The sequence below is a fragment of the Bidens hawaiensis genome, unplaced genomic scaffold (assembly GCF_021521415.1).
Source record: "Bidens hawaiensis isolate Kalapana, Puna unplaced genomic scaffold, B.hawaiensis_p1.1 tig00022866_1, whole genome shotgun sequence".
Classification (NCBI taxonomy): Eukaryota; Viridiplantae; Streptophyta; class Magnoliopsida; order Asterales; family Asteraceae; genus Bidens; species Bidens hawaiensis.
Genome location: NW_027493564.1, coordinates 92,068 through 164,156, shown reverse-complemented (window position 1 = coordinate 164,156; position 72,089 = coordinate 92,068). Strand labels below are relative to the sequence as shown.

Sequence of the window (72,089 nt, the reverse complement as noted above, 5' to 3'; positions counted from 1 at the left end):
ACCTCATCTTTACCACGACGATTCGTTGATTGTCTATGCGAAATATAATAAAGAGAACGCGTGTTGGCCATCAGACGATATAGTGGTGATCTGATCTATCTCAACCACCACGAGCTGATGTCGTTACCAGAACTTGACATTAATTATCTTCGAAAAGCTCTAGGCCATGGTGCGGTTGGGAGTATGTTGGAAAGATGGATTCCGGATTATCTTCATCGTCAGTCGAAGGTCGACTACAAAGATTTTGAGCCGAATAAGGGTCGGAAGTACAAGAACCCAAGGGAGATAGACCTAGCCACCAGAGAGCCACAAACAATGTGGAGATACAGGGCACCAAAGAACTGTCATATCATCTACCATGGTGAGCCCTTTATTCCTAACATCCTCCGAGACTTCATTGGTTGGGAATTCGACAACACGACAGGGGAGGCCGTCATACGCTGCAAAGATCTGCCTGAGATTCGCGTATTTGACGAACACGAGCTAATGGGGCTGCATATAGAAGATATCAAGAAACTCTACAACTCTCCCCTAGGAACCGTCGAGGACATCGGTCGTCAGAACACAGACCGGATAGTTGAAGCCTTTAACAAGTTTGTTAAAAGAGTTGTTGAACTTCCACTACCCGATGACGGCTGGCTGGATTACGACACCGCGGGTTCCAATACTAAAGACTAGAGGGAGATTGTTAGTCCCATTTTGTTTTAGTCTTTTGTATTGTAATTATATGTTTTGGGCTTTAGTTGTTAGCTTTGGATGTATAGGCCCAAGGGAAATAATGTTGTAAAGTCCATTGGGCATTTGATGTGACTTCTCATGCATGCTTCCCTATAAATAGGAAGCATGCCATGAGAGTTGGTTGGTTGTTCATTAATAGAAACCTTTTCCAAATTCTCTAACACACATATCTTTCTTTCCCTCTCGTCTCTCTCTCTACCCGAAAATAACATCTCAAGATCCGAGACCGCTTAGGTGGCTTAGTGTGATTTCCGCTAGCACTAAGCTCGGTTGATCCAAGATTATTGTTAGATCCACCCGCGTCGGGACCTACAATATTGGCAAACCATGACCGAAATGATACAAAACATCTTCAATATTGGGAAGTATGGCTAGATGACTATCATCTCCTATATGAGGACATGTTATTTTTACATGTCATTGCACTAATCATATAATGTCTAACTGCTGATAACAAAGACTGTTAAATTATAACCAATCTTCAAATGCAATCAAATATGTTCCACAGCGTTAAGTGCCATTTTAGTACATATGGTTTGTCCAATTACGCAACTTTAGTACCGTCTTTGAATTTATTGCAAATGGCTACCTCACTTTTTTAAAACTTGCAATTTTAGTACTATTTTCTAACCATGTTTATTTTGTCCGTTAAGCCAGGGGCAAATTATTTTGATTATTTTATTTATTTTCTCTTTTAGCTAAGTGCATTTTCATACATGTGGTTTGTTCAATTATGCAACTTTAGTACCTTTTTTTGAATTTATTGCAACTAGGTACTTTGGTTAGTTTTGGATAGGCAGGCAAACCAAGAGAGACACTACATATTATAATTAAAAGATCATCTCGAACATGAGTACTTTGAGTGGTTTTATGATTACAGGTGCTTGAAGCTTAAAGGAACTAATTTGGAGTACTTAGGAGAGCAAAAGATAAAGTTATGGATGGAGGAATGCAACCGGTGAATAAGATTAAAGGAAATTAAAAAATATGGTCCGGCACTGTAGCAACCGTAAGCCACGGGTTCCAGAACATAACTTGCGACAAGGATTGTTGAAATTGACACCGTAAAACTAAAACAGAACTACAAAACCATAGCATACGGATGAGCCGTAAGCTAGGGCCTGGTCTAACGGGAAATCCGAATTTTCTTACTTTTCTTTAATATGTGGGTGAAATATCGTGTGTTAAATGAGTCATATCACATGTTTTGTGTGTTTATATGCCGGAAACACGATTACTTTGTGTGAGTTTATGATTACAGGTGTGCGGAGCTAAATTGGAGTATAGGAGATGGAATGGAAATGAAGGTTTTATTGCATGAAATGATAGAGAATTTGAAGACGAAGACGTGGACGAAAACGGGGCATAAATCGGAGTTCAAACGCAGAAGTTACAGGCGAAACACCATGGTGGGTGACAGGCCCACAGTAGCCTACGGTGACCACCATAGCCTACGGTGGGGCTTCCACCGTAGCCTACGGTGACCCACCATAGCTTACGGTGGGACTGTCACCGTAAGGCAGACAGTGTGACCGTAGCTTACGGTGGCCTGGGCGAAAAAACGCATTTTTTAGGTTTTTTCTTCCATATTTAAGGGGGTTCAACCCTATGCCGGCCATGCTTCATACCCTAGCCCCCTTGGACGATTTTGGGGCCATTCTCCACCATTTTAACACCTCTCAATCACCATTATCATCCATGGTTTCATCCTTCCAATCCATAATCGAGCTAATCATGATGAAGAGGCAAGGCTAAACCACTCGTGACCACTTCTGGTGTATGGTTTGCATATGAACTGATTATTTTTATGAACATTACATGTATTGGAATTTAGTTTTGATTAATCTTTTGGTTGATTGAATCTATATGTTTATTGGAATTGATTGAACAGTTGTGTTTTTGGGACTTTCGTTTATCATCAATTATCTGGTTTGTGTTCATCAACATTTAGGATTAAGTTCTTATCGTCATTGAACTGTTTACCATTAATCATTGATAGATGCTTAGTTTTGTATTAATGAACTGGTAATTAGATAGACTGTGTTCAGTTGTGTCAATTCTTCGGATTAAGTTCTGTGAATCATCATAACCAAACTATTGTGTCTAGTAATCATTTATCTATTCTAATAAACGAATCATGTCTATGTGATTTCCCAATTGTTATAAATTATCATCAATCAGTTCATTGTATTACCTGAACCTGAAGTGTGTCACTGTTTTCTCTAACTGTTTTACAAACAAATTAATATTCAAACTGCTTGACATCGTTTGTCCACCCTAGTATAATTAATTAAAAATCCTTAAACTTGATTAGCACTTTCCACTGATTCCCTGTGGATTTGACACCTTACTTGCCCTAGCTAGTAAAGGTAATTTATAAATGTTTTTTATTGACCTTTCGACATCGATCATTCTTCCATATTTAAGCCAAGAAAACCCTAAGGTCGATTATCCTCGATATTCTATCATATTTGGGTGATTTAGGGGCCTTCATACACCATACTAACATCTACCAATCACCACAATCATTTATATTTTCATCATCTCAACCAAAAATCAAGATCTTCAACATGCATATGCTAGGCTAAAACTTTCATGCCCATCTCCGAGCGTAGGATTGAGTTGTAGTTTTTATTTTCGATATTTTGAACCTTAAATTTGGATTTGGGTTTGGTTAATCATTTGGTTAGTTAAATCCTTACATTTATTTGTGTGCTTAAACAGTTTTTCATAATTGAATGCTTAAGATTTTATCAGTTAATTGATTTAAGGCCATTAACATTTAGGATTGATTCTTATCGTCATTGACCCGCTTATCATTAACCTTAGCATGGATTTAATTATCAAAACCTAAAACTGATAATCAATTAGATCATTATTCTGTTATGCCAATCGTTCGGATTAAGTTCTGATTATCAGCAGACTTTTGGTTATTTATTTAAACAAAGATATTTCCAAATAGGTTTAATTACTTTTCCAACTTCCTTCACAACCTGAAACCCGGAGATTGGTTATTTTTCTAAGACTGTTTTACAATCAAGAGATCGTGTTTTAACAATTTAATCATTTAAACTGCTTGACATCGTCTGCCCGCCTAGTTTATTAATTAAAAAGTCATGAGTCAAACTTGCATTTTCCACTGATTCCCTGTGGAGATGACCTTACTTACCCATACTTGTTATAGGTATTTAAGTAATATAAATACTTGTGTTTTTTATTAGAGCACAAGATATACATCAACAGGTGTCTTAAAATTAAGAGATATTGTTTAATTACCATTTTATCCTTGCTATATCCTTTTTAATATATAGTATATATATCAAGGTTAGAATAAGAAGCTTTTTTTCAAAAAAGTGAGTTGCAATATAACACAAAGGGGCATGATTGTAAATAATAAAATATTTTTTATTATGGAATTTAATTAGGAAAGTAATTATCACCTTATTTTTTTGCATCTATTCCATATATAGTTTTTTTTAATTTCGTAACTGATTGGTAATTATCCCTAAATGCAACATATTTTTTTTGCTTGAAATCAACAACCACACATTCCATCCATCAAACCAGAACCAAACACATTCAAAGAGTTCATTGGCATAGTGTTTCTTCATGTTTATCAGGCACTCAATAATTTCAGGTATGGTATCTGATTAATTATATCCTTAATTGGTTTATTAACATCTAGAGTCATAGTTTTTTTCAAATTCAAATATCACTAATTTTTTGGTCTCTAAAGGGTTCCACCTCTGACACAAGGGAGGCTATATATTATCCAGCGGGAAGCGTTAATGATTATGGGTTCAAATGAGCGATGGAGAAGAGATTTGGTCTCCAAATCCGTCTCCACCGCCATGGGCGGAGCTTTATAGGGACGCGGAGGGTTGTGGCCCATCTGGTTCTGGTCTGAATTGTAAGGTTTTTTCTACCCAATTCGATGTCTATTTTGTTGATTATATAGTAGAGACCGGAGTAGAAAGAACACAAGAGTAAAAGATAATATGTAACTTGGAGTGACCAGTTTGTTTTTCTGACGAGTCCATCGGTTGTGGTTGAATGTTAAATGAAAAAATGAGTTAGTGACTTACTCTTGTTATATGTGAAACTTTTCTTGAAACTTTTTTTATTTACATATCTAATGTTAATGTAAAAGAAGAAAGGAAGTTCACGGGATTTGAAATCAGAATTTAATAACAAAAATTCAAATAATTGTCATCTTGCCCTTTTTTTTTTTTTTGGTGTGGTGTGGATGGTTGGTTATGTATCAACAACTTTTTTTTCTGGACATAGTGTGTTTTTATTAACAAATGTTGGTGTGCTTTTGTTATTGATGTTTATGTTAATAATAAAATATAACACAGTGATCATTATGAAAGAGCCGACAAAAAATAAAATACAACACAGTGACCGGCATGAATGATCAACAAAAATGTTGATATTTGGAATGAATGCATAAAATAAACACAATGAATTTGCAAAAAAAAAATGTCTTTTGAAATTTTAGATTTTATCTATCCTAAAAAATCGCAATTATTAATTACATATTAATAGTTACCATATATAATATAACGCATTAGACGATTATGCCCTTGAAAGTTATAAAACAAGTATAACAATATAACACACCCACAAATAAACCAACTTTCTATCTTAACTGTAACATTCATCCATTTTCAGACCTGAAACCCACCCTGGCCCGTTTAAAATTTTGTTTTATTATTTTGGATCTTCGTTATTTAAGAACGAATTATTATTTATTTTATTGGTTGTCTTTATTTCGTGTACGTGCCACTCGGAATTCATTAATTAGTTAAATGAGTTATAATAACTTTTCATCACGTGCAGTTTTGAACCCTAACTATGTTTTTACCCTACTTTGATTAACCATTCAATCACCAAGGACCATTCATGCAAATTACCCCCCCTCTCCAAATAGTCTCCAATCAGGTCGTAAATCTTGGAGATTGATATGTTGTTTGTTTCTTGACAAACACACTATTGACCTATATTGTAAACTTGAATCAATTGACAGCTCACTCTTAACAAATTTGTCCAGTTTACATTAACTCCTCAGTCAGACTGAATTCTCTTGCATCACTATATATACATGCCTATAATTCAAATAACTCGTCATACACACCCCCTACAACATTCCAAATCATAACCATAAACCAATTGCAACTCAGAAGCTGTGTAAGATCAAGTTCAAGTTCGCATTCAAACTGAAACCTTATCTCGTCATTCTCTGTCGGTTTTGCACCCTCTTTAAAACCCCTATGTCAATTTTAATTGACAAACTATGTAGCTACTTCAATTGAATTCTAAGGTTTTTAGGGTTTATGATTGATTTGGGATCTTGTATGATTGATTTGGGATCTTGTATAATTATTTTCTTTTTCATGCATTAAACCAGATAACCTCCAGCTCAGAGCTCAGATGGATGGCGCTCATTGTGTTAAGACTCGAACCAGTCCAGGGGCGCGGGTTTGAACCCCATGACCGGTTTTTTATATATATTTTTATAATTATATGTATCCTTGTTTTGAATTAATTTATACTATTTAAATTATAGCCATTTTAATAATTAATATATTATTTTCAACTGATTAATGAACCCATCACCGTTAAATTTTCGAAACAAGTTTTCGTTTAAAGTATAATATATATATATATATATAGAGAGAGAGAGGATCAAGAGAAAACTCCTTCTTAAAGAGAGAACTAGAGAACTAATAAAGAAATATTTTTAATTTAATTAAAAAAAATATTCTTAAATTTCCGTTATTGCCATTATTCTTATATTTTGTTACCATTCACTCGAAAATTATAAAAAAATAAAAAATAAAAAAACTCGTTGTACTGCACATATGCAATACATCGACTTTTTTTATTGCATATGTGCACTAGTGTGTATTTTGATATGTGCAATAATGTTGAATAGCATATATGCAATTTTTTGTATTGTATTAGTGCAATAGTGTTGTATTACATACAAAAATACCAAAAAAACAATATAGTGCATATGTGCATTAGTGTTGTATTACGTATATACGATAGTTTGTTTTGAGTACAATTATTTGTGTTTGTATTTGCATATATTCAATAGTGTGTATTGTATAATGCAATTGTGTTGTATTATATGCAATAAAACACTATTGTATATATGCAATACATATTATTGCACATATGCACTACATCGACGGTTTTTGTTTTTTTTTAGAAACAATATCATCTTATTAGAAGGAAAGAAAAAAAAATCACAAAATATTTTTTTAAAAAAAGTTAAAAATAGTTTTTATTAGTTCTATATTTCTCTCTTTAAGAAGAGTTCTCTCTAGATCCCACCCATATATATATATATATATATATATATATATATTATTTATTAAATTAGCATTTATCGGTTGAAATCGAAAAATATCTCGCAATAATAATTAACTGTGTTCTGTTTTTGTACACTTATATAAAACTAGTATAAAAGATAATTAAACATCCTTTCGATCCTAAATCCGTTACCCATTATCTCATGTTTTATTCGTTTATATCGTTAGAATACTTATTTTAGTCATGCCTTTAAAATTAGAACATATATCGAAGCTTCTCGTGGCATGTTAAAAAGACACATCTAGTTGTTTATATTAATTAATGTTATTCACTAACGCACAGAATTGTTTTATTTCTTATTATTATTATTATTACACCAAACTGTGAATTGCTCGCTCAATATGTGTTGTTGACAAATTATTTTTATGCATATTGCATGTTGTCATATCAAGTGAATCAAAGTGGAGAATTTAGTTTGGACTTTAGGATAATAAATAAAGATAGAACAATTGTTGTATTTTCTTTTAATTTGAATTCTTTGTATACTTTAATTATGAATGAATGAATTTAGATATTGACGCTTTATATTGTTTTAGTGTCTGTGAGTTGTGATACAAATATTGTCGCGTCCTGGCACGTTCCGCCGTAGGTTAGGGTGTGACATTAACCATTAGACCCAATCCAGCGCACCAAATCTCTTTCTATACTTTTTTAGACACACTTCACTTTTTAATATAAACTCACCATATATATGCGTATGTGTGTGTATATATATATATATAATACTAGATTTTATTCCACGTATTACGCGGGTTGTTTTTACGTTTGTTCTATTATTATGAATATACAATTTTTTGGATTTAATTTAATTTATTGTAAGGAATCTGCTTTATTCATTAATGCTTTGGACCGACTTGAGCTACGATTAGCGTTAAGCTGGAGTTATGCTTTGGACTGAGATGAGCTGAGTTTAGAGTTGGGCTGCAGTTTAAGTAACTGGTAGGTTTTTAGTAGGTTTGTATGAGCTTGTATTTGGGGTTTGGAATTTGTTGGAGGAGAGCTATCATGTACAAATTACCGAGTACATAATACTTTTAACATGCATAATGTTTGTTGTTTTTGCTGGTCGGATGTCGAGTTAGTGGATAATATATGTATCAGGTGTCACATCGCATTGGTAGTTTGACAAGTTTTGAGTAAGTGGTGTGTTACGGGGGTTTATTCAGGTTTTTGTTTTTAATCATTTTGCTATTATATTTTTTGTAGTGATTTGTTTTAATTTTTTTTAACAGAGTTTCATTTTGATTTAGTACAATTAGTTTGTAGTGTTCATTATATTTTAATGTTTGAGCTATTTCAATTGTAATGCGTAGTTTATTTTATAGATTTTTTACAAACAAACATAAACGAATATGAGCACATCCATTTTTAAATGAACAAACATGAACACAAATATTTGTCCATCTAAATCTAAAAGGCAAACTAGAACTAAAAAGTTATTGGAGGAAAATTCAACTCTTATGAAGTTATGATGTATATGCAGAATTCATATAACACTGTTATATGTGACCTTAAACACGTAAGCTAACATTCTACATGAATTATTGAATATGTTCTGAAATTACATGTGGACTTACCTGAAACACAACCGAGTATAAATAAATATTTAGTTTTGAGAAGGTCTCCCAATAATCACCAACAACCCAAACTTCTAAAGTATTTAAGGCTTTAACTTTTATTATTCTGGCATACAAATTATATATGACCTTATTAAAAGAGTCAGGTTCATACAAACCTCATGGGTCATATGACCCGCTTTGTTATACGAATAACTCGTAGATAGCTTTACGCTATATGACTTGCAACAGGTGTTTGTTCAAAATATTTAAAGCCGAGTCATAATATTTGAATATGAGACATAAAAGCCGTATAACCAAATGACTACATTAATTCATGTTGTCTTACTGAAAATACACACAAAATGTTTAACACTTTGAAAATAGTCTTGAACTCTAGACTGCAACATGCCATCAAACCCTTTTGACTTTACAAAAGATGTTGACCACATGGTAAAATTTGACCAAGATACTCTTTTCACCTGAACAGAGGTTACATGATGCATGAACCAATCTACCCGGACTCGAAAATTTGAGACGAACCCAAACTCGAACACAACCCAACCATTCGCGCCAGGCACACAAACTCGAACACGACATGCATATTTGTAGGTTGACTTGAAAAATGGCCCGTTTGACCTGAATTTTTATATTTATTTTTTATTATTTTCGCATATTAATACTTTAAAGTTACACTTTTGAAACAAAAAATATAAATTATATAAAACATATTACATAATAATTCTAAAATCTTACGCCAATTTCCTTTTTAGTTTTAAATTTTGGCATAAGATAGTCAACTAATTTAATTAGTTGCATGAAACACATTTTTTTTTAAAGTATAATAAAAATTTAATGGGTAAAACGGGTCAACCTGCAAACTGTTTGGTAGCCACGGACACTACCAGTTTAATGGTGTTATTTCATGTCATGCCAAATATTCACACCCCTATCTAATTATATTGTAAATTATGTTAGTTTTGAGAATGACATATTCTGTTACAAATGATTTATAACTGAGAAAAATGAGTTCTTAGCTTCTAATTGATCGTTCCATTATCATGTCCTTTGGGTACCATTAGAAAATTACTTAATGAATCAAGAATATGAAACCAATTAAGTTCATCAGTTGTATTGTTTACCGAGAACCTGGCAGTGAGCCATCTAGACCGGTTGACAACCTGCTATGAAAGTTGATCACAGTGATCTTATTTATAAAACTATATTAGCATAAAAAGAGAATTCAGAACTCACGAGTTGGTTCCAAATTGATCAAGAGCACCATTAGATGGGATTGACCGGCCAGAATATTATGGAAATGCTGCTTCACAAACACAAGGAACCAAAGCAAATAAAAGGTTCAATAACAAAATATAAAATGTTCAAACAGGAAGCCTTACAAAATTGAAAGATTCTTCAGATTTCCAAGTTATCATGTGGGTAACCTCCACTAAGTGAGTTACTATTAACATACCTGCAACATATAGAAACAAAATCTTAGTTACTTCAAGATACAAAGATCAATTATATAAGATAAGCATAACTTACTTTATCAACTACAGTTTCTTAGTATCTGATAGCATTTACCCGAAACAAATATTGAAAGGCATTGTTTAGAAATACACAAACCAATGGCATCCAAAATTATAAATACTTGTCAATGAAGCTGATATTGGTATACATAAGATAGTTATACACGTAGTCAAAATCACGCAATGGCACACAGCTGAAATACTAAACAAAAAATAAGTTTTAATAGCAGAATTGAAGAAAATGAAATTCTAATAACTTTTAACATGATAGCACGTATGACCTGTCAAAAAGTAATACAAAGTGTTGATTATCAGGGTCTTTGAGTGCATTTGTCAAAAGCCGTTTCTCTGCATCAACCATAGAAATCGCGCCCCAGTCTACCTACGCGACACATTCAGATCACTATTTAAGATCTTAATTGTTGAATTAACAATTTTAAACCCATAATATGTTTTGAAATAAAAATAAAAAAAGAGCAAGAAAGAGGACGCTAAAGCAATTTTGGGGCGTGTTCGGATTTGTATTTTGGAACTGATTAACAAATTTTGATGTTTAACTGTTTGATGGTTAAAAAATCTTTAAAACCAGCTGCAATAAAACTGATTATCCAAAAGTAAAAATAAATTACCTATTTACCCTACTTTTACCTTAATTAGCAAAGATTATACTCCCATTTTACAATCAATAAAAAAAATCACTCCTTAAATATATTGTTTGGTCATATTGCTTACCATGTTCGCTGTACTATCTACAGTCGTCTAGGTGCAAATATCAAAGTCAAAGTTGTTCGTAACGAAAGCAAATACAGAGATCTGGATAAACCTCTATAAGTCCTATAGTTTCTATGCATATGTTATAATAAGTACTAAGTTACAAATTAATTTGCATACAATGATTAGGAAAAAAAAGCACCTATTAAAACAGATTAACAGGTTCATATGGAAATAAATTAACATGTTCGTTAAAATTCAACGAACAGTTTGTAATTAATTTCAATAACTTAAATTATATAACACAAAACCCAAAAGCTTACCAATTACGTCTTAGATCAAAAATTACACTAAAACTTACTAAATTTTCTCTCTCCATTTTAATTAAATAATACTTTTTATACCTTTTATCATTACCTTTTCACTTTCCTTCACTCACAACCACTCTCAAAATATATTAAAAAATTATAGGGGATGAACAGTAACTTTTCAAATATACAGAAAAATCACTACTTTTTCTAAAATATAAAAACTCTTCACTCACAACACCCTGAATCACTCTCTAAATTATAAAAATACCCCTCACACAAAATAAGGGGTTGGATGAGAATGCTCTAACCTATCTAAAAAAACGGGTCGCGCCTAACATGATTTGAGACAAAAACGAGTTAAATCAATGAGAAGCCACCATTTTGAAATGGAGCAATCTGGTGGCACAAGAGGGGGTGGGGAGCGACGTGAGGGCTCCAATCGTAGGCAATTATATAGATTGATATATATATATATATATATATATATATATATATATATAATTCTTATGGATTATAATTGGATTCTGATCATTCTTAAAATTATTGGGGCCAAAATTTTTTTATTCATAATCCACTAGATAAAATTTAGGTTATTAGGTCAACACCAAAATGGCAAAATCAATGGTAAAAAGAAATAATCATTAGTTAAAAAACGCCGATCAAAATAATGCCGGGCTCTGGCGACGTCTCTTCGTTATCGTTCCCCCTCCTTCTTCAGTTATCTGCCACCCGTAACCACCGTCTTCAGCACTCCACCATCACCGGTGTCGTCGAACAGAACATCAGCCACTACCACACCAACCCGGTGACTCACCAAGGCATGATTTCAAGTTTTAACTATTTGATTACTTTATTTTATGGTTGTTACGCTATTCGATCGAACGATTGGATATTTGGATAATTACTTGAGTGATAAATATTTTTTGTTAGGTAAGACGATTTTACTATACTTAAGTTATAGTATATGATGCTTAATTACTTGAGTGATAAATATTCTTTATTATTATTTAGTCAATTGTGGAAAAACTTACATGGTTTATTGGATTTTATTAATCCTATTGAATGGTATTGGCCAATAATAATCCCTATTCGTTTTATTACCAGGGGCGGTCCCAAATTTAGAAAAGTTGGCCCCCAATGGTCCCCCATTAAGAAGGACTTAACAGCATTACACTTTTTTCCGAATTTCAAATTAATTTATTAAGGCTTTTAATCGGAAGGAAGATACGGCTCGATTGATGTAAAATTTAGTTCGAAACGGTGCTCCAAAACGATGAAACAATGCTTCGATTCGGGTGTTTGAACTTATAATTAACAAAAATCAAGTCGTTTGGATTACCGTTTCGAGCTAATTTTTCCATCAATTGACTCGTATCCTTCTTACGATCAATTGACTCGTATCCTTCTTACGATCAAAAGCCCTAAAACATTAGTTTGAAATTCGGAAAAAAGTATAACTCCGTTAAGTCCTTTTTAACGGGTGACCATTGGAGGCTAACATTTTTAAATTTAGGACGGTTAGTAGTGATAAAATGAATAGGGATTATTAAAATCCAATAAACCAACTTATATTGTTGTATTTATTTGATTTTTAGGCTTTTAGCAATCAATTAATCAATTATGCCTCTTAAACAATTATCTAGTGCTCAAAAACGTAAAAAGAGGAAACGAGATCATGATGCAATGAGAAAGTTTCAAACCGTTTAAAAAATTAGTTTATATATTTCATTACTCGTTAGGGTTTACGTGCCTTTTTGTTTCTGCTTGACCGAGGTATATAAATTCTTAAATTGGTGCACCTTTTATGTCTTTTTGAGTTGTGATTTATTATTATTATTATTTTGAAGGATTTTTTTTAATCTCAACCATCTAAGACCACAAATCCTCTCCACCCTTCTCATTTTTGTGACTCTTTGTATTTTAACCTATCACCTCTTTCTTATTCATATAGAAATGACAAATTCTCGACCATGATTAAAAGACTCCTATGAAAATATGAAATAAAAGAATATGGGGCATCAGAAGAACATGAAACATTATTTATTTCTGAAAAGGAAGCTTATGTGTTTTGCAGTTGCTGATACCATCCTTTCAAAGGGAGGATCTAATGCTCTATCACTAGAGATAATGAAAATGCATCATGCAAGTGGACTAAACTATCTTTATAAGTATCTTGACAGTGGAAAATGCAGAGCACTAGTCTATCTTTATAAGTATGTTGACAGCGAGAAACGGAGAAACAATCGTGAAATCAAAAGCTTGAATAGCCCCCATAAGTATGTCCGAATTCAAAATAGAGATGAACAATGGTAGAAAGAATCATAAGATTTTTAAAAATTTGTGTGATATCACACTTTGTTTTCTGAAACCTTTTATTATTCTACCTTTAAGTTATGTTTGAAAAAAGAGTGAAAATTTAAGTAGAAGATTCACATTATAAATCGTATTATAAGTTACATGACATAAAACATGTAAAGTAGTTTGATAAACATTGAGAAACTTATAGTACTTTATTTATTTTATTGTTGTTTTCGGTCTGTGGTATATATTTTTTTTAATAAGACAAATTTCTTTTAATAATTGGTCATATGTGAGACTTTAATCTAGGACATCCTCCTTTCAAACCCAGGTGTTTATAAACTTTACCAATAAACAATCACCAAAACGATACGGGTGGTGTTTGCCAACAGTGTCGATGGCCAGCTAGGCTGTTGCGACGGCAAAGCAGCACCCACGTCGTTTAGTCTTAGATGCTTTTACTTTCATCGCACCAAAAAGTCTTTTTTAAGATCTTTTTTTATTATTTTATGTGGGCCCAATCCGATCCAGTGCGGGCTCGTTTATCTTAACGAGTTAAATTGTTAAGCTCGAGCAAGCTTTTCACTCATCTTGCCGGTTTGTTTATTTTAAAAAAAATTATCAAGTGGTATGCATATATAAATAAAAAATAATACCCGTAATGTATACACATAATGCATAAGTTATAAACATGCAGAATTTATAAACTACATATATTATATTTAAAAAGTTGGGTTTCACTTTTATAAGAAAATTTTCATTAGCAAGAGAATTTTTAAGATTTTTCTTATTATTTTTATTATAAGAAATGCCATACGGCTTTTAAGTTAATATATGCACACACACATAGAGATTATTATTATTATTATTGTTATTGTTATTGTTATTGTTATTATATATAAACGAAAACCCTAAAATCCTACGTGTTACGATGTGGTCGCTCAACTCTTTTATGGAAGCCACCAGATTGCTTGATTTTTAAATAGAGGCATCTCATTGATTTAACCCGAATTCATGGGTATGGGTCTTACCAAAACCTGATAATTCTTAAACGGTTTATAACATCTCATTAAATTAAAAATTAATCTTACCAATTATCTGATATGAAAATCCTATCAAATAGGGATATACTAAAATTTAATATTCAATTTAAAAAGAAAAGGATATTATTTATAATTAATAAACAATTTTATAGTAAAATACATAAGCGGGTCATGGGTTAACAAATCCAGATAGCTTTTAAACGGGTTATAACATATCATTTATTTATGAAACCATTTCATCATCAAACCCTAAGTATATTATTAACTTTCTTACAATAAAGAAAATTAAAATTCAAAAAATAAATATTAAAAAAACAAAAAATGTAAAACAACCATTCTCTCAAGCCATTATATTACATTATTTGTAAATGAATGTTTCTCACGCATTTGACCCGAATTCACGGGTAAAGGTCTCACCAAACTCAGATAGCTCTTAAACTGGTTATAAAATCTCATTCTATTAAAAATTAATCTCATAAAATATTTGATATGAAAATCCTATAAAATAGGGATATACTAAAAATTAATATCCAATTTTATTTAAAAAAAGATATTATTATAATTAAGAAATAATTTTATAATAAAGAAAATAAAGGGGTAATGGGTATCACCTAACCCAGATAACTTTTAAACCGGATTATAACATATCATTTATTTGTGAAACCATTTTATCATCAAACCTCAAGTATATTAATTATTAACTTTCTTACAATAAATAAAATTCAAATTCAAATATACATATATAAATATTAAAAACGAATAATGTAAAACAACCCCCGTAATACGGGGGATAAAATCTAGTTAAGTATAATTCAATATGATAAAAACATGTATATATTATGTCTTTGATTAAAATTGATTATGAGAAATATCCTCATAAAACCCAAGAGTTTCAAATATTTAAAAATATTTCAAAATTAAAAAGAGCAAGGGTCTAACATGCTTTCTTACCTTTTTTCCATTTTGACTAATATACTGTCGGGTTACACCAGGAGTCTTTTTACTAGGTTGTTTCAGACCAAACCTAATTAGCCTTAGGTAACTCCTCTCTGGCTCCTTCAGCAATATTCAGCACAACCAGGTTTTGTTTCCTACTTCCAGTGTATGGGGTAAACAGTGGCGGATTGAAGACAAGCCCAGTGGAGGTTAGTCACCCACTCAGATTTAGTGAGACTATATGTAATAATTAAGTTTTGTAGTGATAATTTTAGTTTAAAAAGGCAAACAATTAAGACCCCTCATGGGTTTTGTTTTTTAATTAGCCTAATATTCTATATTTCTACTAGCCCTATAAAGTGATAAATAAGCCCATTCTTTCTTTATTTTCTTAATGATAGACTAAAAAGATGTTAATTGTTAAACGAAGAAGACTGACAGGCAGACGATTCATGAATATCAAGTTCGTTTGGAGAATTAGTCTTACACGTTGGAACCGCAATGGTGAAATATTTTTTTTTCAGCAATGAAGATAACGACAAATTTGCGTAATCAAATTGAAGTGGATTTTTTGAATGCCTGTTTAATTTGTATCATTGAAAAGAAGCATTTTAAAGTGTTTCGAATTAAGTTGTAATTCGATGAAATCACATATAGAGCAACCGTAATATGTATTGTTTTGCTATATTTAATATAGTTTTTTTTCTATAATTTCACGTAATTTATTTTTACAGATTATCCCCCCCCCCCCCAAACTGAGTTAAATGTCTGAATCCGCCACTGATGGTAAAAGGAAACAGCCTTTAGTTAGAGAATTCTTCTTTTAAAAGGAAAAATACTTCTAAATAGAAAGAACACTCAAATGCATTATAAAGAAAAGGGAAAGTTTTATTTCATGATGGATATATTACAGTGGGATGCAAAAGAAAGTACACAAGGAAATACAACACTCTCTTATTTTTAATACATGAACCTACAAGCACTCGTTTTAAAACATTGTTGAAAGACCGATGCCTGTTTTCTTTCTTTCTCCATCCATTTATAGACTTATTTCTCTTTTAGATAGACTTTACATCTTTGTCTTTTCTATCTTGTTTTCATGTGTAATCCTTTATTGGAAATTTGCCATTGTCAAAACTTAAAAATTGGTGTTAAAACATCTCATAGAAACTTGAGCATTTCTTGGCTTTTACCTCCTCTTGCTTATCACACTCACATTTACTTTTGGCAGATATTGGAACTCTAACATTTGGATTTATATGATCAAAGCACTCCAACTTTTAGATGTATATGTCTCATGTGAGCTCATCTATTGTTGATTAAATCGTATGCCTTATAAAATCTTATTATCTATAAGATTAATAATAATCTTAATCTTCATATGCTTTCTGGTGAAGCAAAGCCTGTGTTAAACCTGAGGGCTTGATGCTATAACACCTATATCCAAAAATCTGATTTTGTCTTATATATATTTTTTTGTTGGTATAGGAGTTTTTCTTGCTAGAGTTATCGTAACAAAATAATGCATTTTTCCCACCATAAGTTCTGAATTCTTTTTCAAAAGTATTTTCTAAAGTATAAAGAACTATCTTTATTTCAAGTGCTCTTTTATAATAAAATCATTTTCATTAAAACTTTGATAATTTTTTTATCTTTTTGTTTCTATATTGTAAGTAAGGGCTGCATTAGCTTTTTCTATTGTGATTAGAAGATATGCAGGGTAATTATTATCTTTATATAAATCAGGTCCTGTTAGAAAACAGTTTTAAAACCATATATCATTTGAAGTAATAGTAGAGTTATACAGATAACTATCTCTTACTCCATCCTTAATCCATTTTAGTAAAAAATATAGAACATTTGGTAATGTAAGATATATCAAATTTATTGCTCCAAAATCATACCAGTATCTTATCTTTTTAGGAGAGTTACCTTGCAGGTAACTGATTCTAGGGTAAACCCAGTACAATCAACATATCTTATATCTGTATTTCCAAGGTTATATAATTCTTTCATTTTAAACCATTGTTGTTCAACAGGATCTTGCTTAGATGGTATTCTTTGACAAATGTTTACAAAATTAGAAGTTTTTCCTTAATGTGGTTTAAAACTAAAATCTTTTTCCTTTGGCTCGTCTTAGATCGGAGGTAAGATCTACCGTTTGTACTCCTTTTGAAGATGAAGGGATATCTCTTTTTCCCTTTTTACCTCCTTATATATAGGGAAAAAATCTATTTTTTCTTTTATTTGATTATTCACAATAGACTTCATCTTCATGCTGTCGGACTCATAGAAAACTATCTTTGAATTTGCAAGAAGACAACTTCTTGTAATTAAATCTTTAAGGTTTAAGACCTCTTCAGAGAAAGTGTTAAAGCAACTTAGTATTTCTTTCATATCTTTCATAATTTCTTTTATAGACATCACTTGTCTATCCATGCCTTCAAGATAGTTATTCATTTTCTGAGCTATATCACGTTCTTCCATCCCTGGCTAAAAAATCTAATAAGACCTTTTTCTCATATTTAATTATTTCTATGTCAAAATTGTACTCAAATAATAAAGTTTGCCATCTAATTAATCTTTTATACTCAGGTTTGGAGGGCAAGTTGTTTTAATGAAAGCTTTTACTTGTGTATTATCAGTTCTTAATAAAAATCTAACTAGTAATAGAAAGTAATAAAGCTTTTGACAACTTTTCACAACTGCTAAAAGCCCTTTTTCATTAATATGATATCTTGTTTCAGTGTCACTAAAAGTGCCTGTACAGAATCTACAAAAGCTTTCACCAACTTTTTTCTTTTCTGAGTCATAATCTATTTTTTTAAGTATTTTAATCCAAAGCATCAACTTCTAAAATTAACTCATCGTCTTCTTTGATAATTGTAATTTTGATAAATTTCTACAAGAGTAAACTGCGGTTTTCATCCCTGTTGTTTGTTTAAATCAGCGGTTTTAGTCCAATAGTTTTAAATCTGCGATTTTCATCCCTGTGGTTTCATTTTACTTGCAATTAAACCCGACCCCACTAACCTCGTTAAGTATGATAGTTAAACCCATCAGCGTGCCCCCTCACGTGAGGGGTAATTTTGTCATTTTCTTCCCATGTACACCTCAGCTTGCGAATTATGATTGAGGCTTATTTGGGGAGAAAAGGCCAAAACTGCCCCTCACGTGAGGGGCACGACGATGGGTTTAACGACCAGACTTAACGGAGTTAGTGTGGCCGGGTTTAATTGCAAGTGAAATGAAACCATAGGGATGAAAATCACAGATTTGAAACTATTGGACTAAAACCGCAGATTTGGACAAACCACGGGGACGAAAACCGCATTTTACTCTTTCTACAATATTCTTTTATATGTTTTTACTTGGTCTTCTAGACTTTTATCAAAATTAAATATTTTTTCATTTAATAGGTTCTGAAAGGGTTATCTTAGTTTTGCAAGATTTTTAATAAAATCTAAAGAATCTATAATCTATAATATATATAAACGAAATCTCTAAAATCCTATGTGTCGCGATGTGGTCGCTCCCCCCTCCCTTTTATGGAAGCCATCAGATTGCTTGACTTTTAAATGGAGGCATCTCATTGATTTAACCCAAATTCATGGGTATGAGTCTTACCAAAACCAGATAGCTCTTAAATGGGTTATAACATCTCATTAAATATCTTACCAATTATTTGATGTAAAAATCCTATAAAATAGGGATATACTAAAATTTAATATCCAATTTAAAAAGAAAAAGATATTATTTATAATTAATAAACAATTTTATATTAAAAAACATAAGCGAGTCATGGGTCACTAAATCCAGACTCGCTTATAAAATATCATTTATTTATGAATCCCTTTCTTTATCAAAACCTAAATATATTATTAACTTTCTTACAATAAAGAAAATTAAAATTCAAAAAATAAATATTAAAAAACGAAAAATGTAAAAGAACCATTCTCTCAAGCCATCAACTTGCTTTATTTGTAAATGAAGGTTTCTCACATATTTGACCCGAATTCACGGGTAAATGTCTCACCAAACCCAGATAGCTCTTAAACGGGTTATAACATCTCACTATATTAAAAATTAATCTCATCAAATATTTGATATGAAAATTTTATAAAATATGGATATACTAAAAATTAATATCCTATTTTATTAAAAACAAAAGATATTATTTATAATTAAGAAACAATTTTATAATAAAGAAAATAAACGGGTAATGGGTATCACCAAACCCATATAGCTTTTAAACCGGATTATAACATATCATTTATTTGTGAAACAATTTAATCATCAAACCTCAAGTATATTAATTATTAACTTTCTTACAATAAATAAAATTAAAATCCAAATATACATATATAAATATTAAAAACGAATAATGTAAAACAACCCCCCGTAATACGAGGGATCAAATCTAGTAATTTAATATACCAAGAAAACTTTGTACTTGTTTTTTATCTATATATTTGTTAGAAAAGGATGTAATCTTTTCAAGAATATGACTCTGGAGCTCTATTCCTTTACATCTATTTTCATTAATAGAAAATCAATGTTATCTCGTAATAAGCTAGTTTTTTATTCTAATAGAGCTAATCCTTGTTTTATACATAAATTTGTAAATATCTCAAGATATTTTAAATACATATTAATATCATTAGATTATATTAAAATATCATCGATATAAACAAAAATAAAATCATAATTCTTAAATATAGTATCCATTTTTCTTTGGAATATATGTTGTGCATTTTTTAATCCAAAAGGCATTACAAGTCATTCGTATTGTCCTTGAGGGATAGAAAATACAGTGCAAAGGATACTATGAGGATGCATTCTTATTTTGTCAAAATCCACTTTTGCAATCAAACTTAGAAAATATCTTTGTATTTCTAATTTTGTTGTTATCTGGTTTTTATCCCATAATTGTAATATATGTATAACATTACTTTAATTTGTAATTTATGTTTTATATTTTCAATATGGATATCTAGATTCCTTAGATTTACTTGATAGTCTAATGGTTTTTCTGGATAATATTGTAAAGTTGGTATTCCTTTTTCAAGTTTTGGGTTTAGTTTGTAGCCTATATCACCACGCTGGCTTGCGCGTTTTGTAAAATTAATTGAGAAATTTCTTTCGTATGCATTTTTATTCTCTTAACTACTATTAAGTGGTGACATGGTGTTTTTAGTATTATTTGATATGCTACTATATCAAAATTTCTTTTATTGAATCTTTCAAAAAAATCACTTCCTAAAAGTACGTCTAACCTGATTCACAAAAGTAGAATGAAAGACATTTAACTAGGTCTGACCCTAATAATATTATTGGATTCTTTATTCGTTTTCTTAAAGGAATACAAGCACAACTGCATATAAACAAACACATAAGCACATATTATCTACAAACATATATACAAATACACACATGAATGCATACTATATACACAAATACATTTACATACACACATAAACACTGCAAACTAATAATATATACATACATTATATACCACATACACACATACATATATACATATATACATACATACATACATACATACATACATACAATACATATACATTGACACGTATGCATAACATATACAATATGCACACTGCATAAACAATACATACACGCATTCAATGGTTTATTAAAGAATACACACCCTAAAATAAAGTTTAAAAAGTTGAGCGTGAGATTCAAACCTTCATCCCATGGTAACGGGGTCGAATGCTTACTACTAAGCCACAAAGTTGTTTGCTAATTAATCAAATAATTATATACATATTATGCATGTATTTAATTCAAAAAGGGGTAGCGGCGCAGCTTGTTGCCCGCTTGCCTTCTGTTTCGATGTAATCCAATAAACAACTATAAGTTAAACAAAAAAAATTCATTAAAAAAAAATGAAAACACCATAATTTTGGCCCAAAATGGTTGCATATTTTCCTAGTTCCTACAATGGTAGGCCGACCCTAATTCTTTCTTCCTTGTCCATTCTTCTATTTCTAGACAAGTTTTAAAATTTGAATGTCAACATACTTGTTAAGCCAAATGTTGGAGCTCACGATGCACTAGTTGTCTCTTCGTGCGGCATAACTTCAGATTATCAATATATTTATGAAGATAGTTTAATCCACTTGCATAGCGTATTGTTCTTGTTATTTTGAAGAGGAAAACTTTCACCGTCACCAATTGCAAAATTCGTAATCTTGCTTTCCAATTAACATAACAGGAGCTTGAAACAAATAACTTTTCATCTTGTTCAACCTCCATGTTCTTTTATTTCATATCATGCCTACACAATTAAGAAAGAATCATAAGTGTTTTTATTTAGAGATGCTAATTCTACAATCTACCCTCCTGGTATTACTCATCCACCAGGAGAGTTTATAAATAAATAGAGATCTTGAGTATCATCCTCGATAAGGATCGGGTCAGTTATGAGGAGTCAAATCCAAAAGCTGTGAATTTAACAAGCAGCCCCAGATACATACAAAAGCAGTTCAATTTAACATAATTAAAACGTCTAGAAACCCATTTCTTCCCCACAAAAAGGATGAAGCAAATAGGCGAAAGAATAGTACCAGGCGGCGGATGAAACAAAGAGACGTCACAGAAGTAGTGTTTGAAAACAAAGTAAAATGAGACTCAATCCTCTGGTTATTATTTATATGCCCCTGCTGCTGCTGTTATTATTATTATTATTATTATTATTATTATTATTATAGAATGCATTAAAACTATGGACGAGCAAATGGTATTGGATGGAACCGGTTTCGGTATCAACTCGGGTTCTATCGGTACCAACTATTTAAGGTCTCATAATTGATACGGGTATTTACTGAAATTTATGACTTTTAGTAACGACATCGCACCAAGTTTTTTCGGTACCGGTATCCATTCTTGTGAATTTATGGTATCGATACTTTTGCTACCAGTACCGAGCTCATCCCTAGTTAAAAACCCAATTTCGGTGCCACAAATAATTTATTGAAATATTTAATTGTTAAGGTTTTTTTTTCATTCTTTTAAATATGTTTATTTTATGAATTTGGTTTTTGGGTTTATTCCGGTATCTTAACAAACCTAACCGAATCTGATCATGTTCGTGCCAAATAGCCGGTGCAACGATGAGGTCTTACCATTTTGTTTTTAATATGTTTATTTTACGAATTTATTCTTTGGATTTAGTTCTGAAATCGTAGCAAACATAACCGATGTACCGACTGAATTCACATAGAATAGCCGCCACAAACACCCGGGTTTTACCAATTTTTGTTTTAAAATGTTTTTTTTTGGTTAGTTTTTAAATAATTTATCGTGAATGCTCTTAGACCATTCACAACGGCTACTCCATAAATATGTGAGTACGTTCTCTATATTTTATGAAGTAGTTGTAACTTGTAAGTGGCTATGAATGGAGAACAGAGGAAAATTTATTGTTATGAGCAAATTTGAAAAGCATTGCTCATCCTATATAATTATTTAATATTTTTTGAAAGTGTTTGTGAGTGTAGGAGAGAAAAGGTAATGAAAAAATATAAAAAGTATTCTTCAATTGAAAAGGAAAAAGGAAATGTATTAATTTTTAGTGTAATTATAGAGATAGATATCGAGATAGAGCATCTATTATGAATGCTCTTACGCTGTGTTCCTGAGTTTCATTAAAGGGAAGAAAGGAAAGGAAAGTGAGGGAAACAAGAAATAGAGTGTGTTCCTAAGTTTTTTTTTGGAAGGAAAGAAAAAAACATAAAAGAAAGTGCGTTCCTGATGGTTGGTTATTTTGTACATATTTTAGCACGTTAACTGTATGCTCTTAGTTGTTTATTGCATGAACTTTGGTATCTCATACGTGCGTGTATTGTTTTAGGTCACGTGTGATTAATGCAGCTATTTTGGACATATACGAGCCCGGAATGAAGACCCTGGATGATCAACTCGCAACCAAGATGAAAAATGAAGTTGCTGTGAGGAGACTCGTCGCGCTACGCAATGGGGTAGAAGACAATCCATCGCGATACGCGATGGACTCATTTTAATGAACGCTGACTTTTTGACGACCTTGGAAGACCCCATTGCGATACGCAATAGGCACCAAAATCATGAAAATTAGGGTTTTACATATTATAACATTTTGACGACCCTAGACTCATTCGTCACGTTCCAGAGCCGTTTCCAGTGCCCTAGAGACGAATTCCAACCTTCCGAATCACCGAGAGATCATCCCGAAGAATTGAATATCTATTGATGTCGAGGCGCATCTAATCTTCTTCAATCATACCCATACCCGGGGTGTATAGTAAAAAGTTAATGAGCAATAGTTGTTTACTGACCGTCATAAAAGGTATCGTTATATTTGGGATGCACCGCCTCATTTGAACATATGCACAGCCTTATTTAACATTATTTATTAAACAATCACCCCCTTGTTTAAACAAAAACAAAACCGCCTTACTTAACATGCACCGCCTCATTTTACCACAAAACTGGACCGCCTCATTTTACCACAAAACTGGACCGCCTTATTTAAACCAATTTCAACACATTCATATATTTAATTCATATACATTAATTTAAAACCATCCAAACATAAATAAAATTAATATACTAATAAGTCATTTTATAATTATATAAAATAGCTACAGGATGTCCAAAGCACTAAAAAAACACACAAAAATATCCACACATCACTACAACCCTATATAAACAACCATTTAAAAACTTCCTTCGACTATCCACAAGCTACAATCTTGCCACTCCTTTATCCACCACAAGCTACAATCTGTGTCTTTGCCACTGACCAATACACACAAAAAAAAATTGTCTATTAGTTACGAATATAGAACAAAGTTAAGGAAATATAAATGCATGAGTTAATACAAAGCCCTTTGGGGCTCCTAGGAACCCCTAACATTGCATGTGATCTATGTTGTCACAAACCCTTTAGCGCGCATAGGCGTTGGGGTCAAACGGATAGACGCCGAGTCAAAGTGAACAAACAGGTCAAAGTTAATTAGCTATCCGTGTAACTAACTCTAAAAAAATGAAGAAAATGAAAAAAATAATAACTATTATAAAAGAGAGAGCATACCTTCATTCATCTTCCACGCTCTCACGGTCAACAAGTAATGACATAAACACCTTTAAAGTACGCTCTACGAATTCGTTAGTTTCATCTCAAGTAACCATTCTTTTTTTATTCATCTTCCACGTCCTCACGGTCAACAAGTAATGACATAAACACCTTTAAAGTACGCTCTACGAATTCGTTAGTTTCATCTCAAGTAACCATTCTTTTTTTATTCATCTTCCACGTCCTCACGGTCAACAAGTAATGACATAAACACCTTTAAAGTACGCTCTACGAATTCGTTAGTTTCATCTCGACGAACCATTCTTTTTTTATTTACCAGCTAAACATAAAGATAGATACAAGTCATATTACATTTTAATATACATTGTAGTTAAACATATAAAAATAAGAGTGTATAAAATATGCTTACCATATGTTCTTTGTTACTAATCACAAAATCATACATAGCCATCATAACACAATAACCACGCTCCCATCCGTTAGGTTGTTGACGACACTAAAAAATTAATTGAATTTACAATTAGTTAATTAAAATATAAACATAAACAATTTGGAATAAATGAAAGAGAACTTACATTAACCATAACCCACATCATTTTTTGTTTTATGGCTTTTTTAAATAATTATGTAATCTCGTAATCTGAAGGATCTTTTGTACCTTTAAGTGAATCAAATATGTGACCCTTCCAAGTTTTTAATATTGGATTACGTTGAAGAAAAATTAGCACCCAATGTCACCTGCTTAAGTATGAAAATGATTTGAGTTAAACACTTAACCAATAAAAACCAAACAACAATCTTTCATAACTAAAAGAAGATTAAAGTGCTAATAAAATTGATCGTAACATGAAAAAAAAAATACCGGATCCTATGCGATGCCATTAACCATTGTTTGTCCCTGTGAAAAGATAATGACACTTTTTATGTGCTCGATCACACACGCTTCATCACCCGAGACAAGATCACCTTCAATATACCGAGGATGAAAATATGCGGTATTATTTAAACCCTCTCGTCTCCGGGCTTCATGCAAATACCTAAAATAAAAGCAGAAAAGAAATGTGATAAGGTTAGTAATACTTAGTTATACTGTAGAAAATAATGGCGCAAAATATTTAAACAAAAATTAGTTGAACATGCATGGTAAACCAATGCACAAAACAAACATCTACCCAACCATTGACATATAATTGTATAACCGCCTCATATTCAACAATCTCTTCAAGTTGTTTCTCATGCATCCCTTGTGACGTTATACAATCTAAAGTCATGGCCTTCTCAGCTTGAATCATAGTTAATAGCGAATAGCGGACTATAGCGACAAGCTACCTATACGCTACGTAGCGATAGCGGTCAAATATCGAGTGCTATTTTATGTTTAGCGGAACAATAGAAAAAAAAATTAAAGATATTTTATATGTAATTTTATACATATATTTGACAAAAACGGTGTTTTTATAAGTATATTAACAAAAAACCCTGAAATCTAGCTAATATATAGGGTTTGTCATTGCTATTTCAATTAAAACAAGGGAAAATAAATAAATAAACTTGAAAGATCGCTATTCTTCATGCCATTAAGCGCTAAATATGAGATAGCGATGAAATCCTGCTACGCTACATAGCGCGCTATAGCGAGCGCAATCATCGCTATTGACAACTGTGGCTTGAATAGCCACTTGTTTTGCTAATCCATATATGCTTTTAGGACTTGACAACCTCGTTGTTTCTAAAAGTTTTACTATTTTTATTTTATCTTTTAAAGGTTTAGATACAACAACAGGCTTGGCAGCTTGATTAGCATCATGAACGAGCTCGGTAGGTTTATATAAAGGAACATGCTCGATCGTGTTATGAGAAAACTGTTTATGAACGAGCTTCCTTAACCAATAATGATATTATATTAGTCCATATATATAAACACAAACACACACATAATATATATATAATGTGATTACCAACTGATTAAAAGCCTCATCGTCTTGTAATGGATACGAGTATATTTGAAACTCTTTTCTTTCATCTAGAATTGCTTCTTATGTGTGAGTAGATGTTTCTTAAAACTACATTGGCAAAACACGATTTCTTTTATATCGAATAATTGTAAATAATAATAATAATAATAATAAATATTAAAATAATAGTATACTGATTTCTTTTGTTGAAATAGCGATGTTATTTTCAACGTACAGATATATTAAACAAAGATTCTCATGAAACCGTGTCTCATCATACACAGATGAATACTTACTATATATACACATAAATACATTTACATACACACATAAAGACTACATACAAACTAATAATATACACACACATTATACACTACATACACACATAAATACATATACATTGACACATATGCACTACATATACAATATATACACACATTCAATGGTTCATTAAAGAATACACACCCTAAAATAAAGTTTAAAAAGTTGAGCGTGAGATTCAAACCAACATCCCATGGGAACGGGGTCGAATGCTTACTACTTGGCCACAAAGTTGTTTGCTAATTAATCAAATAATTATTATATTATGCATGTATTTAATTTTTAAAATGAAAACCCCATAATTTGGGCCTAAAATGGTTGCATATTTTTATAGTTCCTACAATGGTTGCATATTCAAGTTTTAAAATTTGAATGTCAACATACCTGTTAAGCCAAATGTTGGAGATCATGATGCTCTGGTTGTCTCCTCGTGTGGCAATACTTTAGATTGTCAATATATTTATGAAGATAGTCTAATCCACTTGCGTAGCCAATTGTTCTTGTTATTTTTATTTTTAAGAGCATAACTTTCACCATCACCAATTGCAAAATTCGTAATCTTGCTTTCCAATTAAGAACATAACAAGAGCTTAAAACAAATAACTTTTCATTTTGTTCAGCCTCCATGTTCTTTTATTTTATATCATGCCTACACAATTAAAAAAGAATCATAAGTGTTTTTATTTAGAGATGCTATTTCTACAATCGACACCACTCCCGGTAGCGTTTATAAATAAATACATATGAGTCAAATCCAAAAGCTATAAGCTAAATTGTTTCTGATTTGACTTCACAGTTTTAACAATTACAGTCGAATTTAACAGAATTAAAACGTCTAGAGATCCATTTCTTCAACATAATAGGAGAAAGAATCATACCAGACGGCGGAGAAGAAGGTAGAGTGCTGGCGGCGGATGAAACAAACAGAGACGTAGGGTTTTGCACAGAGTGTTTGAAAGTAAAGTAAAAGGAGACTCAATCCTCGGGTTATTATTTATATGCCCCTATTATTATTATTATTATAAAATTTACTAAAACTATGGACGAGCAAATGGTATCGAGTCGGGTTCTGTCGGTACTAGCTATTTGAGGTCTTAGGATTGATACGGGTATTTTCTGAAATTTTTGTCTTTTGGTATCGATATCATACCAAGTATTTTCAGTGCAGGTATCCATTCTTGTAAATTTATGGTATTAATACTTTTGTCATCGGTGCCGAACTCATCCCTTGTTGAAACCAAATTTTGGTGCCACAAATAATTTATTGAAATATTTTGATTGTTAAGTCTTTTTTATTTTTTTAAATATGTTTATTATTATTAATTTGGTTTTTGGGTATATTTCGATATCTTAAATAATGCGACAGAAATATTTTGATTGTGTTTTTTCTGTTTTAGTTCCAGAACCGTAACTAATGTGACGGAAATATGCCTAATTTGCGTAGACTCGCCGCCTTAACGTCCGGGATCGACAATGCTCGGATCTTTCGAACGCCCGAGTTTTACCGGCCGACGTCATCCAATTGATCCACCTCAAGTTTTATATGTTTTCCTTTTATTTTCGATGTTTAGTTCTGGTATCATAACACACTTAACTGAAACCGACCGAAGTCGCATCGACTTGCCACCTCAATGCTCGGAATGACAGCATTTGGGTATATCATTGTCCGGGTTTTACCGACCCGCCCCCCGATAAAACACTAGTTACTATTATTATTATTATTATTATTATTATTATAAAATGTATTAAAACTATGGATGAGCAAATGGTATCAGACGGTACTGGGTACCGGTATCGAGTCGGGTACCGTCGATACCAACTATTTGAGGTCTCAGGATTGATAACGAGTATTTTTTGAAAATTTTGTCTTTTGGTATCGATATCGTACCAAGTATTTTCGATACCGGTACCCATTCTTGTGAATTTATGATATCGATACTTTTGTTACCAGACCGAGCTCATCCCTAGTTAAAACCCAATTTTTGTGCCACAAATATTTTATTGAAATATTTTAATTGTTAAGTTTTTTTTATTAATTTCATTTTCTTAAATATGTTTATTTTACGAATTTGGTTTTTGGGCCGGTATCTTAACGAACCTAACAAAATCTGATCATGTTCATGTCAAATAACCGCTGCTACGATGAGGTTTTACCATTTTGTTTTTAATATGTTTATTTTACGAATTTATTCTTTGAATTTAGTTATGGAATCGTAACAAACATAACCAATGTACCAACTGAACTCACATCGAATAACCGCCACAAAAAACGGGTTTTACCAAATGTTGTTTTTTTTGTTATTTTTTATATATAATTTGTCGTGAATGCTCTTAGACCATTCACAACATCTAGTCCATAAATATGTGTGTGTTATCTAATTTTATGTAAGTGGCTGTAAATGGAGAAAAGAGAAAAAGTTATTGTTATGGGTAATTTGAAAAAACATTGCTCCTCTTATATAATTATTTAATATTTTTTGAAAGTGTTTGTGAGTGTAGGAGAGAAAAAGGAAATTAAAAAAATATAAAAAAAGTATTCTTTAGTTGAAATGAAAAAAGAAAATTTAATTAATTTTTAGTGTAATTATAGAGATAGATATCGAGATAGAGCATGTATTGTGAATGCTCTTACACTATGTTCTCGAGTTTCATTAAAGGGGAGAAGGGAAAGGAAAGTGAGGGAAACAAGAAAAGGGTGTGTTCCTAAGTTTTTTTTTGGAAGGAAAGAAAAGGAATTAACGAAAGTGTGTTCCTGATGGTCGGTTATTTTGTGCATACTTTAGCACATTAACTGTATACTCTTAGGTGTTTATTGCATGAACTTTGGTACTTCATACGTTGCTTCAGGTCATATGTGATTAATGTGGCTATTTTTGGACATGTACGAGAACGGAATAAAGACCGTGGATGACTGGCACACAAACAAGACGAAAAATGAAGTTGTTGCGAGGAGACTCGTCGCACTACATGACGGGGTGGTATCGCGATGGACTCATTTAATGAATGCTGACTTTTTGGTCCATCGTGCTACGCAATGGACTTTGGAAGACCCCATCACGATACGTGATGAGTGCCAAAATCGTGAAAATTAGGGTTTTACATATTATAACGTTTTGACTACCCTAGACTCATTCATTACGTTCCAGAGCAGTTTCCAGAGCACTGGAGATGAATTCCAACCTTTCAAATCAATCATCCCAAATGGCTTACATCATCAGAATTGAAGATCTTTCGATGTCGAGGCGAGGCTAATCTCCTCGAATCATACCCGGGACGTAGAGTTTTGTACATTTGATAGTTTTTCCCATGTGTTTTTGAACAGCTAATTATAATTGCGGTTATTAATCTATGAGTATTGATGTTTGGTATTATTGAGCATTCAGTTGGTTTAGGTTTATTTCGATCAGAACGATTAGTTTGCCAACTGTTATGATACTTGCTCGTAGGGTTGTTTTGATTAGTTTGAATGTGATGCAGCATACAATTGCCCTTAGTTGAGTCACACTTGCAGGGACCATTTGATAACCAGTGTTGTGTGCTAGCGATTGTTGATGCCTCTAGTTAACCAATCTGATTTATTGAAAATTAACCTGCTAAGTGACATGAGATGACTGTTTTGTTACATGCTTGAACCCCGGGTGTGATTTGCTTTTGTGAACTGTTTGAACTTTGAACTATTTGCTTGCTTATTATTAAAACCAATTAATTGCTAGTGTAATCAACACTCTTAATAGTTACTTCATAATTTTAGGAAATGATTACTTGTTACACTGACCACATACTACTCGTGATTCGACACCCTATTTGCCCTAACTAGCTTAAGGTGATTAGGAACACTTTATTATTATTGTTTTTTACCAGATAGCGACATTCTAGCATCAGTTTTGTAGTTTCATTAATGGAAAGAAAAGAAAAGAAATAAAAGAAAGGCTGATTATAGAGTAAAATGGGAGGAGATTGTTTCCTTCCAAAATGAAAGGAACAGATAGGAAAGGAAAGGAAAAAAAGATGAGGTGGATGGAAAAAAAATGATAGAAAGGAAAGGAATGGAAAGCTTTCATTTCATTTCATTTCTCTCGGTTATTGAACTCCAGAACACGGCGTTAAAGAATTCACAATAGGTCCTCTATATTTATGAGTGAGTTTTTTATATTATATTGAGTAGTTGTAAGTGATTGTGAGAGTTAGGGAAGTAAAAAAGTTGTTGTTCATGAGTTAATTTGAAAAAATATTGTCATTCACTATAATTTTTTTTTATGTTTTTTGAAATTGGTTATGAGTGGATGAGACAAGACATAAACGAAAATGATAAAATTATAAAAAAATATTACTTAATTAAAAAATAAAGAGAAAAGGAACAAAGAAGCTACTTCTTACATCTTGGCTTACCTTTGACTGTAATACTCTAATTATACTATATATTAATTTGCAACTAGTTGATAGCATCTAAGTAGTACTTTTAGTTATATATTATGTACATGCTATACAAATTGCAAAGGCCATCGTACAAGTATTTAATCCATTGTACACACTTTCAACACGTGGTCTGTATATTTTCCTACATTTACACGCGTCTTCTTCCTCTTCTATACTGCCAAAACTCCCTCTCTCTCCCTATATTATTTTTTTTTTCTGTTGCAATTGCAATTGAAAGGTTCTCTCTATGTTCGTATCTTCCGATCTATATCTTCATCTATTCCGATGTCAGTCGTTGCCGGCTTCCATTTTGGAATCCTAGGTAGCAGCGATGACAGAGGTAAGACGGTGATGTTTCACTGGGCTCCTAAATCTACTTGCTCCACCAGACAATGGCTGTTGTCGGGTTTCGTTTTGGAACCCTAGGCGGTAGCGGAGCTAAAACGTCGATGGTGGTCGTGGTCGTTTCCAGCTTCCGTTTTGGAAGGCGGCAGAGACCTATCGCTGTGTTCCATTTTGGAGCCCTAACCGACGACATTGGTGGTCTCGGGTAAGCGGTTTGTTCTTAGTTTTTCCTTTTTTTTCTTTGAATTGTTTGTTGATGTTGGGTTACAGCGGTGATCAGTCAAAATTTTATTTATTAAACCCGGTTCAATAAATGTGACAAATAATAATTAATCATATTAATTAATAAATGCGCAGCGGAATAAAACGAGTAATCAGCACCGAAACTAAACCTGACAAGATCCGGTTACAAAACCATACGAGCACAGTAATAAAAACTATTTATTATTTAACTACCGATGAGATAAATAATACCTCGGTTAATGAATAACCGATTGAGACACCGAGGGATAACGAACGGCGCTAGGTGACGAATCAAAACAGACGGAGTAGTGGCGACGAGCGAAAACGGTAGCGGCGAAAACTGGCGACTGCGGCTGGCGTGCGGCGGCTTTAGGTTGTGGTGGTGTGTGGCGCGGTGATGTGCGGCGCTGTAACGTCAGAGTTGAGTTGCTAGTGCGGCTATCTTTTTAGCCGTGAAACCCTTTTCGTCCCAGCAACATAGTTGGAACTCTTGTTCCTATTTATTTGGAGTTTTTGGGCCGGACAATCTTGTTGTCCAAGATTACTTATTATAATAATTTTAGGTTATTATATTAAATAGTTATAATGATAATGTTATAACTATTAATCTTAACCGGGCCAAAGTCCAACTCGGTACAACTCTCGTTTAAAGCCCGAACCAGTTTATTTACCTAGTAAATAAACTGTATTATTTATAACTATTATAAATAATAATTCCGTCATAGTTTTATTCGCCATTTACTGGATAAACAATGTAAGCGGATTTTAGTTCGTTGCCTAAGGTGTAACTCTTACGGGTCTTAACTCGGTCGGTCACGTTAAATTAACCGAACCGATCCACTATTTCCAACAGTTTCCCACTTGGACGGCTTTCGGTTAAGTTCCTTAACGCAGACAACCAGCGGTGCTCTAGCTACACATGGCTGCCCCCAACAAGTTATGACACTTTAAAGTCATTAACCAAAACATCTTGGAACACACTATTGCAAGACAATGAGTTTATGGTAATCGTTGTCATCTATCCTTTCCGTATAAGACATCAATTGAACAATGAGACATGGATCATATTCAATCTCATATGGCGTTCAATCATTATTGTTCTCGATCTAGAATCAAAGTGGTCTAATCAAACACATAGTAAGTTTGGGTGAGGCCTCACACTTTACCAGTTTGAATCAACGAGGGCGCCAAGATGTCTAACTGTTACATATCATGTAAGCGTACAGAATCCCATCTTATTACATACAACTCCCACTGAACTTCAGATTATTCCCAACCAATGCCTTTATAGCTAGCAGTTACGCGACAGCGGTTGACACTGATCAAAGAATACCCTTTAGTAAACGAAAGTTCTAATATGTATCTCAGGTCTAAGGATACTAAATGAGTATACCAATACCAAATCATCTTATGACTAAGATCCATGAAGGTGATTTGATGTGAGTTACATCCAACGTCATTCATGATGAGGTCTGTGAGTTTGGAAGTCAACTCCTTGAGTCCAAAGTCAGAATAGTCTTAATTCAGAGTCGTTCCCACGAGTCTGACCGACTACGGATAATTTAGAATACAATATTCATGGATTAAACGTATTAAAATCAAACACAGTTATATTATTCAACATTTGCATTTAACCATTAAATCAAAAGAGAACTCAAAAGTATAACTGTTTAAATGTTCATACATCCAAATACTAAATCAAAACAAACTACTAGCTAATCTAAGACCGATAACATCTATGTGATGATCATGCTTGTCCTGAGTCATCGGTTTAGTGAACGAATCAGCTAGGTTTTGATCTGTGTCTACTTTGCTTATTTTGATGTCTCGTTGTTCCAGTATATCCCGTATATAGTGGAACTTACTTAGAATGTGCTTGGCCCTGTGATGAGATCTGAGCTCTTTGGCTTGAGCAATGGCTCCTGTGTTATCACAAATTACGTCGATCGGTTTTCGAAAACCTGGAACCAGATCGAGGTAGTCTATGAACTTCTTCATCCAAGCAGATTGTGAGTGAGAATCATCTCGGTCAGTCTGGAAGCTAGCATCAGTGTAACACCTTACAGTGAGCTCATCTTCCACTCCTCGAAACACTAAGAACATGTCCTTGGTCTTTTTCAGGTACCTAATAATGTTCTTCATAGTAGTTCAGTTGGCAATGCCAGGATTCAGCTGAAAACGACTAGTCATGCTCAGCGCATACGAGATGTCAGGTCTAGTACATAACATTGCATACATGATAGAACCAATCGATGAAGCATATGGAATTTCTTGCATGTGCTTAGTTTCAATGTCCATTACCGGAGATTGCGATTTATTCAACACGGTTCCTTTAGCCATGGGGACGGCTCCTTTCTTGGAGTTATCCATTGAGAAGCGTGTCATTACTTTGTGTATGTACGTACTTTGACTTAGCCCTAGAAGCCGCTTAGACCTATCTCAATAGATCTTGATTCCAAGAATATAAGAAGCTTCACCAAGATCTATCATTGTGAAACAAGATCCTAACCAGTGCTTAACTTCCTTAAGCATAGGAATGTTGTTTCCAAATGATCAGTATATCATCCACATACAGGATGAGAAATGATATAGTGTTCCCACTAGCCTTTCTGTAAACACAAGACTCATCTTCATTCTGACAAAACCAAACTCTTTGATTTTCTAATCAAAACAAAGATTCCATCTACGAGATGCTTGTTTGAGTCCATAAATGAACTTATTCAGTTTGCACACCTTGATCAATTTGATCATAGCAATGGACGAGAAGGTTTCACCAAAGTCAACACCTTGAGTTTGAGTAAAGCTTTTCGCTACTAGCAGTGCTTTATAGGTGTATACATTTCCATGCATGTTGGTTTTCATTTTGAAAATCCACTTGCTCCCTACTGCCCGACATTCGGGGGGTAGCTCAACCAAGTTCCAGACTTGATTGTCACGCATAGATTGCATCTCTGCGTTCATGGCATCTTGCCATTTCTCAGATTCCGGATCTAAGATAGCAGATTTGTAATTAGTAGGTTCGTCACTTGACTCAGCTACTAAGAGGACTTCGGGACCATCTAGATGCCATAGGTATTTAGAATTTGGTACGCGAGTCCTATTAATTCTACGAACGCTTGTGTTTATGTCTGATGTATCAGCAACAACTTGTTGATCAAACATTCCAACTTCCTCAGCGGTTGTTTGTGGTTCTTGAATTTCTTCAAGATCGACAATATTATTTCCAGTTCCTCGATTGAGAATTTCCTTCTCGAGGAAGTGGCCTTTCCTTTTGATAGAAATCAAATTTGTATCAAGATGAAAGAAATAATATCCTCTTTGGTTATAGTATCCGACGAAAACAACTTTTACACCGCGAGGATCGAGCTTGTCATCAGAATCACTGGTGACATATGCATCACATCCCCATACTCTAAGGAAAGACAAATTGGGTTTACACCCATGCCATATCTCATATGGGGTTTTGCTCACCTTTTTAGTTGGAGCCAGACTGACAATGCGGGCGGCGGTCATAAGGGCAAAGCTCCAAAAGGAGCGAGACAAGTTAGGTCTACACATCATCGATCGGCCCATGTTTAGCAAGGTTCGATTTCTCCTCTCCTTACGCCATTGTGTTGGGGTGTGGCGGGTGGAGTGAGCTGTGAAACAATTCCACGTTCTTTTAGATGATTTATAAATTCTGAGCTGAGATACTCTTCACCTCGATCTGATCGAAGCATTTTAATAGTTTTTCCGAGTTGATTTTCCACTTCGTTTTGAAACTCTTTGAACTTTTCAAAAGTTTCATGTTTGTGTTTCATAAGATACACATAAGCATATCGACTGTAATCGTCAATAAAAGAAACGAAGTATCTTTCATGATTTTTAGACATGTTTCTGAAAGGACCGCATACATCAGTATGTATGATTCCTAGCAAATTCTTTGCTCGTTCATTCTTATGAGTGAAGGAGTCTTTGGCGAGCTAGCCAGCTAAGCAGGATTCACAGTCATCAAAAGAGTCCGGTCCTGTGGATTCAAGAATCCCTTCGGATTGGAGTCTCTTAACTCGTGCCTTGCTTATGTGACCAAGTCGGTAATGCCACAGAAATGTATCATTGATGCCAGATGTGATACGTTTAAAAAGATTATATACATTATTGTTTATTTGAACATCAAGCTCATAAATACCATTTCGAGGTTTAGCCTCAAAATAAAAGATATCATTCAAGTAGGCAAAAATAGCAATACCAGTAAAAGCTTACTTAAATCCTTGTTCAAATACTAAAGAAACTGAAATAATGTTTCTGGTCAAACCAGGTGCAAACAAACAGTTATTCAAAGTAACTACAAGGTCAGATGGACAAGCAAAATGATATGTGCCAGTTGCAAGAACTAGGACTCTCTTTTCATCACCAACGATGAGTTCCATGCTACCTTGTTTCAGCTTCTTCCAGTTTTTCAGGCTCCTGCAAGACATTAACGATGTGGTAACCACATTCGGTATCAAATACCCATGTGTTGCTAGAGACAATGAAAAGTTCAATAACGTAAATGGAAATACCTTTAGAGGAGCTTTCACCATTGGTCCTCTGCCTTTTCAGCTCAGCAAGATAGTCAGGACAGTTACGCTTCCAGTGTCCCATTTTATTGCACCTGCAGCACTGGCGCTCCTCAGGAGGCGGCGGTGATACCATTGCAACACCCTTGTTAGTGTTGGTGACATACTTGGCAGCAACAGTAACCTTTTTCTTGCCTTTACCGTTATTACCCCGGTTCTTGGGTTTAGGCTTCTTAACACCAGCAGATCGAACCCTAAGAACTTGATTAGTTTTAGTGGGAATATTCATCTCAGCCGTTTTTTTGACAGGGGATAATCAAGTTTCCTTAATTGTTCGATGTACCCTTTCATTTTGACGACATGCGCACTAACAGATGATCCCTGTTCCATTCTGCAGCTTATAAGCTGCTTCATGGTGTCATAGCGTTCTTGATGGGCTTGTTTCTGGAACATGCCCTTGAGTTGCTCCAACATCTCATAGGCACCAAAAACTTCCAAGCCTTTAGCAAGCTCGTAAGACATGGTGGCTAGCATAATGCAAGCGACTTCAGAAGAGTCGTCTATATGCTTGTCAAGAACCTCTTTGGCAGCAGCAGTATTGTTTTCAGGCTCGGTTGGAACAGGTCCATCGAGAACATAGTTCTTCTTTGCCATCTTGAGAACAAGTCCCAAATTGCGGTGCCATTCAGCTTTTCTTTCTCAAGAATAGCCTTGAGAGTGAATGAGGAGTTATTATCAATTGACATCTGTTAAATAAGCAAAAAGTAATTTAATTAGTATTTTCGATGTTTAATCCTATTATCAATGACCCAATAACATTAATAAAATAGGAACTTGAGAATCTGGCTTCCAGTTACTAATGGCAGCTGTAGCACACAACATTAGTAAGTGGTTAGGCAGACAGACAACGATTGCCAATTGTGAATAAAGCACAACTCTCGGTTATGAGGACTATTAAGACAACATTTGTCTAAGTAGATACGTTTAGCCTCATCTATGCCCACCTTAGTCTCCAAACAGCTGTAGCATGTAACAAGAGAGTAAAGTAATAGTCGCCCTAGTATAGTCACTTATTAAAGGGCCAGATGTGTCAACGAAACCCTTTCACCTTGAAAGGATAGGCTAGAAATCAAATGTGGTGTTGTAGCTCCAAACACTTGAAGTTTCGCAGTATGCCTCAAGTGTGGCTTATAGTAGGATGGCATAGACTATTGATTTTAAAATTGGGATTAATTTTAAATATTACCAAATAGAGTAAAATTCCAGTTTTACTGTATTAATCGGGACAACTTGATGAACCCTTTCATCTCTCATGACCCTTAGTTTTATACAACCTATTAAAACTAAGTTTGTCGCGATATAAATAACCAACTTTAAGTTAATAGTTACCTATTAAGTTATTGGTTTTGGAAAATCAAATTTAGTTTAATTTTGTAAAACATGATTGGTTATAATTTGTTTTAAATCAAACTTTGTTTTGAAGACAAAATTTGACAGGTTGTAAAACCCTTTTATAACTTGTTTTATTATGCTTGTTTTTAATATTTTAAAACTCATTTTAAAATATATATATATATATATATATATATATATATATATATATATATATTGGTGTGAGGTTGGTTATTATATAACAATTATAAAAATAAGCAACCACAAAAGCAATAAATAAATATGTAAATCTATATAGCCTATAATTGTTCGATCTTTCTAGAGCCTATTAGCAAGACCGAACGGGTCACGGGGTCATAACACAGATGGACTTGAGTGCATCCAATCGTCGTCTTGAGCAACTCCCACCGACTTCATGATTTCTGTTTAGTTTCATGGTCTTTGTCTTCGGGTCTTTGTTTATTACAATATTTATAAATGAAATACAATATTACAAAAATAAATATAATAAAGGAAAAATCCTAACTATTACAAATTTGAACCATCCATTTGGCCAAAACCAAAACATCACAAACAACCACAAACACGGTCGGGCCAGATTTACATATTGCATAACAAACAACCAAAATTTGGCAGGCTTTTGGTTAAATAAAACAAAATAAAATTTTGACCAAAATATAAAGTTGCCATAAAATTAATTGGACCAAAAACTTTAAAACTAGTTAAAGTTTGTGCTCTAATTTCGGTTAAAAGACCGGTACTGACTCGTACGTTGTAACCAAAGCTCTGATGCCACTGTTGGGTTACAGTGGTGATCAGTCAAAATTTTATTTATTAAACCCGGTTCAATAAATGTGACAAATAATAATTAATCATATTAATTAATAAATGCGCAGCGGAATAAAACGAGTAATCAGCACCGAAACTAAACCTGGCAGGATCCCGTTACAAAACCATACGAGCACAGTAATAAAAACTATTTATTATTTAACTACCGACGAGATAAATAATACCTCGGTTAATGAATAACCGATTGAGACACCAAGGGATAACGAACGGCGCTAGGTGACGAACCAAAACGGACGGAGTAGTGGCGACGAGCGACAACGGCAGCGGCGAAAACTGGCGGCTGCGGCTGGCGTGCGGCGGCTTTAAGTTGTGGCGGTGTGTGGCGCGGTGATGTGCGGCGCTGTAACGTCAGAGTTGAGTTGCTAGTGCGGCTATCTTTTTAGCCGTGAAACCCTTTTCGTCCCAGCAACATAGTTGGAACTCTTGTTCCTATTTATTTGGAGTTTTTGGGCCGGACAATCTTGTTGTCCGAGATTACTTATTATAATAATTTTAAGTTATTATATTAAATAGTTATAATGATAATGTTATAACTATTAATCTTAACCGGGCCAAAGTCCAACTCGGTACAACTCTCGTTTAAAGCCTGAACCAGTTTATTTACCTAGTAAATTAACTGTATTATTTATAACTATTATAAATAATAATTCCGTCATAGTTTTATTCGCCATTTACTGGATAAACAATGTAAGCGGATTTTAGTTCGTTGCCCAAGGTGTAACTCTTACGGGTCTTAACTCGGTCGGTCACGTTAAATTAACCGAACCGATCCACTATTTCCAACAGTTGATATTTATAAGATATTACCAGGGTTTGTAGAATCGCTGTCAACTTATATACATTTTCAAGCTATGGACCATCACATTATATGGCTGCTTCAAATCTGTTATTTTGGATATCCCTTACATAATGGAAACCAACTTTGTTGAATCAAACTGACAAAATGGTTAGTGTTTGTAGTTTTATATGGGTTTTCGTTTTTACTCTTGCATGTGATCGAACACGTGACCGGCCAAGTTCTAATTTGGTAAATTTGTGTTTTGTGTTTGACTTTTCTTAATTACGGACTGAAATGATGAGATTCTTGTCATTATAGTGGCGATTTTTGGATGGTTATGGCTTGAATGGTGTTCGAATCCATTTTCTTTGTGTACTTTATGTGGCATTTATTTGGCAGCTTCCAAAGTATGGCTATTTTTGGCCTTTTAAATAGCATTTCTACACTTTGTTTCTAGCCAAGCACACGTTTACTTATGTGATGGTCCATAGCTTGAAAACATTGGTAATGAAAATTCTAACAAGTTTGTGTTGATAAAGGCTATGATGATGAATTTGGCCTCATCTGAGCTCAAGGGGTAATTTGATTAGATAAATTGGTTTATGGATGTGTTGATGATTCGGGTTTGGAGTGGCGACTTTTGTTGCAGCCATGACACGGTTCTTAGCTTTTGTTTATTACACCCTTTGACAATCGTTTTGTGACTATGAATGATACTTTGTGAGCGACTTAAATGTTGTACAACTTGTGGACAAACAAATGGACAACATGTTGTTTTTTAAGTCCATTATTTATATATTATTTTCAAGTTTGGTTGTCACTCACGATTGTACTATTTCTTCACAATGGTGCTTAAACAGTTGTATGGAGTGCATTGTAGTTTCTACTTATTTCGTTGTATTCTTTACCTTACATGTTCACTTACACGTGCAACCGACGATGGTGAGAATGTAACTGTTATGATGATTTGAGTCTGGAATTGTTTGATAAATGGTTATAATGATTATGTTTCCCTCATCTGAACCACCATAGCTTTTGTATGTTTTAGTTAGTTTTGACTCTTGAAAGTTTGATGAACATTTTTACCCTTGAGCGTGACTGTGATGATGATATGTCTCTATCTGTTTGATAGTCATTCATTTAACATTGGAATCAATATCCATGACCATGCATGTCTTGGTTTTAGGATAATGTTCATTCGTGCTTCTATTCGGGTATGTTTTAGTTCCTAAATATTGTAGCATCTAATTTATGTACTTACGTTGCATCTAATTCGAGCTAATGCTTTCCTTATCAGTTTGATTTATCTTTATTTGCAGGTTTGTGAAGCTTTTCTGATGACCATTATCGGTTTGATTTTTGTTTATTTGTAGGTGTGCGAAGCTTTTCTGATGACCGTTCTGATGAACGTGCGTGTCTTAATTTCAGGATAGTGCTGGTTCATGCTACGATTTGGGTATGCATTAGTTCCTAAATATCGTAGCATCTAATTTCAGTACTTATGTAACCTGTAATGTAACCTCTAATTCGAGTTTACTTTAATCAGGTTTGTTGAGTCATACCTTTTAGGCAGCTTAACTTTATTTGTTGCTGATTAGAAGCGTTTTTTTTTTAAATTAAGGGCTGTTATTTGTTTTCCTTTTTTCTGTTCTTTTCTTTTTTATGAAACTGAAAACAGGTAAAATAACAGCCCAAATTGATTAAAGATAGTCAAAATTGTTGCAGTAGACTTTTGATGACCAAATTTGTCACTGCAGGTTCATGTTTGTAATTTAAATGAGGTTTAAACTGAATGAGGTTTAGACTGTTAAAGTTTAACTGAAATTCAGATCCACGAGAACTTACAAATGTAAATTGCATAGTTACTGTTTTAAGGGCATATTTGGTATTTCTTTTAAAAGCTTGAATCACAGTAAAATGCCAACTTTGAGATTGAATTGGCCAATTGATACAGAAGTAGCCTGAAAAAAAGTCAATCATGTGTTATATAGATGTGTTTTAACATTGACATAAACGTCACACCAAATATAGGGGTCTAAATGGGTTTGAGTTAGCTTCAAGTGAAAACAAATCTATCTGACAAAAGCCTTCTATGCACAGGTTGACATGAAGGTGACAAAAGAATGAGACGGTCAATGACATCCGAGTAACACAGGATAGGAACTCTTTTGGTTGATAGGGACTCTCTTAATGTTAGTATGGTTTATAAACTCTTCAGGTGTTTACTTGAAATTCATTTTGTAACCACCAATATTTTGACTTATAATAAAAAAAAAATCTTCTATACATTACAATCTTCAACACCCATCGCGCTTTGCAATATGGCTCCTTTTTGTTTGTGCTATTAGTGCGAGTTTGTTTTTCTAATACGATTGTCGGATTTTTCTAAACGACTATTTTTCTAACTTACCCGCGCAACGCACGGGTACTAAATACTAGTTAGTTATAAATTCAAAAAGTTGGATTTCATTCAGAAAACGTAATACACAACAGTAGGAGTGAGCTTTTTTTCCCGAATACCGATACCGTACTGATATCGTACCGGTACCGTACTGACCGATCATTAGCGGTACCGGTATCGGTTTTCGTTTTTCTTAAATTCGGTATCGGTAAAAAGCGGTCTCGGTACCGGTACTTTGCGGTAAAAATCGGTATTGGTACCAAAGTTATATAAGATATATTTTGAGATTTTTTAAGGATCCTTAATTGAATTTTAAAAAGTATCACTAATTGTATTTACCTATTTTAAGGGGATTTTAATCAGAGTATCTAATTATCTACATTTCATTTGTAATTAATATTTCAAATCTCAGTTTTTTCTGGAAAAGAAACGAATTACACAGTTAAACATTATCATTCAACATTTCAAAAAACCAGCTAGCTCAAAGATGAAAGAACAATCTGAAGAGATTTATTAAAGTGTTGCCACATTGTAAATTTTTTTTTATCACAACAGCACACAAAAATTCAATAAATTAACCATAATCAATGAGTAATAAAAATGAGAAGTTTGCCTCACATAATACATCTAAAAAAGGTTTTACTTTGTGTTTAAAAAAGAAATAAAACGCTAGTTTGGATTACTGAAAAAAGAAAAAATGCTAAAGCGGTAATATCCCGAAATACCGGTACCAATACTGGTACCGTGTCGGTACCGAACCGATATCTTCGGCACGGTATTCGGTACCCATTTTTTCTCAAATTCGGTATTGGTACTTTCGGTGGTACCGGTACAGTACGGATCTCATCCCTACACAACAGTTCAATTTTTATGATTTTTAGCTTTTATTTCTAATTAAATAATAGATATGTTAGTGTTATTCCTTCCATAATAATAACAATCAAACTAATTGTTATGAAGTTTTTAAAATTTCAAACCTATAGTTTGACTATAATTAAACTATATTTGGAATTGCGTATAATTAGGTTGTTTATTTTCTATATTAGGTTTATATTTGGTAGTTCCACATGTTATATAATATATATATAATAATCTATAATATATATAAAAGAAAACCTAAAAATCTTATGTGTTTGTCGCTCCCCTTTTTTATGGAAGCCACCAGATTTCTTTATTTTTAAATGGATAGCTCTCATTGATTTAACCCTAATTTATGGGTATGGGTCTCACCAAAACCCAGATAGCTCTTAAACAGGTTATAACATCTCATTAAATTAAAAAATAATCTCATCAAATATTTGATATGAAAATCCTATAAAATAGGAATATACTAAAAATTAATATCCTATTTTTTTTAAAAAGATATTATTTATAATTAAGAAACAATTTTATAATAAAGAAAATAAACGGATAATGGGTATCACCAAACCCAGATAGCTTTTAAACCGGATTACAACATATCATTTATTTGTGAAACCATTTCATCTCAAACCTCAAGTATATTAATTATTAACTTTCTTATAATAAATAAAATTAAAATCCAAATATAAATATATAAATATTAAAAACAAATAATGTAAAACAACCCCCGTAATACGGGGGATAAAATCTAGTAATTATCTAAACGAAACCTTTAAAAGCTCTCTGGTTGTTCACTATTTTTTCTCAAGCCATTAGATTGCTTTATTTGTAAATGCAGGCTTCTCATGCATTTAACCCGGATTTACGGATATGGGTCTCACCAAACCCATATAGCCCTTAAACGGGATATAACATCTTATTAAATTAAAAATTAATCTCACCAAATATTTGATGTGAAAATCTTATAAAATAAGGATATACTAAAAATTAATATATGATTTTTAAAAAAGATATTATTTATAATTAAGAAACAATTTTATAATAAAAAACAAGCGGGTGTTGTGCCTCACTAAATCTAGATAACTCTTAAACCGAATTATAGCATCTCATTCTTTTGTGAAACTTTTTTATCATCAAATCCTAAGTATATTATTAACTTTCTAACAATAAATAAAATTAGAATTCAAATAAATATATAAATATTAAAAACGAATAATGTAAAAATAATCCCTATAATACAGAGGATAAAAACTAGTTTAATATAAAGTAGTCAAATGAACTTACTTATGTTTTCAAGATAACCATTTTGGTATGATATTTTTAACTTTTGAAACTTATAGTTTGACTGTAATTACAACATTTTTGGAATTTTTGATAATTAGGTTGTCTGTTTAACATATTTAAACTATATTTGGTAGTGTCAAAAATTAAGCTTCGGTTTGTTGTATAAAACATCCATTCCAATTCTCATATTATTAATTTGATTGATTCTTCTAATTATTATTAAATTAAAATTGTTCTAAACTTAAGTGTTTCTAAATTAATGCGTTAAATATGATTACAGAAGATATATTAATACGGTTAACAAAAATATTTGGGCTAACAAATTTGACTTTAAATTTCAAGTTTACTTTTTCAAGGGTGGTGTCTACACTTGTTAGGATATTTGATCTACTTGAAAAATATTAAATTGCAAAACTTGAATATTCTTTTATGGTTTGTCATGTTTTTAGGTAACAATTCATGTTTCAAGACTCAGGAGAGCCTGAGTATGAGGAGAAACCATAAAAGTCTCTTTAGTGAAAAGAGACAAATAAGTGACTATGATTAATTGATTATGATAATAAATTATGCAAATTTTTGCTTTTTTTATATTATAAATTTTCTAATGACTTGATTTTCATCTTCAGAAAAAACAACATGCACTTATCAAGTGCATCACTCAAGATGTAGGGTTTTCAAGTGACAAACTGGTTGCAGCTATTTTGATATACAAAAGTCTTCTTTATTGGAGGTCATTTAAAGTTGAAACAACTACCGTTTTTACCATATAATCCAAACAATTGCTTCAGCTATAGAGGTGAATTATATATATCTACCAGATTTCGACTTGGTTTATATTGCTGACCATGTTAAATAAATTGATCTTGAATTATGTGTGATGAAGGTCCAAGATAGTAATGATGTTCTACACAGGCTAATGATTCTGTAACACATCCACGTTACTGCCAATGCTTCAACACACACTTAAAGCAAGTGGGGCTGTTCATATGACACTGCAAAGGCGACGATCATCATCAGCTTCTTTCTGGAAGGATGTCACAAGTATGATGATCATAATATATAGTATCATATTTAATATGGTTGATTGTATATTTGTATTACTTAATTGAAGTTTAAACTTTTATAAAACTCCGGGGTTACGGGCATCTCCTCAAGGTGCGGGTAGCCTTTCGTTTGTTGAGAAACTATAAACCTAAAGGTATGAATTGTATAAATTCATTTATTATTGTATTAGCGATTGAGATGATTTTGTGTAATTCAGATTTAAGGAGGACAATACTTGAGATTGTTGTTGCATACGGACGATGAATTCCGATCTTAGTAGGAACGATGGACAAGTTGAGGAGGACAATCAAGTAAATCTTTTTTTATTAACATTTTTTGAGCTTTGGATGTTATTCTAGGATTATGATTGTTCACTGATTCAATAAGTTGCTTACTGCTTGCTCTATAATTTATGTGATGCTATATTAAATAGATAGTTAATATACTTAATAATTAGTTACCTGTAATAGTTAACTTACAAGAATAATTTAATCCCTCTTGCAGAAATCTAAAACACATGGATTTTGAACTAGTTTACAACAACTTGAGAGGTTTTTGAGAATTTGAGATGTAGCAAAGAAGCTCTCACTACTTTGCAGCTGAATTTAGTTTGTCATTGTGGTAGATTTTGTTCTGTGCTAAAAATACATTTGACCTTTGTGGACAAACAAGGAATTAAAGGAAACAAATAAAATGTGGAATTTGAATGGTGATGGGATAATTTGTATGGTGGTTCATGATTATTATGACAGCTCATAGCACAGGCTTGATGTATTGGTTGGCAACTTGGCATAACAACTAACTAATGGTGCTCGGTTTATTTTGCATTATATACGGTTTATTTGTAGTGTATATGAATTACTTTATCCATCTTTAGACATCTCAACAAGTGTGACTAACATCAGCTAAGCTACTCCGACACAACGTGTGCCGATGCACCGCCAATGAACCTAATGCATACACCTGAGTCAGTGGCGGAATTTCTCGCACTGCCCCATTATTAATTATTACAAGACGAATTTGTAATTTTTTAAATATTTAATCGTTTATGTCATGTATAAGTTACTTGGTTGTATATTTATTTGATTTTTAAAATTTCATAGATTAGATTTATTAACATGCTATATATATTTTTTTCAACTCGTGTATCACACGGACATATAAACTAGTGTGCAATATAATGGGACAATGGTTATTTGAGTTATAAAGAGATAAATATTAGAGAAAGAGTTATTTGCATAAATGCTTGAATTAATTTTACAGTTTTTCATTCCTATGGGCAAAACATGCAATATGATCCAACAATAAGGGTCATTTGTACAATTAACTCTATAATAAAATATAAAATGGCAAATATGTCCTCACGTGGATGGCACATGAGATTTATATTGTATCCAGGTTTTGAGTTATGTTTCTATAGTATAATAATAAGCAACTTTACTCCATATTGGGTGTTTGTTCAATTATTTTGTTGCGTTCTTGATATCAATTTTTACTCTATATTGGGTTGTTATGACAGAAAACTGTGGCGAAAACAGTTCCATCTATTGTATAAGATTCTATAACTTATGTAAGATATGCCCACCAACGTCAAATATGCCCAAAATGTTATTGTAAAGTTCAAAACCATCCAAACTTATTATAGGTCAACATGGTCATCTAGATTTACTAAGCCTCATACCATACCATGCCTCTTTTATCAAATAAACAGTCTTGAACTTCAGCAATTTTGGGTACATTGAGTTTAAACTATGTAAGCTTTTTATAATAGAGATGTCTTCATTGATTTTTATGTCTTGCATCACTTTTGAGTTTTGAGACTAACAATGAACCCATTCATTCATTTCATTTCCTACATTTATATTTACCTAAATGTCTTGTAATGAACACATTTATACAAACGCGCGATAATATAAATAATGAAATCTGGTACAAAAAAGTTTACCTAAAAGATGTTCAGCATATTTTTTAAAAGACAAATGATGAAACGTGCAACAATATATGAACGTAAAGGACGCATTCTGTAAACCTGTCTTAATTTTCATTGTACCAATCTACATTATTTATTTTAACGATGAATTTCCAATCTTGTCGTATATGAGGAGACTTGAATTCAAAACCCCCGAATCCAATTGTATTTGCCAATAAGCCACTAATCCCATTGGTGGACTAATCGACATGGATAAAAGTGCATTGCATTAACCACAAAGCTGAAATAAATGATCAAATCAAAACAGTTTTAGATTCCATAAAAACACAATATAGATCTTTTATGTTCTTTCAAATTCAAACAGTAGGTCCTTTTCCTTCCCAACACCAAAGACCAACCGAACAATACCAACCCCCAATCCATTGTTACATTCGTAAACGTGGCATGCTCCTTGAACGACAAACAACATAAGATTCACAAGAGTAAACACAACAACTGCAGCTTTCCACCACTTAAGAAAATATTTCTTCATGAAATGGTACACTTTAACCCTAGCCACGTTACCATAATACTTATTAACTCTCGCAACCGTCTTCTGTAACCCGGACACCTCATCGGTTTTTAAGCTCGATTTGCTGATCCCGTTAAAGAGTTTCACGATCTCATCATCGCCCAACTCGCCTTCGATTATATGCTTTTCACGAAGAACGCGAACATCTTTCTTGCTATCGATAATCCCACACATTAGATCAACATATTCTGTAAAATGCAGATTGGTAAATGTGCCTTTATTGAACATTAACCATTCATATGCCACCAAGTTTCTTAATATAACTTCCGAATCGGGTTTCAAATCAAGAATCGGGAGGTAAAACGTGTGCGTCTCGTCATCAAACTCAACGTCTTGAATCCCGCCTGGCGTCATACAAAATTCGACCTTTCCAACGTTTGAAAGCTCAGAAGCTGATGGGATATCGATTTCAAGAACCGCAGGGTTTTCCCCTAACATTTTCTTTATTACACTTATAATCTTGTCCCATGGTAGTTTCAAAAGGATTAATATAGGCTGCAAGAATGCACTTGCTCCGGGGCATATATCACTAGCCATCTGAACTGCGTTTTCGACATCTTCTAGATCAACATCATCCAGAAAATTCGGTCGAAGAAGCTGGTTTTTCGCAGCTACATTATGGTTTATGATCAGATGATACATACAATCGAGCAAATGAAACCGATTGTGTATGTCAAGATCAAGTCTTGATAATCTCTTGCTGAACTTTAATGGAGATCGAGTTTCACATATTCTTACAAGCAGATTTGAAAGAAACGAGTTGTTACAATGGCCAGATTTGTGTTCTTCAAGTGCAGTGTGAATTTCGATTAATATTATTAGGGGCATTTGGTTTTCAAGCATCACTATGTCTTCAAACGAATCCAGCGAGTTTCCTTCGGATACTTTCAGTAAAATGTCAATCAAAAACACCCCATCTAAGGCAAAAACCCATGCTAATGTGTCGTCGTCGATGTTAAAATATGATTCGTAGCAGCATCGAGCTTCTGGGACGAGTTGAATGAGATTATCAACAACGATTTTCGTGAAATTGGATGCTATTTTGTAGGGTGTTAGGATTGTTTTTGCAGTGGTGAGTTTAAGTTGTTCTTGGATGCTATAGAGGTCGGTATGGAAATGGTGGATTGGACCCAAACCGATGTGTTTGGGAACGTAAGACTCCCGGTTTTCGGTTATTAAGGATTCGGGTACTTGGAAAATGCAAACGGGGAGATCGGTGTCGACTTGAAGATGGGTTTCGAAGGTTTTGCTGATTTGGATAACCCATTGTTGTGGGTCGTTAATGGAAGATGGAAATTGAGTAATGGAGGATGCCATTATTGTTATGAGTTTTATAGATTAAGTTATGGATATATATGTATGCTTTGTATATAAGTAAAAAGTACATGTTGGTTGAGATTATCGAGTGTGGTTATAGATTAATCCGTCACTAAAAGATTCTAAAATTTGTATAATTGTAGTGATTCATGTCAAATTTGTTCCCTTCTTTGGACAAACACAAAAAGACACTTCCATTTACAGGTGTTATGCCGTCCTTGATTAAATTTTCTGTGGTAGTTAGATTTTTTAATGGGTGCACTACTACAAAACATACAGTTTAGAAGCGGTCTGTGTTTTTGTTCTGAAGCGGTTTATTTATTTAGGTAGCGATAATTTTGTCATGCTTATGTTAGAAGCGGTTTACAGGCTTCAAAATCTTCCATTTACTGAATTTAAAACACCCTTTTGATCAATTCACAACGGCTATGAGGAATATTACACACACCTCAAATCATCTAATTCCATTTACTCTCATCCATATCTCTTAAAAGCTTTCTATACACATTTATGAAGTTTTCCTAAAAAACTTTGATTTTGACTTAATATGCGTAACTTTTGCTCATTATTTTAATTTAATTTATAAATTGCTTATCTTACCTAAAAATAGCGTTTTTATTTATTTTTTTCGTTATTTATAAATGTCTCATGCCCTTCCCGAACTCTCCAGGTAAGAAACCAGGTCTAGCGTCTGATTGGATATATGTGCGTTGCTTATCCTTAGGTTTCAATAACCATGGTGTCAAGAGTTCGGGAAACAAGCACGGCCCCCTACAGTTACTACGAACCCGCCACATAGAACCGTCTCTAAGAAGATGAAACACTGAATTTTGAAATTGCTTTTGAGAAAACTTGTTTTAGGCCTAATCCTTGGACTTATGTGTGTGTGTACTTGTGTTCATGAGGCGTCAATGAAGTCAGCAATATAGTAATACAGCAATAGTAAGTGCGTTTAAACAATCAAGTAAAGGCTCTCATAATTCAACCTAAACATTTAACAAATAAGCTATAGCTACCTAGAACACAACGTCTAATGCCCTATCTTATAGCCACGGCTCTGATACCAATCTGTAACACCCCGGCTAAAGCGGAAACGCCTGAGTGTGACGTACAGATTGCTCAAATACACGTGACACTATTATGTGACCATAATAACATTATTTCATTTAAATCATCATGTAACACAAGTTTATCAAATAATACAAGTTGAAAGAATAAATAAATAATTGATAAGTTGTTCTTTGAATATCCTATAGGCATGCTATGTATCTTCTAACTTTCATCCTCGTATATTTACACCTGTAACATATGTATAAAATAAAGTCAGCTATGAACATAGCTGGTGAGTTCCCACAGTTTTATATACATACATAAAAATCATACAATTCATGGACAAGTGATAAATGAGCAAGTAAAATCCTTTCCAGTTGGTATAAACCAACGTACTTGGGTATTCACGCAAGTAAGGTCCTTTCTAGTTGGTAACAACCAACGTACTTGGATAATGAGGCCCTTTTCCACTCGGTACAAATGGACCGGAGTGCAAAGGGGAGCGTATTATCATACTTAATGAGGCTTCCCAACGTGCAAGTAATATTCGTGCAAGTAATAAAAGTAACACACAAGTCCATAGACGAATTGTAGTTTTGTAATAGAAGTAACAACTCTTGAATTTTTAATACGGATACATATGCTACCCCAAAACAATAAAATATTAAAAAAGGGGTGGTGAAAACTCACTTTAACGATGAGGCGAAAGAGATATGAATAACTTGAAAGCGTTTGAAAATGACCATAACCGAACACGTCACGTAAGCCGAAGCAAGCGATCCGCACTAACTAAAATGAGTAAGAACGAGACTCAATTGATAATCGTACAGGGTTGTTTTATTATATAACTTGTAATGAATATTTTATATTATTTTATATGCTTTGATTATAATATTATTGTTTATGTTTTAACGGAAAATCGGTTATTAATATGATATAAGTATTTTAACGGCGAGGATATGAAGTTTGAACGTTCGAAATACTTGAACTAGTGTTTATAAGTCGAAAATATAATTGTTGCTCTAACGAAACGGTTTTTAGTAAACTAAAGTTCACGTTACGATTAGTAAACGATTTTTAGTTGTTTATGAAGACGAGAAACTTGGTTTTTAAGTGTGAAATGGTGAGATATATTTTATATTTAGTTTACATAATTTTTACATAATTTAAAAAGGTTTTTATAAAGTTATTATGATTTTTAAATTATTAAAACTAATTAATAAAATATTATTAAATTAATAAAAACTTATAAGAAAAATAAATGTATGACCCGGGTTTCAAACCCAGGTCCTTATGTTACCAACTCAAAGTGTTAACCAGCTGCTTTAGGTTTCATATTCGTTAAAGACATGGTTTTTATTATTTAAATATATTAACAGTTCATGATATATATTATTTATTAAAGCGAAAGTGAATATAGGACTGTTAAGCATCTAACCTTAGATACGAAACCCCCCAAAACTACGTAGTTTTAGCTCAAATCAATTAAAAATTGATTTTATCTTATTATATCCTTGATTTCTTTCTATCAATTTCTCATCTCCAATTTATCACATATGCACCATTATAGATTAATACCTCAATACATGGCTGCCATTTTTAATAAGAAATCCTAAATAACCGTTCTCACGATCTATTTCAATCCAATAATGAGGTTGTCGATTACCCCATAACCTCAATTCTTGTTTATCCACATGTAATGGGATGTTTTTTAACTTTTCTTTTATCTATTTTCTTTGTTATTTTATGTACAGCAAATTTCCGGTAACAATGAAAACTGAACCATTTTTTTCATGTAATCTCATAAGCAGTTATTGATAACAATGAAGTTTGAAGCACTTATACTCACATTCAAAGATACAAATATTATTTTTTTAGGTTAATTTTAAATTTAAAAATCACAATAAGGATTTTAGGTTAGAAATTAATGGAAAGAAAACAAGAATATTATAATAGCTTGTGAAGAAACGTGGATCTACTCACTGGTAGCAGATCTACTTTCCTCGGGTGTGATTATACCGTTTCACCGATGGTTCCTCTGGATCTGTGTTCTTCCACCTACAAAATGAACAGCGCCGTTACTTACCCCTCAGAAAGGGACAGAGGGGTCCTCTTTGGGGTAACCCTCCGGCGTGAGAATCAGTATCTTTGTGGAGAAGATGATAATGTGTGAGTCAGTGAATCTCAAGAGTATTGCTAATAGCTGAATACCCTTGATTGTGTGACTGTATGTTTTTCTGTAACTGACTGTGAGTGAATATAATTCAATAAGATTGAATGTGATATCACTGCTTGTAACTGTCAATGATTGAGTATGAATGTCTCATCAAAGTGGAGTTGATGCTGTATTTATAGTGCTAGGGTTTTCACTGGTTGGGCTCAACCTCGTTGGCCTCTTCCAATCGCACTGCGCCACGTGCCCTCTGGGACACCTGGCGCTTTCTCGTTGGTTGTAATCACGTGGTAGCACATGTGTCATGCTGAGTTGTCGACCCTTCATTTGGTAGTTGTCAACATCAGCATATTCTTACTCCTTAAAAAGATGCCTTCTGGAAGATTGTCTGACGTGCACAATCAAGGTTGCCCTAATCCTGATTTGGATAAGGACTAGGTTGATTATGTGCACGTGTGATATGCGCCCATCCTGAGGATGCGCGAAGTCTTCTTTTTATTCTCACGCGCAGATATTTCATGCGCAGGTGTGATATGCACGAGCATGTGATATGCGCCGCGCGCTGGTGCGCCGCGCGCATATGTGACGCGCGAGCATATGTGATGTGCAAGAGCATGTTTTGTATGCGTCATGCGCCTAGGTTTTGGCTTTGTGCCTTCATAATGTCTTTATCTTGTGGGTTGACCCGCCTTGCTTGGTGTTGAGGCGGGTACATACCTCTTCAAGCCCCCCCAGTCTAATGTGTGTCTTATCTCGCGTGAGCGCGGTAAGATAGATATTAGACTCACTGAATTGTTCTTTTAAAGGGGTTTTGTCTTTTTCTTGGTTGTTTCCATCGTTGTGCGAAGTTCTATCCATTTGGTTGAAAACGAAAGGTCCAAACACGTGGTTGGTTGGTGGTGACGTGAGCCGTAAACGTGTCAGACGTTTCGTGTGCTCGAGGTGCTACAGTTGCCTTTCATGTCCCCTCACACAGCTGTCTTGAACACGTGTCACACTCGCATTGGTTAGTACCTGCGAGTGGGGGCGCGTCTCTGTTCCGTGTCAGGTCGGTTACATTTTTATGTCCCCTCACACAGCTGTTAGGGACACGTGTCGCGCCCTCGTTGGCTTGCACCTGCGAGTGGGGGCGCGTGAAATCCGATCAGCTGCCACTTTTCTCTCTCCTGGTCCTATAAAAGCAGGCCCTTAGGAAATTTTTATCTTCATCTTCATTGTTGCTAAAATTCAAGATTCTGCCTTTCACATTCTGATTTGAGTGTTTACATCGATTCGAATCCTCGATTATCTGCTATTGCAGTTGTATGTCTGATAGTTCAGACTCGTCTAGCCCTTCAATCACCTCCGTTGCCTCTCGAAGACGCCGTGTGAAATCTGTGGTGATGTCGACATTGAAGCAAAAGGGGAAGGGGAAGAAGGTTGTTGAGACCACATCGGAGGAAGTAGGGAGGACCAAGGCCACCAAAAGGTGGAATGAAATCCCCTGCAAATTGAAGCAGGCCGATCTCGACAACCTCATCGCCTCTCAGGGCTTTCCCACCCTGTTTGGCTGCATGTTGCCTAGGTCCGGGCAAACGGCGGCGGATCCGCCTGCCGGCTATATATCCCTATATAGCCACTTTTTCACCCACTGCAACCTTCGTCTCCCGATGACAAGGTTTGTGGGTGCACTGCTGAAGTTCTATGGGATTCATATATCCCAAGTCCATCCATTTGGACTCGTGCGCGTGTCTCACTTTGAGTTCATGTGCAAATCCCAGCGCGAGGAACCCACTCCTAAGCGCTTTCAGTATTTTTATAAGGCCAAGATCCAAGACAATTGGATCTCTTTTATTCCTCGCAGTCAGAAGGTGAAGTGCTCCACTGTTTCATTCAAGAGCCTTCATGACTGGTCTGAGAGGTTCTTTTACATAAGGGCCGGTGTGATCCCCATCCGTATGACCATGCGCTCTATCACTTCTGCGCCTGCGGATGAGGGTGTCCTCAAGAACCCAACTGGCGCCTGGGTTAAGAAACTGACCGCCGAACCATCCCCCGCGAAGAAAATTTGCGAGGAGGCGCTGGTGGGGGTCGGCATGAGTAGGCTCTGGGCCGACAGCGCGCTTGAGCCCGTTATCCAAGTCGACGGGTTGTGTAAGTTTTTTATTTTTTATTGCTTTATTTATTTTTCTGCGCGAACATCGTTCTTTTGCTGATATCATTTAACTTGTTTTTGCGCAGTCACCAAGGATTATATCCTTGCCGCTTATGATGAACATGTGGAGGGCGGCTCCGTCGAGCTTGGCGTCGGGGAGGTTGGTTTCCCAGATCGCTTCGATGACATGTTCATCCCAGTGGATCTGGATTTTGACTTTGACAGTGACGCGCCTGGATCTACTCACTGGTAGCAGATCTACTTTCCTCGGGTGTGATTATACCGTTTCACCGATGGTTCCTCTGGATCTGTGTTCTTCCACCTACAAAATGAACAGCGCCGTTACTTACCCCTCAGAAAGGGACAGAGGGGTCCTCTTTGGGGTAACCCTCCGGCGTGAGAATCAGTATCTTTGTGGAGAAGATGATAATGTGTGAGTCAGTGAATCTCAAGAGTATTGCTAATAGCTGAATACCCTTGATTGTGTGACTGTATGTTTTTCTGTAACTGACTGTGAGTGAATATAATTCAATAAGATTGAATGTGATATCACTGCTTGTAACTGTCAATGATTGAGTATGAATGTCTCATCAAAGTGGAGTTGATGCTGTATTTATAGTGCTAGGGTTTTCACTGGTTGGGCTCAACCTCGTTGGCCTCTTCCAATCGCACTGCGCCACGTGCCCTCTGGGACACCTGGCGCTTTCTCGTTGGTTGTAATCACGTGGTAGCACATGTGTCATGCTGAGTTGTCGACCCTTCATTTGGTAGTTGTCAACATCAGCATATTCTTACTCCTTAAAAAGATGCCTTCTGGAAGATTGTCTGACGTGCACAATCAAGGTTGCCCTAATCCTGATTTGGATAAGGACTAGGTTGATTATGTGCACGTGTGATATGCGCCCATCCTGAGGATGCGCGAAGTCTTCTTTTTATTCTCACGCGCAGATATTTCATGCGCAGGTGTGATATGCACGAGCATGTGATATGCGCCGCGCGCTGGTGCGCCGCGCGCTGGTGCGCCGCGCGCATATGTGACGCGCGAGCATATGTGATGTGCAAGAGCATGTTTTGTATGCGTCATGCGCCTAGGTTTTGGCTTTGTGCCTTCATAATGTCTTTATCTTGTGGGTTGACCCGCCTTGCTTGGTGTTGAGGCGGGTACATACCTCTTCAGCTTGGATGCATCAATCTGAAGGAGCTGCGCGATGCATCAATTTGAAGGCATTATTATTTATGAGTAGATGCTAATTAAACTTGAGGCAACAAAAGAATTATTTATCTATTTGTTCATTTTGGGATGTATAATGGATGAAGAAGAATGCTTTGAAGTGGGCAAGTCTCGTATACTTGAAGACATGAGGAAGTGGGATAAGAAATTGATAGAAAGAAATCAAGGATAATAAGATAAAATCAATTTTTTTAATTCCTTTAAACCAAAACTACGTAGTTTTGGGGGTTTCGCATCTAAGGTTAGATGCCTAACAGCCCCATATTCACTTTCCCCATTTATTAATCAATAGTTATTATAACAGTTTCAAAAAAAGAATGCTTGACTCGGGTTTCGAACCCGAGTCTGCATGTTATAATGCCATGAAGTTAACCAGTAGACCATCAAGGATATTCATTTTAAGTATGATAAATAATAATTATATTAACTTATCCAGGTTCATCTTCTTCATTTGGAACCTCTAGGTTTCCAATTAAAGAATCTGTCCATGTTTGATCAAATTACATTAGGGGTTTCTTTTATTGGATCAAAACTAATAAAATGCATATAAAAATTACCTGATATGGTTTTGGTTTGTCGGAGAACAAGAATTCGCCGGAGCCAAAGCTTTGCCGGGTTATTACGGCCAAATTAGAAAGAATTAGAGAGTAAGAGAGGTGTGAGCGAGCTGGAATGAAGAACGGCGTCCTATTTATACTACCTAGGGGAGCGTCTACGTGTCAAATCCGTTAATTGATATTCCGAAAATTCCAGCTGGCATCATGAGCATTAAACACGGTGGTATAATGAAATTAATTAGTTGGTTATGATATAATATCGACGATTATACGTCTTAATATAATTTATTTGGATAACAAATGAGTTTTGAGGGGTGTTTGGGATCTCCGACGTCGCCATCGGTGACGGGTGGCCGGGAATACGTGATGTTGGGGGAAGGGTGGGGCTGGTTTGGGATTAAATATTTATTATAATATAATTTGAATTATATTTACACATTAGCTCTTCATTTTTTAAGTTGTTTTAAGAATTAATTTAAAGTATAATTACACTTTGAACCCTTTACTTTGAAATATGTTCAAATGCAATAGGAATTTATAAAATTTAGATATTTTCCTATTAAGCCCGTATAGATTGAGGACCGTTTTAAATAACAACTTTAAATCACAGAGGTTCGCTAATTGAACAAAATGAATAGTAAACGAATGAACAATGACCGTAAATCATCGTGAATATTATATTAACGATAAGCGATGAACAAGAATAACATGAAACCACGAAACATGTTGATTTAACGAATGCGAATACAAATTTGAATATGCAAGAAATACATGCAACAAAACTTGAGATTAATTAATAAAATTAATATATATATATATATATATATATAAACAATACAAAAAAAATTAAAATGGGCCGGGTTTTTGGGTTTGAAAAGTAACGAATGTTACATAGTAGCTTGTCACCTAGACAACCATGAAATAAGATTATCACCAAGATAAACACAGTAACCAAATGTAGATCGACGAGAATCAGGACGCCCTCCCAAATCCGCATCAGAATACCCAATGAGATGCATGGATTTGGAAGGACAAATATGAAGACCAAACTCAATCGTCCCCTTTAGACATCGAAGGTTACGTTTAAGACATGCAAAGTGTGGTTCACGAGGGTCATGCAAAAATAGACATACCTCGCATAAGAAATGTCCGGTCGTGTAAACGTCAAATACTAAAGAGTGCTGGCTAAGCTGCGGTATAACGAGCCGTCAGCCACCTGTGGACCACTATTAGCACTCAACTTCGAGCAGGGGCACAACTTCTTGGGGACCAGGGTGGCCTCGATCACTGCCATTTTTTCGGTTAGCATAGTGAATTTCGCGATTTTTCCTGAAAAATTTTATAGGTATTAAGCACGGTCACCCCCGATGTATTTTCCAAAAAGCTAATGGTCACCACTGATTTTTTTTATATACAATACCCCCATCGCTTGATATTTTTATAAAACCTCGCAGTTTTTAGAAGCAAAAGTTACAAAATAGTAGTCGAATAGTAAAATCTTTGTTTTTCTAAAACTCAAAATTAAAGGGGGCTATTTGTAAAAAAACTTGTTTAAACAACAACAAAAAACAAAAGAACCGGGATTGCAATTTTGATTAGGGTTCGAAAACTAATCAACCTGTTACCTCACCTCACCTGCACCCGTGATCCTATTGCCACCAGAGACCACCAGCCACTGCCGTCCATCCATCGCCCATTGCTCAGCCGCTATCAACAAGGTAATAATTCACCTTTATTTTGTTGTTAAACATTGTATTGTATTTGTATTGATTGATGTTTAAGGATTATATAATTAGAATTTGTAATTGGGGAATTGGGGATTTAGGGAAATTGATCAACTAAGCTTGTAATTAGTATTGTATGGTGAAATTTTAGTTTAACTCAACCTTATTGAATCTTTTTAATTAAGTAAATCATGAGAAAACAAAATACTATTCATTCTTTTTTCAAAAAAAACAAAAAACAAGGATGATGAATAAACGAGTAAACGTCCCAGAGCAATTAGTGAGCCGGTTAATTCTAAAGCTCCATAACAACCACAATTAAATACTAATGAAATGGATCTTAACGAAGTAAATAAACAAGAAAATCATGGTGATTCTGAAGCTCCACAACCATAACTGAGGAATTCAAAGAACATAATACTTGCTGCCACCAAGACTTGAAGCTTGCATTGATCCACAAACATCCGAATGGACCAATTCAAGCTTCTTAGTAGCTCTCCAAGACTTGAAAGAAAAGATTCCTTGGCCTATTTTCCGACTACACACCCTTCACATTTGTCTGCCTTTTGGATTTTAGGTAGACCATAAACCATTTGTTTATCATGTAATAGCTTCAAACTTTCAAAATGATAATGCCCATATCTCATGTGCCAAAGTTTATAGGCAACATCAATGGGTGTACATGTACTTGGGCTGGTTCCAGTCTTGGAAGCATCCAAGAGGAACATGCTATTATTTAGTACATATACACATTTACCTTCATCAAACAATAAAGCATGCCCCCTTTGCATTAATTAACCAACACTCAACAGGTTATAACCTTGTTGAGGAACAAAATAAACATCATCAAGGAGTCTAGTATTACCATTGGGAGTGACAATCTTCATCGTACCCTTTCCTTGGACTTGAAGTTCTTTTTTATCCCCAAGCTTGACTTCAATCTTGAAATTTTCGTCCAAATAAGTGAAACATTCTTTAGCTCCCGTCATACGGTTAGATGCCCTAGAGCCAAGAAACCAAAGTGTAGTTTCATTACCAAAGGGCTCTTCATTAGTAAAGGCCATAAACAATCGTTCATCATCTTCTAGAGCATTCTCATTATCGGCCGAAGCTGTAGCGGCTGTTTCTTCATTATACCAACAGCCCTTTTTTTCATGACAGTATTTATTGCAACATATGCAATAAGGTATCATGGAGTTGAGAGAATTTTGACTTCTCCCGTGACCTCTTCCTCTAAATGATAGCCTTCCTCTTCCACGTGATAAATTACCCTTATTTTTGTTCGACTCTTGCATAACTTGCAAGGCCTGGGCATCTCCATCATTAGTCTTCTTGGGGGTTCTGCTATTAATCCTTTCTTCTTGGGACTGCAGGCATCCCATGAGTTTCACTGGAGTAAGAGTAGCAAGATCATGATTGATTTCAATAGAAGGTACTACATAATCAAACTTTGAAGTTAGACTACGTAGTATCTTTTCAACCACAACTTGATCAGCAATGATCTCACCAAAAGGCCCGCATTTGGCTGACAAGGGCCATTACTCTTCCAAAGTAATCACCTAAGACCTCTCCTTCTTTCATGAGCAGGTTTTCATAATCCCTTCTAAGGCCTTGAAGTTTCACAACCTTAACTTGTGAGCCTCCTTGGAACTCCAATTTTAGAATATCCCACGTTTCCTTGGTCGTGGAAGCAGCAGCAACACAAGAGAATAATTGATCATGTATAGCCAGCTGAATAATGGCCATAACACGAGCGTCTCTCTTTTGAGCATTCTTGATTTGGCCTTGATCTTTCTCTGTTTCATCGATACCATCTTGCACTAGGTCCCATAGATCTCGAGATCTGAGAATAGTCTTCATCTCCAATATTCATTCCCTTCTCCCTTAAACATTGGAATTTGAGTAGATGTAGTGAGCTAACTACTGGTCTGGTCGACCATATATTAGGTTAGGGTAAACAAAAAAAATAACGAATAGTATGGATGAGGACGAATTTAGGATCAATTGAATTGGTGCTCTAATACCAATATGATGGAATCAGATTGATATAACAAACAAGAACAAGGTGAATTACAAAGACTTGTATTTAATTGAAGCAAGATTGCATACTTTGAGAGATCAGAGATTACACATTAGATAGAACAAGAATAAACGTCTGAACCCTAAAACTCAGATTCAACAAGAAGTTCGAGTAAGCTGGAAAACTTATTCAACACATAACGTAAACATAATTAAAAATAAAGTCACATGCATGGTATTATTTCGCTGACCTCACGTGAGCAATGCATACATGGGTCATATTTCATTGACAAGTTATTCGATAGCATTCGTCCGCTGTATTATAAAAGTCACGCTAAACTTCAAGAGTCTGTTTTGTATCCTTTTGCTCCTACTTTAAATCTTGCAAGCTGGTAATTGATGTTATAAATATTTCCTTGTGGTTAAATAAAATAAAACTATAAATCTTCAAATGAATCCAACGAGTTTCCTTCGGATTTTTTTAATATGTTGATCAAGAACACACCGTCTAAGGCGAAAACCCATGCTAATGTGTTGTCATCGACATTGAAATATGAGTCGTAGCATCATCGAGCTTCTTGGACGAGTTGTTCACTAGTACAAAAAACATCAAATAGGACACTTTGTGAAAACTATTTAAGACGGTTTTGAAGAAAACCGACACTTTTGAGATTCAAACCAATTTTTTTAATTAAATAATTTACTGAAAGCGTCTTATTTAATAGAATCGTCTTATTTGATAATCGTCTCATTTGATTACTAAAGTTAAAACATCAAATAAGACAATTTGTGAAAACTATTTAAGACGGTTTTGAAGAAAACCGTCACTTTTGAGATTCAACCCAATTTTTTAACTAAATAGTTTAATGAAAACGCCTTATTTAATGGAATCGTCTTATTTGATAACCGTCTCATTTGATTACTAAATTTAAAATATCGTATTTGAATATATATATTTAGTCAGAATTTTTAAATTAACTTATTGGAAACTGTCTTATTTGATGGAATGCATATTTGAGAGTTAAACCCATTTTTTTAAGTTAATTAAGTTATAACACTATTTATTTAATTGATGGAAAATATGATAGTTTACATTTGAAGAAACAACCCTCATATTAAGTTTATTACTTTTCATTAATATTTTAAATGCAAATGATTTAAACAAAGAAACTCATCATGTGTTATTTCTATCAATAATGATGATGATATATCTATATATATAAATCCTTAATCCTTTTAAAATTTAAAATTTAAGCAACGATATTTTAAAATTTAAAAAGCAGATACATATCTTGTTTAATTAAAATATATATGTTGCTAGATGTTGGTTCCGTTCATTCTTCAAACCAAAGTCAAGGTTCTGTAATTCAAGGTACGTTTTTTTTTTCCTATTATTTCTTTTAATCCTTTTGCATTTATTGAATAATTTAGATGTTTTGGTTGATCGCATATAGGTTTTTGGAATAATAAAGTTTTATTATGTACAATTTTTTTAAGAAAGTGGCTACCGGTATAAACATCACGTATATCAACTAATGATGGCAATGGGTTGGGTTTGGGACGGGTCTAGGTATTCCCAAACCCGGACCTGATTAAAAAACCTCGTCCCAGACCCGTCCCAAACCCGTCGGGTATTTATCGGGTAATTACCCATCGGGTATTGGGCATACCCGCGGGTTTCGAGTATACTGTTGGGTATACATGGCACAAAACTTATCGGGTTTCTAACAAGTTTTGACATCATAGATTGGCTGCAACCTTTTTTCGGTTTTAACATGAACCGACTAAAAAAAATATATGGACTACAAATTCAAGATTTAAGATACATTGAAACAAGGGTAACTAAAACTTAATCATAATGTGCCACTGAATAGGATTGCGAGCTGCATCACTGAATGGAACAATATTAATCCTCCTTGCCAAATAGTAATACTGATTAAGATCTAGAGAAATTAGAAAGATTAGAATAAAGAACCAGATTGTAATTGAGCGGGCAGGAGGGATTTGGGAAATTAGTGTTACGAAACTTAAAAGTCTTCGATAATTTGATAATATATTTAAAATATAATATTGATTTAATGTATAATAATATATTCATATACATATATATGTTTAAAATAAATATATAAGAAAATAAAATTATGTCGGGTTATTCGGGTATATGATCTGGTAAATGTGGATTAGGGATGAGCAAAATCGGTACTGGTACCGATTGGTATCGGTACCAAGGTTTTGAGTTTTCGGGACCGGTACGGTATCGGTATTTCTCGAATTTTACCTTAAATACCGGTACCAAACCGATACCGAACCGAACATTTTGGTACCGGCACCAAAAATATGTGATTTTCGGGATCGAGATTTTCGGTACCGGTACGGTACCGAGCTCATCCCTAATGTGGATTGTCCCTATTCGAATGTATTGCCTTTTGATTGTTCTATCTCATTATGATATATATATAAACGTTTTAGCAGTTTGATTGGTTAATAAAAAAACCGACAAAGTTCTATTTACTCCATCGAGCTTGCTATTTATAAGCAAACTTACGGAGATAAAGGACCCACCACTTTAGGTTAATTTGGGTTTATTTATCCACATTGTATATCCTATTTCAATTAATATTTGCATCTGTTTATTGATTTCAAATGGATCGTAACAATTGGATGTATGGAAATAGATATACTGACCCAAGATTTGCGATCGACATGAAAAGTTTTCTCAATGCTGCTCAAGAGGATCGTGTGAAAAAAGGAAAGGAAACCATTTCATGTCCTTGTATGGAATGCAAAACATTTACCGAATTCAAGGATATAAAACAAATAGAGTATCATTTGTTGAGAAATGGATTTATGTTTAATTACACTTGTTGGTCAAAACACGGGGAGTCACTTGCTAGTAGTAGCACAACTTCGAAAAATTTAGACGCTAATTACAATGGTGTGAACAATGCTTCGCACATTAGTCATGACAATTATAAGATTAACGAGGGTAGTGATAATGTAAATGAGGGGAATGATAATATAAATGACATGTTTGATGATTTGGAAACTAATGCTTGCAACATTGAACAAGAAAAACTACAACAGATATTTGTTGACGCGGAAAAGCCGTTATATGTTGGTTGAAACAAATTTTCTAAGCTTAGCGCTGTGTTGAGACTCTTTAACTTAAAGACAAACTACAGTTGGAGTGATAAGAGCTTTACATGTCTGTTAGAGTTATTGCATGACATGCTCCCCAAAGACAACGAGTTACCTATATCTGTATACCAAGCTAAGAAATTAATGTGCCCAATGGAATTAGAGGTTCAAAGAATACACGCATGTCTGAATGACTGTATGTTGTATAGAAATCAGTTTGAAAAGGCTCATATGTGTTTTACATGTGGTGAATCAAGGTACAAGCAAATGAAAATGATGAATATGATGACGATGTGACGAAAAACGGGCCACCGGCTAAAGTATTGTGGTATTTCCCCATTATACCGAGACTAAAGCGTTTATTTGCTAACCCTAAAGAATCTAAGTTGTTATTCTGATGAGCGTAAAGATGATGGAAAGTTGAGGCATGTGGCGGATTCACCTCAGTGGAGAAATTTTGATTATGATTATCCTGAATTTGGTAAAGAGGTTAGAAATATATGATTCGGTCTTAGTTCAGATGGTATTAATCCTTTCAAAGACATGAGTAGTCGTCATAGTACTTGGCCGGTTCTTTTATCCATCTACAACCTTCCTCCATGGTTGTGCATGAAAAGAAAATACATAATGTTTTCATTGTTAATTCAGGGTCCTAAACAACCTGGTAATGACATTGATGTTTATTTGTCTCCTTTGATTGATGACCTTAAAACCCTATGGAGCCTAGGTGTGGATGTGTATGATGCTTATGAAAAGGCAAACTTTAAGTTGTGAGCCATGATTTTTTGCACTATAAGTGACTTCCCAGCATACGTCAATTTGTCAGGATATAGTACGAAAGGTAAACAAGCATGTCCTGTATGTGAAGACCAAACAAGCTCTAAACGATTAAAACATTGCAGAAAAACTGTCTATATGGGGCATCGACGTTTTCTTCCGCGAAATCACCGTTATCGAACACTTACAAAAGAGTTTGATGGAAATGTCGAGCTCGAAAGGGCTAGGAAAGGTTTTGAAGAATATAAGTAGAAAATATGAATACCATTCTGGGAAAAAGAACTCGTACCGAGAAAATAGACAACCGGACAAAGAGGTTAATATTTTGGGATTTGCCTTACTGAAAAGTTTAGAAGTTCGACATTGCCTAGATGTTATGCATATCGAGAAAAACGTATGTGAAAGTTGATTGGTTTATTGTTAGACATTCCTGGAAAAACTAAAGATGGGATTAAAGTCCGTGAAGACACGAAAGAGATGGGAATACGTGAAGAGCTTGCCCCTATTGAGGGAGACAAGAGTATTTTTCTTCCACCCGCATGTCATACCATGTCGAAAGAAGATAAAAGAAAGTTTTGTCAATGTTTGCATGATATTAAAGTTCCATCTAATTATTCTTCAAACATTAAAAGGTTTGTATCGATAAAAGATCGTAAATTGATTGGTATGAAGTCTCATGATTGTCATGTTTTGATGACACATATGATTCCTATTGAAATTCGTGGATTGTTACCTAAGGAAGTCTGACACACAACCACAAAACTTTGTTTGTTTTTCAACATGATTCACTCAAAAGTTGTTGATCCCGAAGACTTAGATAAGCTAGAGAAGGGTATTTATATTACCCTTTGTGAACTAGAGATGTACTTTCCACCATCCTTTTTTGATATAATGGTTCATCTAGTATCTCATATCATAAAAGAGATAAAGTCTTGTGGTATTGTATTCCTACGATACATGTACCCCTTTGAAAGATATATGGGTATGCTGCAAGGTTATGTGAGAAACCGTAGTTGACCAGAGGGTAGCATTGTTCAAGGGTATACTTCCGAAGAGGCGGCTGAGTTCTGCACAGATATTTATATCACAACATTTATAATAAATCTGTTTGTTAATTATAAATATCATTAAAATACTTGATTTATTTACAGGTTATATGGAAGGAGTCAAAAGTATCGGTGTTCCTAAATCACGTCATTCAGGTCGACTTGCAGGCGTGAGAGGAGTTGGTAAGAAATTAATCACCCCGCCATTAGATGAGCTAAAAAATGCTCATTTTACTGTTTTGCAACATATGACATGCATTGATCCTTATGTTAATGAACACAAGAAAATATTACAGTTGACACATTTGCACAAGACAGATAATTGGTATACCAAACAACATAAGCAATTGTTTTCTGATTGGTTGAAGAAGAAGGTGGAAGAAAATTATGGTGAACCAAACTTTGATAAAACCGTGGAGAAGTTAGCGAAGGGGGCAGATTTTAGAGTAAGATCTTTCCAAGGATATGATATCAACGGTTACACATTTTACACTAAAAAACAAGATGATAAAAGTGCAACGCAAAATAGCAGAGTCACACAGATAGCCTCAAGTACAACAGTCGACATAACGATGATCGCCAAAGAATCATATTACGGTGTCATACAAGAAATTTGGGAGTTATCGTATTCTTCATCCACAATACCTTTGCTTAAAGGTAAGTAGGTCAATAATCGCACCGACGTTAAAGTTGACAAACATGGTTTTACACTTGTTGATCTTATAACAGATGGGTATAAATCTAAACCATTCATTCTCGCCACTCATGCCACAAAAGTATTTTTTGTCAAAGACCCAAGCAAACCAAGATACCAAATAGTATTGCAAGGTAAGCGACGTATTCTTGGTGTTGATGATGTTAACGACGAGGAAGAATATAACCAGTTTGACGAATTACCACCATTTTCCGTTGGTACTCAACTAGATAATGACTTTACCACCCTTGGAACCTCATACTTACGAACAGGCCACACTGATGGGATGTATGTCGAAAAACCAACATAAACCACACACACACACACACACACACATATATATATATATTATAAACATGCTTATCGGCTAAACTTATATAATCTTTTGAGTACTATAGTGTTTTTGGCTCGTTTGACTATCTTGTTTACTTTTTGGGTTTGACGTTTGGTAATTTTAGTAAATTTAATATTTACTTGTTGATTGATTGTTGATGCATGTATAATCTGTGTTGGTTGTTGATTGGTGTGGGATTTACGGTTTAGGTTTGTTTATTTCATTTTTTTAAGTTAATTAAATACTAGTTTAACTTAATAATGTCCCCACACTTAAAGTAGTTTTCTTTAAAATTAGACTAGGTACTAAACCGGCGCTTTGCACCGGGCTGATAAAAAATCGTGCATCGCGGTGACGCACCGACATGAATTTGATCAGCTTCAGTTTACGGCACTGAAACAAAACATAGAAATAAATTAAGCAACAAAACCCGCTGCGAACACACCTATTAGCATTTTGCCATCAAAACAATGAATAACTTTGGTTGGTGGATGGAAATAGTTACATTTAAAGTCAAAAGTAATTTTCACATAAACAATGTGTGGCACCGATTCAGTTATTTATGTTATATAATAGTTATGATATAATTATTCTTTTTACAATTATTCACATTCTTGTAATTTGGCTTAATCCTATCAATCTAAATATAAGTTACGATTTCGAACTTATCAGTTTCCTTAATTCTAAGTCTTCCTGATGGACTTTACGGATGGAGAAATAATCCAAAGACCTAGGTTCGCAATTCGCAACTCTGCGCGCTCGAGCAGTGACAATCAGGTTTGTTTTGTATTGATGAATTGTTTGAAAGTGAAATTGTAACTTCAACCGCATATAGATTATATTATATACAAAATCAACTAGCTTTGTGTATGAATGAACTAGATGACAGTTGGTTTTATTGTCTCTAGTCTTGTAATTGTGCAGCAAATTCCTTCCCTAAACGGGTAATACCCGATCCATTAGGGTTTGGGACGGGTTTAGGTTGGGTACGTTTGGGACGGGCATACTCGATGAGTTTGGGTTGGGCATACCTGATAAATATTTTTCTCAAAACCCGATAGTGAACCCTAACTCGATGAGTTTGGGTTGGGTATACCCGATAAATATTTTTTCAAAACCCGGTAGAGGTGGTTCGCATGAATGTTACATAGAGGGCTTGCATGAATGTGGGCCACCAATCTGCTGTTAAAGGCATGCGATTTTTATCCGGTATTTTTATTTAAAGTTATAAACAAAGTAAATAAAATCCATTTAATTTGTTGTTTTGCTTTCTTTTTAATGTAGATGTAGATAATGTATTATGCAGAATTCAAATTTGTTTTAATGGATTAGTTGATATCATATTTATAGACATAGACTTTTGTATTCAGAAGCTATTTTTCCTGTGAGGAACAAAGAGATATTATATAAAACGAATCACTTTCCATATTGTGTTTCATTTTTTAGAAATCAAGTTTGAAATGTCCAACAAGAAAAGAGAACAAAGGGAGTTTCTAAATGTAAAAAGAAGTTCTTGAATCCTGATGAAAGTACAGTTGCCTTTGATGCGATTGATAGAGCAGTCGGTAAGACTGGCGGGGAGTTTATGTCTTGGATTGGTGTAGAATTCAGAAATAAGATTCCGTATAATAAAACCGTTAGAGAGATAAACCCAAAAGCGTACGAAGATATCTGGCAATTTGCTAAGGTATTGTTTTCTTCTTTTCCTATGTAATTTGAAAAAATATATTTGTTAATCTTTTGTTTAATACGTGGGCAAAAGCTTTGGATTTCTTTGCTGCCATGTTTAATTGTTCTTCCTCATGTTTAATTATTAATTATAATATGTAGGAAACATGGAAGATCCCGAATGATGACGCAAAAATAATTACATTAGAAAAGGGGAAGTCTATAATGAGGAGATTTCGTTACACACTTAGAAAAGATTATGTTTATAAGGTTGGATCTCTCGATGAAGAAGAAGACGAAGATGGAGATGAAGATAAAGTAAAAGAGCCTTTTAGCAAATATGATTATCTAGACAATGGACTTTGGGAATCTTTTGTTTCAGCTGTTGAAAATGAAGATTGGAAGGTTATTTGTCATTATTTATTATTTTATCATTATTTCTCTTTATTATTATATTTGTATTTCTTAATTACTCTTGTTTTAATATGTTATGTAGGAAAAAAGCCAAAAAGCAGTGAATAGTGCTAAACATAACACTGCTCCTGCGCGTTTAGGACGCTGTGGATGCAGGATTGCAGCCTCACATTGAAAGTAGATGGAATCAGCTTGTTTCCATCTATCCATTCTTAAATTTTATTCAAGACGAACGTTCTAAAGAGTTGACTGTTAGTAAAGCCCATTTCAATCCGATCACAAATTTATTTGAACTTGGAGAAGAGCTAGAATCGGAAGAAGTTGACAGCAATGCTTGAACAAAAAAAAAAGAAAAAGAAGACCGAGGCTGTAGAGTTGGTGGTCAACGAGAGACTTGATGTTTGTGACTTGAGTCGCGCGCCTTGTAGTTCATCTACAGAAATCTTGGTAATGTATTGTCAAATTTAATTAATTTCTTTATTTTAAATATATTTAACAGAAATTATTGTTTTCAGTCGATTAAAAGATGTGAACTTTTACATCATGATGACCAAGGCGCCCTTAAGGTTATGGCTATGGGTCGTGTTCATCCTAATCCTGGGAGGATTATTCATGGATGCCCAATGATAGATGGCTTTGTCAAAGTTCAAGTGGATAGAGTTGTAGAAGGTTACGGATCAACCCAACTTTTGAGTCATGTACAAACGAAATAGAATATTTGAAAGATGCAAAAGGAAGTTTTATTCAGTGGCCATTTAAATTAATAAAGGTATATTTTATATAAATAATTGCATACAGATTTCGTTTGCTGATATACTAACTTTGTTTTCAATGTACAGACTTTAAACAATGATTCTTCCCAATCTGTAGAACCGTCTCACCATTCTATGAATACACCTTATAGGCCACAGGTATGTTAATATATATATCATTATTTTAATTAATATTTGAAATAAAAAGTTTTATTTTTATTTTGCCATTGTAGTTTGAGGCATCTACTAAACAACATCAAACATTTCTAAATGAAAGAGATGATCAGTATCAAATATACTCATCTGCATTACAAGACGATGATGCTTTTAATGAATTGGTAATCACATTAATTATATATATATATGTGTGTGTGTGTGTGTGTGTGTGTGTTACTATGTTTACTAATAATACCATTATTGGTTAATGTAGCTCGTTGCTAATCAACCTACAACATCTGTTTGTTATAGTCAACCTACCAAGCCTGGTGGTGCTTTTGAACCTTTAACTGAAAACACAGAAGTATCACAAGAAAACACAAAATTGCCAGTTGCTGCTTCTAAATCTTTAACAGAGAAAACACAAGTATCAAAAGAAAAACAAAAATGCCTAATGCTGCTTCTAAACCTTTAACAGAGAAAACAGAAGTATCAAAAGAAAGAAAAAAAATAGTAAAACTTTTAGGATAGGCAAGGTCTCGGCCTAAAAGCATATATGAGTTAGCACAACAAGTGGCAACTCAAGCTAAAAAATCCTTGTCGGTACTTTGTACCGTGCCACCAGGGATGCATGAGGATGGTTTGGAGGAGACAGTTGAGTTTGAGGAGGTTTTACAATTATGTGTCAATGGTTTCGTAGAAGTTTGCTTTATGCATTGGTTTACAATGTATGTTTGACTTGTTTTTGTTTAAATATTTTATTGCATTGTTTCTTACATTATAACTGAGTGTTACTAACCTTAGCATGTTTCTTTTCTACTTTTATTTTAGGTACTTATGTGAAATTAGGAGGCAAAAGGGTTTAAATGAAACCGTATATTTTCATCCCCGTTATATCGGTGCTGATCTTGTCTTGGATGATGCTGATTTTGTGCTTGAGCATATCGAAAATGTCATAACCTTTCATAATGACAAACAGTGGTTTATGGCACCACATATAATCCGGTAGCAATTTATTTTTTATATGTATACGGTATCAATTTATACTTTATATATATCCGGATCATTTTTTTAGTATTTCAACCTTCTTTTAGTTATGTTAGAATATTGTTTAATTTTTATTTGTTAAGTGTTGTTTAAATCAGATCATTTTCATACTTACGCAGGGGACATAGGGTATTGATTTTACTTCAATGTCATCCGATTTCTAAAACTTGGAAGGGTCACATATTTGATTCAATTAAGTCTATAAAGGATCCTTCAAATTATGAGATCACGGAATTATTTGAGAAGGCCACAAAACAAAAAGTAATGTGGGATATGGTAAAAGTAAGTTCTCTTTCGTTTTTTATAGGTTGTTTCTGTTTATATTTTAATTAATTGTTAAGTCATTTAAATGTTTAGTGTCGTCAACAACCTAATGGATGGGAGTGCGGTTATTGTAATGATGGCTATGTATGATTTTGTGGTTTGTGACAGAGAACGTATGGTAAGCATATTTATACACTTCTATATATATATATTATATTTATAATGTATATTAAAACGTAATCTAACTTGTATTATCTTTATGTTTTAGCTGCCAAATAAGATAAAAATGGTTCGTCAAGTTGAGATTAATAAATTTGTAGAGCGCACTTTAGAAGCGTTTACAATGTTATTTGCTAATTATGAGGACGAGAAGGATGAGGAGGACGAATGAAGGTAAGTAGAGTATACTTTCTTTTTTATAATTATTTCGTTTTCTTTATTTTTTATAAAAGAACAATTGTTTAGGACGGTTGAGTGAGCCTTGAAACACAATCATTTTATTCATTATATTGAGAGTTTATTACATGTATGTTTAAGCCACTTTGGTCTGTTCAACCACTTTGACCCGACTGTTTGACCCAAAGCCTACATCTGCTAAAGGGTTTTTGACAACATAGATCACATATAATGTTAGGTGTTCATAGGAACCCGAAAGGGCTTTGTATTAATGTTGATTTTAGTAGGCATGACTTAAGCATTTTAATTTCCTCTATTATTTCAAAGATGGATTGTGCTTTATTTTAATCTTAATTTAATGGTAGCTAATAGACAATTTATATGTATTGATCAGTGGCAAAACGGACTTTAGCTAGCCTTGGAGCTTGTGGGAGGTTGCACGAACTCAAAGAAGGTTTTTTGATGGTTGTTTATGTTTGGGTAAAAGTGAATGCTTGGATAGTTTTTATGTTTTAAAACGAATGCTTTAGACCAATTGGTCAATATGGATGCTTTAGATGTTTAAGATATTTATAAAAATTTTCTTTGTTTAGTATATTTTCTTATAATTTGTATTTATATTGATTTTGATAATGGATTATTAAAAGATTCAATAGTTAATATTGATCTATATGAAATATAAATTTAAAATTTAGAAATCGCTAAACGTCTTATTAAGCCACACAACAAATCGTCTTATTTGGCTTTATTACTACGGCGACTAATTAAAAATTACAAACCGTCTTTTTTTACTTAAATAAGCCGTTTTGATAAAAATTTAAAAACTGCCTTATTAAGTTTTAATAGGACGCTTTAATGTTGTGTCTTTTTATGTCAAATATGACGGTTCTATTGAAGCTTAATAAGACGTTTAAAAGTAACCGTATTACAAGATTTTAGTACTAAAAAAGACGGTAAATGATCAAATACTACGGTGGCTTTTAAGACAGTAAGGTTATCGTCTTATTTGGTTAAAAAAAACGTCTTATTAGCTCTTGTTTTTTGTACTAGTGGTTTGAGATTCTGGATAACGGTGTTTGTGAAGTCAGACGCGTTCTAGTGTGTTAGGGTTGTTTTCGTAGTGGCGATTTTGAGTTGTTCATGGATGCTATAGAGGTCGGTGTGGAAATGATGCATTGGTCGCAAACTGATGCTTTTGGGAATGTAAGACTCACGGTTTTTGGTTATTAAAGATTCGGGTCTTATGAGTCAGACTCGTTTAGAAGTGTTTTTTAAATAGGAAAAAAATGATCACCTAAATGGGTTTCTAGCAGAGAGAAAAAGACTGATGGTTTTTAGGTGATCCTTCATTTTAAATGACAGATCATAGAATAATAACATATTGTGTCAGATCTTGTCTGGTAAGGTGGACTTTTATCCCGTGTTCCGTCATTTGAATGACGGAAGTGATAAAATTATATTGTGTACCGCCATTTTAAATGACGGATCTCACTACCCTTTAATCCGCCACTTTGACTAGCAGATCTCGTACATCAAAGTAGCCTACCCCTATAATTTTTTGAACCCTTTAAAAACATCAACCATTGAAAATGGCAAGTGCCGATCAGACATCCACCATTTCATATGGCAAATGTAAATAGTAATTTTTCTGACCGATTTGA

General features: G+C 33.9%; 3 protein-coding genes across 3 annotated transcripts; 1 reads left to right on the top strand and 2 right to left on the bottom strand.

Moving 5' to 3' along the window:
* Positions 1-47,306: 47,306 nt before the first annotated feature.
* On the bottom strand, positions 47,307-48,854 carry LOC143566276 (putative UPF0481 protein At3g02645). Its single transcript, XM_077053020.1, has one exon. The coding sequence runs from the start codon at positions 48,852-48,854 to the stop codon at positions 47,307-47,309; it is 1,548 nt and encodes a 515-aa protein (XP_076909135.1).
* Positions 48,855-58,517: 9,663 nt separating this feature from the next.
* Positions 58,518-59,583, bottom strand: LOC143566275 (uncharacterized). Its single transcript, XM_077053019.1, has 2 exons — positions 59,231-59,583; positions 58,518-59,184 (listed from the first exon to the last, which is right to left on the bottom strand). The coding sequence occupies exons 1-2, from the start codon at positions 59,581-59,583 to the stop codon at positions 58,518-58,520; spliced, it is 1,020 nt and encodes a 339-aa protein (XP_076909134.1).
* A 2,802-nt stretch (positions 59,584-62,385) lies between these two features.
* LOC143566274 (uncharacterized) lies at positions 62,386-67,988 on the top strand. Its single transcript, XM_077053018.1, has 11 exons — positions 62,386-62,856; positions 62,914-63,045; positions 63,138-63,200; positions 63,259-63,369; positions 63,529-63,607; positions 64,082-64,177; positions 64,809-65,360; positions 65,433-65,615; positions 67,204-67,418; positions 67,562-67,804; positions 67,896-67,988. The coding sequence occupies exons 1-11, from the start codon at positions 62,386-62,388 to the stop codon at positions 67,986-67,988; spliced, it is 2,238 nt and encodes a 745-aa protein (XP_076909133.1).
* Positions 67,989-72,089: the final 4,101 nt, after the last annotated feature.

Coding starts and splice junctions, on each gene's coding strand:
- LOC143566274 (XM_077053018.1), top strand. CDS start 62,386: ATGGATCGTAACAATTGGATGTATGGAAATAGATATACTGACCCAAGA. Junction 63,046..63,137: donor TGTGCCCAATGGAATTAGAG/GTTCAAAGAATA, acceptor TGGTGAATCAAG/GTACAAGCAAATGAAAATGA. Junction 67,419..67,561: donor ATATCTGGCAATTTGCTAAG/GTATTGTTTTCT, acceptor TATAATATGTAG/GAAACATGGAAGATCCCGAA.
- LOC143566276 (XM_077053020.1), bottom strand. CDS start 48,854: ATGGCATCCTCCATTACTCAATTTCCATCTTCCATTAACGACCCACAA.
- LOC143566275 (XM_077053019.1), bottom strand. CDS start 59,583: ATGAAGACTATTCTCAGATCTCGAGATCTATGGGACCTAGTGCAAGAT. Junction 59,185..59,230: donor AGCCAAATGCGGGCCTTTTG/GTGAGATCATTG, acceptor GATACTACGTAG/TCTAACTTCAAAGTTTGATT.